Source organism: Rana temporaria, chromosome 2, assembly GCF_905171775.1.
Source record: "Rana temporaria chromosome 2, aRanTem1.1, whole genome shotgun sequence".
In the NCBI taxonomy this organism is placed as follows: Eukaryota; Metazoa; Chordata; class Amphibia; order Anura; family Ranidae; genus Rana; species Rana temporaria.
The window spans coordinates 216,942,558-217,014,646 of record NC_053490.1 but is presented as its reverse complement, the minus strand read 5'-3'; the positions used below and the strand labels follow the sequence as shown (position 1 = coordinate 217,014,646).

The 72,089-nt window shown below is 43.4% G+C and overlaps 1 protein-coding gene across 2 annotated transcripts; it reads left to right on the top strand.

Moving 5' to 3' along the window:
* Nucleotides 1-28,101: 28,101 nt before the first annotated feature.
* On the top strand, nucleotides 28,102-63,924 carry IL1R2 (interleukin 1 receptor type 2). 2 transcript variants are annotated; one of them, XM_040336415.1, is made up of 10 exons: nucleotides 28,102-28,270; nucleotides 30,785-30,881; nucleotides 33,692-33,953; nucleotides 36,903-37,077; nucleotides 44,134-44,308; nucleotides 45,641-45,703; nucleotides 48,086-48,218; nucleotides 49,212-49,357; nucleotides 56,188-56,318; nucleotides 63,499-63,924. In XM_040336415.1, exons 2-9 carry the CDS (start codon nucleotides 30,803-30,805, stop codon nucleotides 56,313-56,315), a joined length of 1,161 nt encoding a protein of 386 aa, XP_040192349.1. In that variant the 5' UTR covers nucleotides 28,102-28,270; nucleotides 30,785-30,802; the 3' UTR covers nucleotides 56,316-56,318; nucleotides 63,499-63,924. The 2 variants fall into 2 exon arrangements, with proteins under 2 accessions (XP_040192349.1, XP_040192350.1); XM_040336416.1 differs by lacking the exon at nucleotides 56,188-56,318.
* Nucleotides 63,925-72,089: the final 8,165 nt, after the last annotated feature.

Here is a 72,089-nt window from a genome sequence, read left to right as displayed (position 1 = left end):
TTTATGTATATTTGAGCTTTGAACTTGCACAAGATATGAGCCTCCTGTCTGATATATAATTTGAGATTTTCCTAGCTTGTGACGGAAAATATTGATTATATGATGACAGGAGGCGAGTATCTTCCCTCCCGACCCTCCCTATTACGATTGTTTTTCATTTTTCGCAGGTTACTGAGGGTCGAGCTGGAACTTACGGACGGATAATCCGGTTAGGAGATTGATCGAATCCTGCTTTCCCGTTGGAAGACAGCTCGCTAGAAAATCCTCGTTGTGGATTTATTGCTCCTGAAACCCCTGTTGGGTCATGGTTGGTGGTGCACTTCCCGTTGGAAGCCATTCAGAGGTCGATCGGCCGGTCTTCGCTCCAAGGACACGCTCCGACCCTTCTTTCTGATACCATTTTATATGAAGATTATCGCATCAAGAAAGAGGAGGAACATTCACAGACAGCCCCTTTTATGGGGTCACTATCAGGGGCGTGGTTGAGGATTGTATGGTCTACTGAAGGGGTATTCTGTTTTTTTTTCTCAAAAAAGGATGTTTATTGAAAAATATGACAGACATACAGAGTACAGACAATATAGGGGTATTCTGTTTTAAAAAAGTTTTTTACATTAAAGTTATTAGAAATGTATTCTGCTGTGAGCATTAATAAAGGAAGATTAATGCACAAGATACTCGCCTCCTGTCATCATATAATCAATATTTTCCGTCACAAGCTAGGAAAATCTCAAATCGTAATGTCATTGCTTTTCTCGCACTAGGACCAGGAGAAATATGCTGTACAGTAGTTGACACCCTAGAACGTTTTTTAAACATCTCATCCGGAAATACACAGAAAATATATTCAAGCTTGAAAGCCAAAAAAGCATAAATGTGATAGTTTTAGAATGGGTTTACACCTATGTCCAATTGTCCTTTTTTTATCAGTGAAAGCAACCATGTATTTATTGTACTGCCCATTTAGTTAAACTGACTTCTTAAACCTGTAAGTATTGGTCAAAAAAAACGTTATGATGAGTCCTGTATTCCTTGCATATATGGTCTGTATTGCACACCTTATGGCACATTTGGAGCTGTGCTTTTTCCCCAGGATCAAACCACCTAAGCTGTGAAGTAAATGAGGTTTGTTGAAACGAGGACTAATATCGTACATCCAACTTCTAATGCAGAAAGTCCATCAACACGAATATTCTGGGAGACTTCCACTACACGTCTGCTTGGGTACAGACTTAACCTAAGATTTGCTATGGCATAGAACAGAAAAAGAGAATTTCCTGTTACTCTTACTGTGCTATAAAAAAAAAGGATATCTTGAACTTGTGGTTTACATTTGTAGCATGTCATACAGTTTTTGTAGTTTTACAATTGTTTGATAACCCAAAATGTAAATGGTGTATTGAGGACAGTGTTGTACAAGATCTTTTATTCCAGAAATGGGGTTAACGAGCATATTGAGCCACTAGACGTAGTATACAATATTCACAGGCCCAGAACAAAAACCCTTAGGCTGGATTCACACCTATGCATTTTTAGTGCTTTTTGCAGATTGGCACTACAGCCCATTTGACATGGTTTCCTATGGAACACGTTCTGTAGTGAAAATCTGCAAAATGCACTAAAACTGCATAGGTGTGAATCCAGCCTGATAGTATGGACCTATAAAAATATTAGCAGAGATTTAGGTTATTGTTACTTTTTTATGGTTTGACCAAAGATCTGTAGGAATTGCCTTATGTTTTCCTTGACTTTGTAGGGCATCAAGCATTCCTTGCTAACCTTTCAAATTTGTGGGTTTCCTTGAACTTGAGGTGAGTGCCATCACCTCATAATAAACAAAGTAGAGAAATCAAATCATGCACAATACAATCCAGTTAAACCATGAAAATTAAGTTACAGTGGAACTTAATGAGTAATGCGGTTAACGAGCGTTTTGAAAGACGAGCAATTTTTTTTTTTTTTAATCCCGACTCAGATTGCGAGTGTTGTCTCGCAAAATACGCAGGATTCAAGCCAATGAGCATGTAAATTTCAAGGCGGTTCTGTGCTCAACATTCTGTTGCTTGGAAGCAGGCAACATAAGGTGCCAGCTGTTACATTCCCAAGATCACTCAATGCCTGATCCACCATCAGATCACTTAATTCCAGTGCACATTTCTGCTTTTTTTTTTTTAAATGCCAGTCCCCCCTTCTCCCCCTTCCACAATTTGGTGGAGATGGCAATTGACCCCTCTGGAATAGAGGGCTGCTTTTTGGAGGTCAAAGATTCTTATGGGTGACCCAAAGTACTAGGTCTTTGGATGGGTGAAGCAGAGAATGTAGAGGTCCCAATTGCTGACCTCTCCTGAAAATGCTAGCGATCTCTCAAATTCAATAGCTTCAGTAATTTCCAAAGCACTACATGGAATTGGGTGTATATATAGATCAAGCATCTTGATTTTTCTTAATCTGCATGTGTAGGGGCAGTGACCAAATTAAGCAAATCCAGAGAGTGTTGGGTAACTAGTAATCATTTGTATTTATTTATTTTTATCAGAGAATTTGTTTTTATTGTTCATTTAAATAGGTAAACACATACAGATATTTGGGTTACATGCATCTCAGTTATATACTTTGTCATCACAGTACAGTTTACAGTGTGTGTCCCCAAACCTGTCTCATATCAGCAAATATAACTCCAGTACTCTAATGGAGAACTGGCATACTAAAACTAGCATACAAAAGCAGACATCCATCAACCCACAGAGCATCACACCTGGTGTGTGCTTGTCAGCCCAACAAGCAGAGCAAAACTTCCACATGTATGTCCTATGCCATAGTCACCTTACTGGTGCATGGTTCCATTATGCCACCAATAATCTATTGAGTACAAGCTGTGAGGGGCCACCCGCAAGAACTACAACCATTCCTGCCATATTTTGGTGAATTTGTTCGGCACCTTCCTGTGCTGATGTGTGCTTCTCCCTAATAAGTATCTATTAACCTCCTGAACCCATTGTTGGGATGTGGGGGCATGAGGGAAGATCCGATACTTTTCAATAAATTTCCTGGCCAAATCTAGCAGCCTCAGTAACGCTATGTATGAGGGAGATATAGGTCTCCTCTAGTCCGCCCAGTAGTCAATTGTCTGGATCAAGTTGCAGTTGAGTAGTATACAGTAGGTAGGATTAATGATGTCCAGTACTGCCTGACCAGTTTGGGACATCGTCACAATATATGAATTAATGTTCCTTGTTGTAACTGACATTTTGGGCATAAAGAGGATTCTCTTCTACCTCACCTTTGCAGTTGTAGCAGTGTCCTATTGGCGCGATGCAAGATAAATGTGTGTCAGCTTTTGGGCAGCTGACACAAACCAGCCTCCCATTTTTCTCTACAGGGAAATAGATCAGGAGCTTGAATATGAGTAAGTAAAGAGATGTGAGAGAAAATATTTGACTCCAGCTCTTCCCCATGTTACCTGGTTGGAAATGTTGTTTAATTTGGGATAGGAGTTATTTCATATGGGAGTAGACTCCAAAAAACCTCCTAAACCCAGTCTAGTTTTCACTTCCGCCCAAAGTTTTAGTATCAACCTTATTGTGGGACAGTGAGGTGTCAGATCCGGGAGAGCCTGCTCCAGCTGGGACATTGCACCATTGAAGGGATCCCCAAGGTCCTAGAGGGATCTAGCATATTTGTCAGATCCCAGCCAGTGAGGTGCTGTAATTAGGCAGCCAAAAAATAGGTAAGGGCGTGCGGTACTGCTAGTCCCCCCTGGTCTTTAGGATACTAAAGAGTGGTCAGTTTAACCCTAGCCACTCCAATTTTCCACAGCAATGCTCTGTATAATGAATCCACCCATTAAAACTAGTAGATTGGTATCCACACATGAGCATTTATGGAGGATATAGAGCAACTGGGGAGCCCAGATGCATCTTTATCAGATTGGCCTGACCTGTCACTGAAAGAGACAGTTTACACCAGCTAACCAGTTTGTTTGAATTTCACTAAAACGGCTTAAGGTTCAGGGATAAATAATCAGTCACATTGGCAGTCACCATTATGCCTAAATACCTAGTGCATTCATTCATCTCCACCTGTGCTACTATTGCCGGCAGGGGCGATGGCAGAGGGTCTAACAATAGAAGAGAAGATTTGTGACAGTTTATAGCAAATCCAGACAGCTGTCCAAACCGTTCAATAAGACGCATTACTGTTTCCAGAGAGTTGTCAGTGTTCCCTGAGTATATCAGGGTGTCGTTGGCGTAGATGGAGAGCTTATCCTCCCAACCTGCCGAAACCCTACAACCTCAGGGGATGCCCTCACCCTCGTTGCCAGAGGCTCCAACACCAGAGCGAAGGGTAATGGCAGCGGTACATTCAGGAACAGTTGCCTGATGTGCAACGCAGTTGATCTAGCTGGAATAAATCACAACTGATCCAAAAGTGTATTAAACCGGATACCACCTTTGCCAGCCTGGTAACTAGCACCCTAGCTAGCAACTTGATGTCCGTGTATATTAAAAAATAGTGCCCCTGATGATGTCATTACGACGAAACGATCGTCGGGCTGCAACACACGCACTGTGCATGCGCTAACGGCCCAAGGTGGTCTGTTTAAATTTTGGAGCTTTTTCTTTTCCTTGCAAGGACTCTGTATATTTGTTCCCTATGTATGGGAAATCTTTTTAATGGATTTTAATAGATTTTTTAAATAAACCAATAAACCAATCTTTTTAGTGGATTTTAATAGATTTTTTAAATAAACCAATATTAAGCAGGCTATACTATGGAAATTTTTCCTTTTTTCATATGACATCTGCTGACCACCGTTGCTACATATCTCTGTGAGTGCTGTCATCCCTGACGCATATGAGGAGCTATGACGCTGTGGACCCTGACGTTTGATTCGTGAAGGATATCGATCCATCTCCACTGCCTGAGGGACGTTTGTATCCCAACAAGCCTGTTTAGACCCTTCCTGAGAAGGTCGGGTCACAGGCTTTCCGGTAAGCCTCCATTTCTTAGTTACATTGGATTGTCTGTGGATTGCTTCCTCCTATTTCCATCTGCGGTCTTTTGGTGGATCTTCTGCTCGTTTACCATCTTCACCTGAGGGGACTACAAAACCCCTCCCTCGCTTTTTTTTTTTTTTTTTCCTTTGTGGACTCTATTTAATTTTACTCACCTTTATTCAACTTTATTTATACTTTCCATGAAACATGGACTTATACTGAAACACTGTGTATCATTATCACTGTGATTATTTACGTGGCATAATTTACACTGATTTGTTGGAACACCAAAACAGGTTCTCTGGCTTCACTGCAAAAATACATTTGTTTTAGGCATCACTTACCTTCACAGGTTTAGTTATGTTTATTTTTTGCAACAGTCCTGTTTACTTCAGAGGATAATTGCCATATTAGATTGTGTTATCTTTATATTTCACTTATATAATTTTTCATTCATGGTTTATTCATTTATTTCAATATTCTATTGACACACTTTTTACACATTGATGTTATATTTTGTCTAGCGCTGCACTGTCTTTTTCCATTAAAAAAATAGGTCGATACGAGTCAGGTAATACTGGGTCCTTACCAGGTTTGAGAATCGCCACAAAAACAGCTTTGTTCATAGAAGGTGGTAAGTGGCCCGTCATGAAAGCATCATTTAGGGCCTCCAGTAGGGCAAACAAAATAGGGTCACTATAACGCGTGTATATTTCTACTGGGAGCCCGTCCGTACCAAGGGATTTGCTATTGGCCATGCTTGCCACAGCCGTGGCTAATTCCTCGATTGTCAGAGGGGCATTGAGAAGTTTGCGACCGTGGGCAGTCAGTGATGGTAGAGGGCAACAGTCCAAGAACTGCAACAGTGCTTCCTCCATCGGGTTTACCTTAGAGGAGTAAACTGTCCCCCATAGGGCTCTGTATAGTGTCTATGTGGGATAGTGCCTGTTGTGAGAGGGACATAACTGCCAGAAGATGGACTGGACTGTAATTCCCCCTCCTCAAAATACTGCTGCTGCAGGAAAAAACATTTGTTTTCTGCAGCATTTAGGGCAACTACCACCCAGCCACATTCAGTAGAAGGTGTGGGGTCCGCAATATAGCTACCCTCCACTCTCTGCACCTCACTAGCCACAAACGTCTCCCATTCTTTAGTTGTAGTTTTTATGTGGGAGATTTGCCTGATAATAAGGCCTCTAAGATGGGCCTTAATGGCATCCCAAACCATGCTCATTGAGGCTGTATTCCTGTTGTCTCCAAGGAAAAATGTTGGAGCCTCTGGAAAAGGGTCATCTGCTAGAAAAAGCTGGAGCCAAAAGGGGTTGACTTTCCACAATCTCACACCCCGGGAACCGATATCCATACTCGAGTGAGTGGTCTGAGATACTGCGGGAAGCATAATCAGTCTGTGACACCTTGACTTGCGCAAATGAGTTGCATGAACATAAATCAACTAGTATTCTTAGTATCCATCTGTGGGTTTTTGTTTCCACTTTGATGATCCTCTACATATTTTGTAATACAGAATTAAATCTATTTTCTTACTGGAAGGGGTGAAGGCTTATATGCTCTTGTAGGGTTCTGTGAACTTGACATATATGCTGGTCCCCGCCACAGAGAATCCTGGCTGCCTTTATCTCCAGCTTAGTACATGGGATCGGGGTGGTATTTGGAGCTGGGATCAGGGGATGGATGGGATCGGGGAGGTGGGAGGGAGCTGGGATGGGATCAGGGTGGTGGGAGGGAGCTGGGATGGGATCAGGGTGGTGGATGCATCTGGGATGGATCTAGCTGGAATGGGATCTTTGTGCTAGGGAGTGCTTTGGGAGGGGAGAGGAATTGTGCTGTGATGTGTCAAACTTCAAATCTGCCCCCTTGTTCTAGCACAAGTCCTCTCTAACTCAAATCAAAGCACCCTTCTCCTTCTACCACTCATCCTCCCTAAATAACCCCCCCTCCCTAAAATGTACTCCAGGCAGCATAATTGTTACCTACCCAGTCCCAGGCCCCCCAGAACCCACCCCCTCCCTATCACTATGTCCAACAAGACTCCTGTTATTACAGTCCTCAGCTCCGCCCCTGGGCAGATGCTGTAGTGAGCTGTCCCCCCTCCTCCTCGGCTCTTCCTTCCAATCTGTGTACTTGTCATGTCAGAGCCGAGGAGGAGGCGGCTATAGTTAAGTGTGCAGCGAGTGTAGCTGAGCCGGCGGGGAGAGGAATGCGATTGCGGCGTGTGTGGGACCGTGATGTTCAGACCTCGAGCACCCTGCCTTTCTGTCTCTGCCTCGGCCCCTCCCCGCACACCATGTGTAGCTAACAAAATCTCGGAAGGAAAGGAGGGAGCCGCTGCACGCCTCTCAATATGGTGCCGGTGTCAGTCTGGGCTTGGTGTCACCTGGGTGCTGGCCGCACCCCCATAGCGACACCATTGGCTATATTGCATCATTTGCTGAGAAGTGTGGGTGAGGAAGTCTGAGTATGGGATTTGTTACTGAAGTGAACTGAGGCAGGTGTTTGAAAAGTGAAAGAGGGTTAAGGCTGGGTTCACACTTGTCCGACAAACGGTCCTACATTGGGAGCCTCATGTAGCATGACGTGTGAAAATCAATGTTTCCCTATGAGAGCCATCTTAACTGGTCCTACACAAGTCGGTCCGACTTTGAAAATGCTCCCTGTACTACTTTTGGTCCTACATTGATCCTACTTCAGCCCATTGAATATCATTGAAGTCGGACCAAAGTAGTATCCTGTTCATGAAAGTAGGATGGATGTAGGACCAATGTAGGATAAATGTAGGACCAATGTAGCAGAGCAAAGTAGGATGAAAGTAGTGTGAACCCAGCCTAAGTTGGCCATACACCAATTGAAAATCAGCCAGTTCAGCAGGGACCAGTTGAATTTCAATCAGAGTATGGCAGAAGTTGAGAATTTGATTGAATTCTGTTGAAGGGATATGTTCTTGCAGCTGCTGATCAGTGTATTCTGATAGTGGCGGGTACAGCTGTCAGAATAGAATGTCCCTTTGTGAGGTAACCTTCATCCACCAGACCGCTGGCTGGCCACGTGTATGGCCTGCTTACGAACAAAATGGATTAAGGCTAGGGTGCAGCTGTTGCCTAAGATTTTTGTTTCATTTTAAGATGCCTTTTTTTCGGGTTTTTAAAGATCATCTGTGATTAAGTTGTGGTATGTTGGTTCGGGGATGACTACAAATTTCCAAATTGGCTATGTCTGAATTAAGTTAATACTATGGGAATGCTTTGCGACTTGATGTACCAGACAGTGTCATGTCACAATGCCTTGTTGTGTAAATAAAGCTCTTTCTTCACTGTCATATTCTGCGTATGTTCCTGTCTAGAAGGAAATTTTTAACAGTTCTTTTTCCTGCAAAAAAAAAAATTGATTGGTACAGCTGAGGAAAAGTAATACTATGTGGAACACCTGTAATAGTTTCCTGTTTCTTAGGAAGAATGTCCCTGGTTACACTTAGGCTGTGTTCACATATATACGAATTGGATGCGGTTTTCACACATGTCTGGATGGCCACAGTGCGGTTTTGAAAAGGGTCCTGTGCATTTTTGGGTCTGGTTCAGGTGCGAATTCAGGGAAACATCTGCCCCTGAATCGTTGAACAGAAACGCTCTGGGCTGCAAACCGCAGAAATGTGTGAACCCAGCCTTGTGCACTAAAATTTGCATCAACACGGTCACCTTAAGAACTGAATGCTCCAATCCTTTGCAGCCAAGGAAGCTGTTTAAGCTGCAGTTGTCATGGTGGTGCACACGTAATCTGTTATGACACTGGCCATTTGATGGCTTGACAGTTCGGTTGAGAGCCAACATAACAGTGACCTCCACTGGCTTCCAGGTCCTCTGCTGCATGACTGGCCTAATGCATTATGAACACATGTCAGACGCTCAGCACAGATTGAGCGATGACTTCTACCTTGCCCAATCATAAAATGAAAAGCATTCTCTGAATGTTGCCCATGCTGAGCCACATGGCTCTGCACATGACATTCTTTTTTTTCCCGATAGGTCCAAGGCGCAGACACCTGGTCCACACTGTTCCCGCATTTCTTGCTGCCGACGATGGACTAGATTCCCACTGGGTCAATGCAGCAGCCTTGATTAAAAAGTCATTATTGGTTAACACCAGGAAAGCATACAATGCAGTGTGGAATAGCTTGCAGGTTTTCCAGTCGCGGTATCCTAGGTTTGATTGCTATGACGTCCGATATCTTCTTGCTTTTGTTGCTTACTGCCACTCACAGTTCAAGCTATCTTATGGCACGATCGAGACTTATTTGGCAGGAGTCCCAAATAGGCCATCCATTTTTGCAGCTCATCCCGTCAAGGCCATCCTTAGGGGGATTTAAAGGAGTAGTCCTCCTTCCACTATTATCAGACTCCCTATCACGGGCCATATTTTCTGGGGCATGTCCGATTTGCTGGCCAGATCTCCTTTCAGCCGGCTCCCCAACTTGGTCCTCAAGGTGGCTATATATCTGTCTTTCTATGGATTCCTCAGACTGGGTGAGTTCATTCATACTGGGACGAGATCCCGGATTCTCTTGATCAGCCAGTTAGGTACCCTAATCATTTCCGTTTGTATCTGGACACAGAATATAGGAGCCAGTATGGATATTCGATTTTATAAGACCAGCAATGCTTTGTGGCTGGTCGCAGTTTTTGGACCAGCTCATGGTGCCAACAGTGGATTAACCTAGGAATTGTCCATTGTTACCTTAATGCTCCCTTCTCCACAGCACAATTGGCAAAACATTGCCACACACTACTGTCAAACTTAGCTTATTCTGGTCATTAGGGGGTGCGGCTTCCGCTGCTTCTTGCTCACATTATAAAGAAGTTAGGTAGATGGAATTCAGCATGTTTCTCCAGATATGTCCCTGATCCACATGTTGAAATGTCACAATCTTTTATACATTTGGCTGATTAATGTTTATATGATTACTTTCAAATGAATCTGTTTTACTGGCTCATCTTACTGTCTTAATTTTTGCCCCCTTTAGGCATACTGGCAACAGGACTATGGCAAACCTCAGGTCACTTTTTATGTTTCCCCTAAACCGTTCCAACACAATCATTAATAGACTCCAAGTACAAATGCAGGTAACCTCTTCAGCTCTAAAGTGGCAGAGACATACGCGACATCAAACTGGAAAAACATCCCATGAGCCTCAACAAAAATGACAGGTGCAGCTCAGGTCCTCTTGCATGACAACCTGTTAGGAGTGCTGACAAGGACTGAGATTGTCCCAGCTCAAACATGTAGTAGGTAAAGGAAGTCCTAAAAGTTGCAAATCACAGCAAAACTCTGAGGCCCCGTACACACGGCCGAGGAACTCGACGTGCCAAACACGTCGAGTTCCTCGGTGAGTTCAGGGATGAAGCCGCCGAGGAGCTCGGCGGGCCGCCTTCTCCCATAGAACAACGAGAAAATAGAGAACATGTTCTCTATTTTCTCGGCGGCTCCATCGGGCCAAAAGTGTACAGACGACAGTTTCTCGGCAGAATCCGGGTTTGAGCGAGTTTCTCGGTGAATTCTGCCGAGAAACTCTGTCGTGTGTACGAGGCCTAAAAGGAGGAGTATGCCTCAGCCCAGGCCTTCGACCTTGATGTATGCACTCTACACATAATAATAGGGGCAGAGTTAATGCATTGGGGGCATGGCCTGGTTGCAGCCCCAGTCTGAGGCTATCATACACCACCTTATAGGACATGTGTCTTCAAATTATGGCCCTCCAGTTGTTCAGGGACTACAATTTCCATCATGCCTAGTCATGTCTGTGAATGTCAGAGTTTTACAAAGCCTCATGGGATGTGTAGTTCCGCAACAGCTGGAGGGCCATAGTTTGAGGATCCCTGTTATAGGATTTTGCTGTGATGTGCGACTTTTAGGACTTTCTTTCCTTGCTGGAAAAACATCCTTACACTAGGGTGGGGACCTTCAATACCCATCAATCAAGCCAAAAAAAAAAGTATTTTAAAGGGCAATGTAAATAATAGACTGGAATTTCTGCAGTCAGTCTTGTGTAAAATGCAGTAACCACATTTACGCTTACACAACTTTTGTCTCACTTCCTTACTGTTACTTATTGACGGACGTCATTAACACACCAAAAATGGGTTTATTTTGGAAAGTGTTGTTTCCAAAGCATCATCACCCCAGTGACCACTCGATACTATAACTTTGTTAGAGCGTGCTATGTTTTCATTTCCATATATGAAGAAATGCCACATATAAAAGTTGTATTTTCAAAAATATAGGTGTGGCTAAATCTTAGTCATTATTTAAAAGGATACAATAGCAATTACAACAGCTGTAAAAAAAAGAAAAATTGAATACAAATTTATATGTAGCACTACCCCCGAAGGAGCTGCTGGTTTGTTTTGGGTGGGATGTTACCTCGTGGCTCCTCCGCCGTCTAAGGGTGTATGGTGAAAGCAGCAGTAACGGAATGTCCACGACAGGTGTCTTTTTCTGTGCTCTTTATTACCCAGCCGGGTAAAAACAATAAAACTTGTGGTGAAGAGTAAAGATGTAGTAGGAGAAGAAACGGCAGGCAGATTCAGGCGTAACAAATATGAAACAGTCCTGCTTCCAACAACACTTTTTCTTCGTCACTCCAGCAGGAGTGGGTATAGTGTACCTGGACAGGCCCCCCTCACTGACCTGGCAGCCAGAGTATCACTCGGAAAACTTTAAGGGGAAAAGTCTCTGCCACAGACCCTCCTTAGAATTGAAGTAGCGGAGATAATTCTCCTTGATAGACTTTGCGCCTGGATCTCCTTCAGGTAGTTTGCAGTTAGGTTACTGACTGATAGGGTTCCAACGTCCAGCCTTTCAGTGTCCGGTTACCTTGATCCCCAGTGGATTGTCGAGACCCTATTGGATCACCAGCCTCTCTTGGCTCTCCTCAGGTGGACTCCCCACCGAACAGCTTCCTTTCAAGGGAACAACGCTTGGGATCTTCTCAGGATTGGGGACCCAGTCGATTACTGGGGCCCAGCCACAGCTCAAATGTTCCGGACCAACATTGACCCAGAACCAGGAACATCGCGTGGCACGCGCACCCCGGCCTGGTAGGCCATTTCCCCGGGACGCCGTGATGTGTTAACCCTAAAGGTGGGTGCCGCATTGAAGGAAGGAAGACCCAAATCAATGGCGTCTGTCCCATAAAAGCACCCAAACCTCGACTCCACTGCTGCCACCTGTCGTCCTGGGGTGGCATCAGCACCCCAGAAGCGACAGAATGAGCAAAAAAGGGGTCCACTACCCCCACCTATGACTGGCCATAACAGGCCAAAAATAAATCCAAGGAAAAATGCCAAGCTTACTTACCAACCAGCCCGCGGACAACCAAATCAACCTGACTAACAGTATGAGTTAAAAACAGGAGTTTAGTCTGCACACATTTGCAAATAAATACGTATTAGCTACAGGCCATGTCAAGGCATCCTGGTATCTGTAGTTCCCATCACTGACTGATGAGTGACTCCACAGTGAAAGCACATGCATTCTGATGAGTAGGTGGAGGGCAGGTAGACTGAAAGGTGCCCAACCCTTCTTAGAGGTACAGGTGCACACTGAGCACCCAGCAAATCGCACAATGGCTGGAGAGGGAGGATTTTTTTTTTAACCGCTATCTGGGAATGTTTCAGCTGGGGTTGTTACTATTACCTACTCTATCGCGTTGCAAGACCATTATGCTTAGGTTGTTCGGGTTCCCCTCTTTTTGGTGGGGCCTAGGCTCAAATTTGTAGGTTCTCTTGCCCTGTGACTTTCTGGGCCTAAAGTGGGGACTTTGTGTCCCTCACTGGCAGATTGCTCTTCTTGGAGGCTTATACGCTGCATTGCAGGAAAACTACTGTTATCGTGGTTGTACTTCTATTATGTGTTTTTAAGTTGTCTACATATTATTACTATGGTATGGAAACCTTATATCTGTGACCCTTCATGCCCTAATCAAATAGATTCTGCATTTCCCGCCCCTTACTCACCCTTTCCCTCCCCTTCCATTCCCTTCCCTCCCCTTTTCTTCGTTGTCCTTTTTCCCTTCCCTCCCTTACCCGCTTCTGGGAATACTTATATGTTTTGTGGTCTATTGTGGACGCTTCAGAAGTTATCATAAGCGGGGTCATGGTTTGTTACCTGATATAGACCTATAAAATAGAGTGAGTTATGTGTGGGGTGTCTCCCCCCCCTTTTTTTTCTTTCTTTCTTTTCCTCCCTCCACATTTTTACTTATGGGTATCCTGCTATTGTTAAGGATGATCTTCTGACCTGGATCCCTTCGTGCCCGAGGTGATTCATGCTTTCCTCATTCCACTGGCTGAGATGGCTACCTCACGGTGGGGAGTCTATCTATAACCACCGCTGGCCCCCACACTCTGGAGTGTTGGGTGCCACAGGTACTGTTGTGGTACTTGACTTTTGCCCTGATGGGGCTGGCTTCTTGTCAATGCTTTTTTTCTTTTGCTTTTTCTTTTTTTTTCTAATTCTTCTGGACCTCCTAATCAATATGGGCTTAGTGGACATCTGGAGAGAATTGTATCCCTTGACAAAAGATTATACTTACTATTCCGATCCTAATGCACATTACTCTCATATTAACCATGCGTATGTCTCTTGTCCGCTAATTCCTAGAGTATGCTCCGCTTCTATATTAACGGTGCCCTGGTCAGACCATGACCCAATTTAAGTGGTTTGCAATTCACTTTCACTTAAACCTCCACTAGCTAGTTGGTGCATGGATGATTCCCTCCTACCCCATGACACGCTTGTCAACGAATTGCGTTCCTGTTCGGCGGAATACTTCCAACTCAACGTTCCGTCAGTCTCCTCTCGGGTTACCCTTTGGGAGGCGTACAAAGTGGTAATCCGTGGCCATCTCATTCAACATGCCTCCAGGAGGAAGAAAGATGCAAAATCTGTCGTCTGGAGGCTGAACTGTCTTCTGCCACAGCGGAGTTGAAACAACACATCTCGACTTGTAATAGAGGTCTGGTTGATAAATTGCGTCATGACCTTGACCTTTGTCTGACGGACAGGGCAGAGCGCAATTTGCTCTGGACTAAACAGACGTTTTATGCCAATAAGACGGGTTCATTATTGGCTAATAATCTTAAGCCCTTTAAAACGAGGTTTCAGGTCCGAACATCTAATCCAGTTAAGATCTTGGATGAGAACCGACCCAACATTTGTTTGCCATTGGGAAGTTGACTTAGATACTCAGTTTACACCATGGCAAGTGGAAAAAAATCCTTTTGGCACATAAATCCTCCACAGTGAACCACTACAAGGAAGTCGGGTATAAAATCTTATCCCGATGGTATAGAGCAGGGCTCAAAACTTAAAGTCCTGAGCTACTAGCCAGACCTCAAAGGTTACTCACCACCAATTGCCACACCCAGCTCATCCTGCCCCGTATTCTGCCCCTAAACACGTCCTCATAAATTATCTCATGAAATGACACTTAGATGTTTCATGCAGAATTAAGTTATAAAAATAAATATTAACATATATATCCATGCCCACCCATGCAGGCTGCCTGTGCCCACCAATGCAGCCTTGTGCCCATCACTGCAGCCTTGTGTCCACCAATGCAGCCGTGTGTCAACCATGCAGTCTTGTGCCCATCAATGCAGCCTTGTGCCCACCAATGCAGCCTTGTGTCCAGTGCCCACCAATGCAGCCTTGTGCCCATCAATGCAGCCTTGTGCCAACCAATTCAGCCTTGTGCCCACCAATTCAGCCTTGTGCCAGTGCCCACCATGCAGCCCCATGTCCACCAATGCAGCCCTATGTCCAGTGTCCACCAATGCAGCCGTGTGTCCACCAATGCAGCCTCATGCCCACCATTCAGCCTACCTGTGCAGGGGAGGAGAAGAACATGAGAGCCGCCCAGGTGATCAGAGCGCAGTGCAGGGAACACAACGATAAGTTTTCATTTCAATTGCCGTGTTCCTGCCGCTCAACGTCATATACAGCCCCGAACTTTGATTGACAGATTACCTGTCACCGGGATTGGAGGGTGATCTGTCTTTCAAAGTCCCAGGACCAAGAAGAAGGGCTGTATCTGACAGCGAGTGGTGGGGAACACGGAAATTGAAATGAAAACTGTTATTGTGATCACCTGGGCGGCTCTCTCTCTCTCTTCCCCTTCACGATAGCTGGGAGAAGGATTCCCATGCCACACAGGCTGCCGGCGGTGCTTGCCCTCCCCCCCACTACCAGGCAGCCATATAGCTCGCCAGCCCTCAAAATCCACTCGCAAAATGCAAGCAGGCGAGTGGATTTTTTGAGGGCTGGTATAGAGTTCCTTACATACTATACTTCACAAGATGGATAGGGCTTCTCCTGACATGTGCAATCTGGCCACATGTCTCCAGAAGTATTCTTCGGAAGTATATGAAAACTCTTACGATGCAGCTCCTTAATGCAGCAAGGGCCTGTGTCCCTACATTGTGGAGGCAGTCTCAACCACCAACCAAGGTCTGTGGTACTCTAAAATTAAAGTGGAAGTAAACCTTTTAATTTCATAGTTCCAAAAACAGTTAACATTCCAGGCATGTCGGAAATGCTAGCTGTCACATTTGTTTGTGCTCTCAACCAAACTGCCAAACCATCCAATGGCTGGTTTCATAACAGGTCACATGTACAGCAGCATGGCAGTTGCAGATTAAACAGAGGTCAAGATGGCCGCTTCCTTGGTTGAAAACAATAGGAGGGTTTACTTCCACTTTAATTACATTCTCCGTATGAAGGAACTGACAGCTACACTTCATAATATGGAAGAGCAATTTAGAGACAAGTGGAGGCCCTGGAGACATTTCACTTGTACGGAAGCTTACCTGCAGGAGGTGGCCTGTTCTGAGTCCTTATTGAGCTAAATCTGGCAGCAGCCCAGAGTTTCTTGCTGGGGCTTCTGTCTGCTTTGCGGGCGTATGACTCATCTGCTTTGTTTTGCTTTTTCTCCCTCCCCCCTCTTTTTTCTTTCTTTAGTTTCTGCAAAACTCTTACGACTTAGACGATGTAACGGAAAATATAAAAATCTGTAGACTTCTTGATAGATGCGTGTTATGAGATAATATTTATAGACGAACAAACGATGCACAAAGGTTCAAAATGCTAGCATATCTGTGTTATTTTATCACTAGATTTACTCAATCTCATTTGTTGTAACTTCAATGTTTTATTCTTTGGTACATGTACTTTTGGGCCTTTAGGCCCCTTGGCTTCACTGATTATAGATGCTATAGTATATGCAAAGCAATACATAAACTGTTAGCAAATGTTTAGTTCCCGACCTTCAACTGCATTTAAAAACCAGATGTCGTACCCATCCGACTACTCAAGGCCTAGATTTGTTACTTTACTTTTCTCTCTTGAAAGCCTCTAACACTTTAACCCCCTTCCTACTGCACACAATGAGAGGCAGATTTTGGTGCCCTTCAATCCCCTGAGGACTGGCTCAAGATGTGGGAGGCCTTTTTTCGTTCTTCTCGTAACATCATAAACCTAGAGAATTTGTTCAAAGTTATGTCTAGATGGTATTACACCCCAGTGAGAATTGCAAAATACCTTCCTACACATCCAGCGTTGTGTTTTAGGGGCTGTTCTGATCTGGGCGACATGAAGCACATATGATGGACATACCCCAAAGTTAAAAGGCTGTGGATTTGCGTATGCGCTTTGGTCATTACGCTCTTTCATTCTAATATACGTAAGGACCTGTGGGACGCACTATTTTATAAGCCTATCTTGGAGTTAACGAAACGAGGACACATCTGCGCAACACATAATTTTATGGCTACCTAACAAACCATCACAAAGGCATGGAAAACACCTCTCCTCTCTTCTGAGGAGGTGAAGCGACTGGTGCATGGTATGTTGAGGAACGAGAAGCTTACAGTGATACTTGCAGATACTAGGGACACATTTCGTAAGATTTGGCAACCCTGGTTGGACCAGTTTCCAGTGATGAGCCGCCTTCTTGCTTTTTGGACTAATAGGAAATTCTACCAGTGATAGTCTTAGATTACCTGGGGTGGGGTGATTCCTATTTTTTTGGTTTCCTATTCATATGCCACATACACATGGTCAGAATTTCTGACAACAAATGTTCGATGTGAACTTGTTGTCGGAAAATCTGACCGTGTGTATTCTCCAACAGACATTTGCTGTCGGAATTTCCGACAACAAATATTTGAGAGCTTGTTCTCAATTTTTCCGACAACAAAAGTTCTTGTCGGAAATTCCGATCGTCTGTAGCCAATTCCGACGCACAAAAATCCTATGCATGCTTGGAATCAATTTGACGCATGCTCGGAATCATTGAACTTCATTTTTCTTGGCTCATCGTAGTGTTGTACGTGACCGCGTTCTTGACCTTCGGAATTTCCGACAACATTTGTGTGACCGTGTGTATGCAAGACAAGTTTGAGAGAACAATCCGTCGGAAAAAAATCCACGGTTTTAATGTTGGAATGTCCCATCGTGTGTACGCGGCATTACTCTGCCTCTTGTTGCTCTTTTTTTCAATTTTTTTCTCTATTTTCTCTTTATTTCTTATTTTTGGCCATTTGCCAGTGGATCCCAGTGCGCGGAGTCTGTTAATCGTTCTCTGGCCACATTTTTGGGGTAACCTTTTCCACCCTTTATCTTGAAGGTATAGATTTTTGGCCTCTGGGTGGGGGTGAAGCCTTTTTGCACATCAGGAAGTTTATGGGATAGTCCCCCTCCCTTTTCCTTTTATTTTTTATTTATATTTTCTCAAATACATATTTTATTTATTTTTAGGTCCTTGAGAGGACCCTTGGACTTTCTTTTTAGGCTTTGATCATAGGGAGTACCATGGTTCGTTCTGTTCCTACAGACCTTGAAGCTACCAGGGCATCCTTTAATTTTTATTTGTAGTTACTGTCTATACCATATAAGCGGCCTACTTATTTGTGGTATATACAGTATGTTATTATTCTCAAATGACTTTCCGCCACTTGCCTTGGCTTCTCTTCACTGTTTTGTGAGTTTGTCTTTATTCAATAAAAATATTGTGGAAGAAAGTTATTTCAAGGGATCTTCATGGATAAAGATGCTGATAAAGACTGATCTAGGTGCAGAGAATGTTTAGAGTAGTGGGTTGCGCCTGCAAGACAACTCACTTTTCCAGTGTATCAAATTGACAATACAGTAAAGAACTGTGGGGTAGATTTACAAAAACTGGTGCACTCAGAATCTGGTACAGCTGTGCATGGTAGCCAATCGGCTTCTAATGTCAGCTTATTCAATTAAGCTTTGGCAATAAAACCTGGAAGTTGATTTTTATTCAGCATTCCACCAGATTTTGCTCTCCATTTTTAGTAAATGAACCTCTGTTTGTACTAAACCTTGATTGATGATACATTCCCACTCTCCATTTCTTGTAAATGAAAGTTGTAAACCAACAGATCAGATGTTAAGGAAGGAGAGGAAGTATGATATTACTTTTGTTACAAAGATGACAGTAGGTCACAGATTACACATAAGTATTATTTCTAATAATAGCTGATGTTTCCTCTTTTCTTCAAATACATTTTAGATTTGTTAGAAAAGAAGACCTGTTCATTAAAAGTCAACTGATATCCTTTGGTTTCGCTTCTCTAAAATCCAACAGATTTTCCATGATGTAGGAAGACATATGGCTATGTATATGTTTGTGGTTGTAATATCAGTAGAGTTGGGTGAGCAGTTCGAGTACAAAAAAAGTTCAGCCCGAACATCGCTTGTTTGGCAAACGCCCAAATTTGCGGTGGTGCTCGTTGGATATTCGTCTGTCAAGTGCCCCACAATGCACTGCATGCTGCACAGTGCATTGTAGGGCCCCAATTGGATGAAGCAATGCATCTGACTGCTAGTCAGGTGCAAGGCTTTGCCGAATCAGGGCACAGAGCACTGTCAGATCAATGAGCGGACAAAGTCATAATGACTTTGCTCAATCGTGGCTCAGTGCTCATAGTCCCACCCCACACTACAAAAGGTTCCTCCCCTCAGGAACCATTTTCTTTGTGTTCTTGAAGTAGAGATAGAGCAGGGCTCAGTTTGCTGCTAGTGAGTTAGTGTGTTGTTGTGACTCAGAGTGTCGAGTGTCAGTGTAGTCTGAGTATATTGTAGTGTGTCAGTATAGTGTAGTGTCAGTGTAGTGTGTTAGTGAAATGCAGCGTTTAACACAGCATTACATAACATTTAGTGCTGTATACTCCTTTTTTCTTTTTTTTTTTAATTGCTTCAGGTTTTTTTTGTCCCCTGCCTGCCCCCCTCTCTTTTTAAATTGTTAGCCGACACTGGTGTTCTTCCTTTTTTATATATTTTTTTTATAGTTTTGTTAGCGTCAGTCCTTAGCTTAAAGTGCACCAAATGCCTTTTCATTTAATAAAGTGCATCCCATCACACATTTCGTGATTTCTATTACATTTGCGTAGTAAGCCCCCTGTCCTTCATGTCTGGGTGGCCAACAAGGAGAGGCAGATGTTCCCATGCCACTATGAGGAGGACAGCAGTGTCTGTGTCTACAAGCAAAGGTGGACATGGTGTATCCTCAATCAGGGCAACCTTTGTCTCTGCTTAGTGATGCTGCCCATGCTATCCAACCACAGCATGCAGACAAGGTGGTGGACTGGCTTACTAAACCATCCTCATCCTCTATGACCTAAGCTGACACTAGTGCAGAGTTCACTGCAGCTGCCAGAGCAGCTTATTCTGGCTCCTTGTCCACAGCTACTCCTGCCATAGCCCCAGCATGCATGGAGGAGTCGGCTGAACTAATTTGAACACTGCATCAGCCACTTGCTTCTTGAGGATGCACTGGCATTACATGATTCTGAGGTAGAGTAAGGGAGTACCATGAGCCTACAGAGAGGGGGGAAAACTGATAAACAACAAGCTGGCAGTCATGTTCCCCTATCCGCAGCATATTGCCTTGTTGGCTCTAGTACAAAGGATGGAGGGGATGATGATGATGATGATGATGTCACTGACGCAACTTGGGTGCCGGATAGCCTGGATTCGCAAGAAGCTATCCAGCCCCTGATGCCAATGTCGCGGATTAAGTGTTTTGGAGATCTAGAATCTCTGCTCTGCAATACTGCCTTGGCTGCCTAGCTTTGTGGGTGTTGATTTTATCTTAAGTAATTATTTTGGTATAGGTTTCATGGGCACAATTTATCACCCAAGGACCATTTTTTCCACATCTGTTTGACAGGTGCATATCATTTAAATTTTTTACAGCAAGGCCAATTCTTGCTTTTGTCAAGAGTACCTCTATAGGGCTACGTTGTGAAGGTACCACCAACACCCAAAGACCAATTTTTCTGCACCTGTTACTTCTATTCAAAGTTTGCAAAAGACACCATACTTTATCTAGAATTTTTTTTTTATCTTGGCTTGATTGTACTATAATTTGTCTTCTTCACATAAGGCTTGCGGTGCAAAACTTTATTTCCATCCAAAATCTGTCAAAGAAACACTACAATCTATCCCCAAAATCGTGGCCTCATCATGCTCCCCAAGCTGTTGTTTACAAAATAAAGAAAGTTTGCAGGGAAAATCAATTTAAATGTCATATTTGTTTTTTTTTTATAAATGTCAGTTTTGCTGCAGCAGGTTCTATACACGGTATAGATGTGTAACTTTACAGACAGACTAAGGGGACCCCACAGGCACTATATTTAAAGGAATTTTTCATTTTTATTGTTTCACTTCATCATTAAAATCACTGTTTCGTTAACCATTTGCCGCCCGCCCACCGTCACCGACGGAGGGGCGGTGCAGTTCTCGTTCTGGGAGGACGGCGCCCCAGAATGAGAGCGGCAATCACGGCTGTGCCATGTTGCTAGGACACAGCATAACACAATCTCTGTAAAGAGTCATGGATCTTTAACCATGTGATCGGGTGTGTTCAATCACAGTTGATCACATGTAATTATGGAAGTACAGTGAATCGTCTCTCCTCCCCTCACACTGACAGAGTGTGTGGCAAGGAGTGCCGATCAGCAGCATTTCCTGGCAGGGGAACCCTGGGCAGGTAATCGGGACAATGATAATCAGTGCCCTGATTACAGGAAAGCCCCAGCAGTGCCACCAATCAGTGCCCATAAGTGATGCGAGTCAGTTTAGCCTATCAGTGCCTGCTCATTAGTATTGCCCATCAGTGCTGCCTATCCGTGCTGCCCACCAGTGCCACCAATCATTGCCCATGTTCACTGGCCAGAAAGTACAGGAGGCAGAAGCAAGGAAGAAAAAGTGTTTCTGTGGTTCCAGGAATTCATTTGTTTATACGGGATAGCTGGGATTGGTGTTTCACAGTGGGACATGCAGATGGGCCAGTTCAGGTGGTAAGCAGAAACATGGTCAGCGAAAAGGAAAAGGACTGGTTCAGATAGCAGATAGAGCATAGACAATATTCAGGCAAACAATCTGGTCAAGGCTGTAGGCAGAAGCAACACTACACTGGTGTGGTGATAATTAAGCACACTGTTACTGGCTAAAGTGGCTCTGGTAACACTCCAGGCTTACAAGCATGAAATCGGTGAAAAAACATTCACCGATCTCACACCGACAGCCACGATTGCGGCTTTGTTTACTTCCGGATACCGGGCGTGACATCATAACGTTGCGCCCGGGCCTCCGACGGTCATAGAGATGACTGTGACCGTCTGGTCACCAGTCATCTCTATGGTTCTTCAGCGAGCGATGGCACGGGAGAGCCCGGAGAAGCACCGGATGGCGGCGGGAGGGGGGGGGGGGGAAGTCCCCTCCCGCTGCCTATAAGAACGATCAAGTGGCGGAACTGCCGCTTTGATCGTTCTTATTGTGCACAGAATCGCTGGCTGAAGACGGTGATATCTGAATGATGCCTGTAGCTGAAGGCATCATTCAGATATCACCGCACAAAGTCGAGGACGTATATTCCCGTACTGCGGTGGGCAAGTGGTTAAAAGGAATCAGTTAACTATTATGTCTCTATACCCTGTAAACAGTCATTTCAGCAAAAACAATTTTTTCCTTTAGTGACCCTTTAACACTCACCTCCCCCAAGATTGACAATGCTGCTGTCCAAAGGTGTCTATGTTCATTCTTTTTTCAATACAGGAGGTGTGCCACTGGTCTGATCACCAGGTCAAAACAGAGGGGAAAAAGCCTATAAAAAATGATGCGGCCAGCACATCTATTGATTGGTAAGCTGCAATATATTGCATTATTGGTTTTGAATTTTTGTGAATACAAACCTTAACCACTAACAAAAATGTTACTTTTGATCCCAGACCCAATATCATTTAGGTATTAAAAAGTAAGGGTCCCAAAACTGAACCTTGGGGTACACCACTGATAACCTTAGACTATTCAGAGTAAGAATCATTCACCACTACTCTCTGAATTCTGGCTTTCAGCCAGTTTTCTATCCATTTACAAACTGATATTTCCAATCCTGTAGACTTTACCTTACACATGAGCCGTGTATGGGGAACTGTATCGAACGCTTTTGCAAAATCCAAGTATACCACGTCCACTGCCACGCCTCTGTCCAAGGTTTTACTTACCTCTTCATAAAAAGAAATCAGGTTTGTCTGACAACTTCTGTCTTTCATGAATCCATGCTGTCTGTTGCTTAAAATATTTTTTACCCAGCAAGAACTCATCTATGTGGTCTTTTATTAATCTCTCCAGTATTCTCCCAACTATAGAAGGTAAACTAACCGGTCTATAGTTACATGGTAAAGACGTTGTTCCCTTTTTAAATATAGGCACTACATTGGTCCTGCACCAATCCAGTGGTACTATTCCCGTCATTAATGAGTCCCTAAAAATTAGATACAATGGGGCAGATCCACAAAGCACTTACGCCGGCGTATCTCGAGATGCGCGGCGTAAGTGTATATATACGCCAGTGTAACTATGCGCCGTATCCACAAAACGAGATACGCCTGAAAAATAGGTTTTTCCGACCGACGTAATTTTTCTGTGCCGGCGCATCGTGGGTGCAAATATACGCTGGACGCACCATTGTTTTGCTATGCAAATATGCAAATGAGGGAGATACGGTGATCCACGAATGTATGTGCGCCCGACGCGGGCTACGCGCGCCGCGCATAAGTCATACGTCCGGTCTAAAGTTACCCCTCAGAAAAGCAGCTGTAACTTTGCACCAGACGTGTGAAGGTCAGCTTCAGCAGCACCGTTAGGGACGAGCTGAGCATCCACACTTGCAGGACAACAATCTGTATGCCAACATGCCAGGGGCATCCATGGTCATAGCTATACTACTGGCTTTACATGCACGTAGAAGGAGGAGGGCACGGGAGAGGATATACCGACCGCGCCTAAACGTCTTTGGCATGTGTGAATCGGAGGTGTATCGCATCTTCAGATTCAGCCCTTCTGCCATCCTGGAATTAGCCACAACCCTGAAAGATGACATCACCAGCCAGACACACCGCTCACAAGCAGTGGAGCCACTGGTCAAGGTACTGGCAACACTCCATTTCCTTGCCAGTGGCTCGTTCCAGCGTACAAGTGGAGTCGTGGCTGGGCTGGCACAATCCTTCATTAGCAGATGTGTGCACCAGGTTGTCCCCGCAATCCTCAGACACATGGCCAACCAAATCATCAGACCCACCCAGGAGCATCTGCGGGTGAAGGCAATGCGGGATTTCTACATGATTGCAGGATTCCCATGCACAGTCGGGGCCATTGATTACACACATGTGGCACTACGGCCCCCCCATGACACAGAGCACATATACCGCAATCGGAAGCACTGGCATTCCATCAACGTACAGGTGATAGCAGATTCCCAATGCCTCATATGGCACATCCGTGCCAAACACCCAGGGTCCAGCCATGACAGCTACATATACCGTCAAAGCCCCATCCCAACAGAATTTGAACAGAACATGTATGGGGACAGCTGGCTGGTTGGTGAGTGACATGGGTGTCAGGCATGACTGTCCGCCCCCATGATGCAGACAACACGAGGGGCACATCCATGACTAACATCCTTTCTTTTCCCTTCCAGGTGACTCTGCATATGCACTTGGACCCCATCTCATGACTCCATACCGGAATCCCTAAACCACAGGAGAGAAAAGATACAATGATGCACACACACGTACCCGTGCAGTGGTGGAACGCACCTTTGGCCTCTTGAAGTCCCGTTTCCGATGCGTGGATAAGTCTGGGGGTACCCTGTTGTATTCCCCAAACTTTGTGTGCCAGATCATCGGTGCATGTTGCATGCTGCACAACTTCGCCGTGAGAAAGGGCCTGGAGATTGACCTACGTGATGACCTGACCCCCGAACCAGAAATTCCCCCCCCTACCCCGTCTTCTGAGGGAAGAGCAGTCAGGAGATGCCTCACAGTAGGCATCTTTGCACGTTAAACACACACATTCTTCATGGCACAAGGAGAATGCACGCATGCACACCACTGTGGTCCCTAGCACACACACCCCACATCCTCATCAAATTGGATTAGCCCAAGTCCACCATTCAGGACTTGGGAGCAGCAACGCCACGGCAAGGCTCCAATTATGTTGCTGTCCATTCATACACCATTCACACGGACCTGGGGATCACTTCTCCCTGGTCCTGGGGATCACTTCTCCCCGACCGAGGGTGACACCCCTTTTCCGGCAGGAATGTCACCCCCACATTCAAACACCAGTCACACTGTAGCCTGCACTACTAACCGTGTGCTTGGGCTACAAAAAAAAAAAATGTATAACCTGAGTATAATCCAAAAATAAACATAAAACACTCATAACCTGAGTCAAACAGAAAAAAATCCCAAAAATATTAACGGCGCTGCCGTGCCCCACGCCTGCCGAGACCACGGCCCCGGCTCCTCATGGGAGACTCATTGGGGGGAGGGGGAAATCAGGAGGAGGAGCATCCCCTGGTCTCTGCACGCCTGGCGGCCTGCCCTCCAAAGCCAGGGCGATGCGGGTGAGGACCGCATCGGTGTCCTCCTGCAGCCTCACCCCCGCCTGGATGGCTGCAGTGTTGGCCCTGACAGCCTCTGTCAGGGCGTGGACCTCCTCACCCACGCCTGCTGTGGTGGCCTGCATTTCAACCATGCAGGTGACCACAGCTGACGAATTGCAGCCAACATCCTGCACAGCTTCCTTCAGGGAGGCCATGCTTTGTGCCATGTGGTCCATATTCAAGACAACCTCACCCAGATGGCGGGTCTGGCGGGCCTGGTCCCTCCTGAGGTGTTCAGGCAGAACGTCTGCCACCCCCCTTGTCTTCCTGGTCACCTTCCTGGGTCCTGATGTGGCTTGGGGCCTAGGAGAAGGGGAGACCCTTGGGGGGGGGAAGCCCTGTTGGGGAGGAGCAGGAGGGGCTACCCCTGATGGAGGGCTGACTGGTGCCAGCCAAAGGGGAAGACTCCTCCAAATGGAGCCTCACCTCATTCCCACTCATCACCTCCTCCTCCTCAACCACCTCCTGAGGAGAGGTGTGGCCACTCCCTTCCACTGAGGACTCTGGGCTTGCCAGGTGGTCTGACTCAGCCTGATGTCTGGGGGATTGTGTGGACTGGCCAGATGGCCCAGCACCCTCCTGCACATCTGTGGATGACACAAAACTTTCACATGTTGGAGGATCCACACGCTTGTCACATGTTCCCTTCCACCCCCACACATGCTACACACCAGATAGGAGATAAAACACACTTACCTGTCCTCAAGGCCTCCTCAATGGAGTCAAAGACAGCAACTCCCTCCACTTGATGCCTGTGGAGGCACTGGGCAACCACCTGCTCCTCATGAGTGAGCATCTCGGTAGTTGCTGGTCCCCCTCCAGTGCCCCTGGCATGAGTGGTCATCCTGGCCAGCTTACCTCGGACCAGGCGACGCAGATCGTTGATCTTTTTTAAAATGTCATTGGGGCTCCTGGCCTCACTCCCCAACGCATTGACATCAGTGGCAATCAGCGTCGGGGTCTCCTTCCTCCTGGCCTGGGTGATATTGGCACTCTCTGCCCATGAAGATACCTATCATACTGGGCCATGGCCCTGATAATGATCGCCTTCTCCTGTGGGGAGAAAGCTTTCTCTTCTTCTGAGCTGCTGGAGCAGACATGGCTCAAAATCAAACAAAGAAAATGACAAAAGTACCTTGCTTCAGGGGGGGGAACAAGCGGATGTACTTTTGCACTGGACGGGCGCATGTCTGGGCGTTTTTATGCCCTGGGCGTATCTCACTAATTACGCGCAGAGAGGCGCTGAACATAGTCAGCGTCACGGCGCATGCGCCGTCCGTTCGGCCCTTCATTTGCATGGGGTCACGGCTCATTTCAATGGAACACGCCAACTTCCTTTCTACTTTCAATTACGCCGGCTTACGCCTAGGAATTTACTTTGCGCCAGCGCATCGTCGGGCACAAATACTCTGAGGATACGGTACTTGCCTCTCTAAGTTGAGCCGGCGTAACGTAAATGAGATGCGCTACGCCAGCCTATATATGCGCCGATGTACGTGGATCTGCCCCAATGGCTTTAAAATTACAGAGCTCAATTATTTTAGGATCCGTGGGTGTATGCCAACTGGTCCAAGTGCTTTATCCACCTTTATTCTGTCTAAATATTTCTAGACCATATCACTTTTGAGCCAATATACTGTATTTTTATTACATAACAAGGAAAACTTATGGGAAAGCTAATGAGACAGCACAGTATTGGTAATCTTCTTTCAAACAGACTATCTCTCATTGAAAAATGTCCAATAAGGGTGGAGCTTCAGCTATTGAGTTCTGTAAGGGATGTTTATATATATATATATAAAAAAACTGATAGAGGAACACATTCTAAATATTAAAATGATAATTATGTCTGAGTATAATAAATAAACAAAACATGGAAAACTTTAAACTTTCCATTTGGGGACTCCAAAATGGAAAAAAATTAAATATATATAGTGGTCTCTAATTATATGATGTGTTGGCAGCCACATAAAATTTTAAACACATTTTAGAAACAGGTTAAACCCTTAGGCCCCGTACACACGACCAAACATGTATGCTGAAACTGGTCCGCGGACCAGTTTCAGCATACATGTTTGGTCGTGTGTAGGCGCGAGCGGGCAGATTTCCAGCAAACATTTGCCCGCCGGGCCTTTTCCCAGCAGACAAATATTCCTGGACGTGTTTTAAAACCGTCCGCTGGAATCATGCCCGCTCGGACATGTACGGTCATCAGTACAGACCTACCGTACATGTCCGAGCGCCCGCCGTCCCTCGCATGCGTCGAATGAGTTCGACGCATGCGTAGAAGCATTTAAATGGTAGGCCCGATCACGTCGCCGTGTCATCGCCGCGTCATCGTCGCGGCCTCGCCCCGCGTATTGTTTACGCGCGGACTTCTGTACGATGGTTAGTACAGCCATCGTACAGAAGCCCTCGGGCAGACATGTACGGTGAAAACGGTCCGACGGACCGGTTTCATCGTACATGTTTGCTCGTTAGTACCCGGCCTAACAGTGATCTCACCTAAAAAAAAAAAAACAGGGTAAAAACATGTGTACAGTGACATGGACAACCAGGGAATGACCCCATCTCTTTAAACAGAAGAGGATAGAAGACTCGGGAATGAAATGTCACATGCCTGTGAATTTAGGTGAGTAAAAGGGTGCATTTATGTAGTTTTTTTTTTGCCGTCAATAATTTAGAGTGAGGTTAGGGGAAGGGTGTATGCGGAAGAGGGGCAATCAGTAGTTCAACTTAAAACAAAATAGTGTCCAATAGAGGTGTTTTGGGGATTAAAAAAATAAAAAATAAATCACAATTAAACTTGTACTTTCCCTAACAGAGGTCAGTGCTGTAATATACAGACTTAGAAAGTCCTCTTCAGCACTCAAACATTATTATTTCTTATTAGAAATAAGGAACATGTTCTGTGCTTTCCCTTCATATTTCCTCACTTGAGCAATCAGGATATTGAGGGGGATCTGGCAATTGTCTGCTTTATTTTTGATTTTGATTATGAAATTTTAGAGGAAGTTCTACCGTGCATGTACAGAGTATATATACACGCTACACAATGACAATTTTTGGAAAAAAAGCAGACAAGCCATTGCTGGAATCCTGTTTTCTATTTACAACCCATACATGTTACAGTATCTTCCAGGGTCAACATCTTTTATTATATATTTATTTTTTTTATTTTTTGGAGAGCCAAATTAGCTTTTGTGGCAACTGAAATACCTTTTTAACGGTAAGATCAATTTCTGTTGCTTCTGTTATTTCTGATATATTATTGTGTTGTTATACAATGATTGTTTGATATATTTAAGTGTATATTCGTGTTTTTTTAAATTCCATCAATTATATTATTTCAGCCCATTCGTAGGACTCCATCCATCTTTCTTTCCCGCATTTACCTTACTAAACATATAGTTGACCTTGGTGGTAGATATTTTTTACAAAGATATCCATTTGTTATTTATACCTTTAATGTTAATTTCCTTTTATTCTACTGGGTTTCTTAAGAGTGGTAGACCACAACATTCAGCTGTATTTACCGTATTTATCGTTGTATAACACGCACCCTAACTTTAAGAGGGAAGTTTCAGGAAAAAAACGTTCCATGGCCCCCTGCGTATAACACGCAGGCACAGTTTACCCTTTATTTTCAGGGTAAAAAAGTGAGTGTTATACGCAAATAAATACAGTAATTATTCTAAATAGTCTAAAGCAGGGCTCGACAAATCCCAGTCGCCATGGCGACTAGAAATAGCGTCCTGGCGACTTGGCTTGGAAGGTGGGCAAAAAAAAAAAAAAATTTGTTCCATAGGACTGGCGCTCCGCGGATTAGACCGAAGCCGCGGCCTCGCCTAAAACATCCTGCCCGCAGCTCGCCGCGATCGTGGGATGCCGCTCGCGGCCTTTTCCCAGGATCGCTGCGGGCAGGATGTTTTAGGTGAGGCCGCGGCTTCGGCCTTTTCCCCAGAATCGATCGCGGGGGGCCTGTGATGTCCGGTAATTGAGGCCGCGGCTTTGCCCATTTTTTTTAATACTATGAAAGATAATGTTACGCTGTGTAAATTCATACCCAACATGTCACGCTTAAAAATTGCATCCGCTCGTGGAATGCCGACAAACTTTTACCCTTTAAAATCTTCTTAGGTGACGTTTAAAAAAAAACTACAGGTTGCATGTTTTGAGTTACAGAGGAGGTATAGGGCTAGAATTATTACTCTCGCTCTACCAATCGCGGCGATACCTCTCGTGTGGTTTGAACACCGTTTACATATGCGGGCGTTGCTCACGTATGTGTTTGCTTCTGCGCGCAAGCTTGTCGGGACGGGGTGCGTTTTCTGGCTCCTAACTTTTTTAGCTGGCTCCTAGATTACAAGCAAATTTGTCAAACCCTGGTCTAAAGTGAAACCTGGTTTCTTTTGGTGACCACACTGTTTATTAATAAAATATGAGACACAGAGATATAGGGTACAACTTGTTTTCTGTCTATTCCTGTGCTTAATTTAGCACTTAAATGTTGTTGACAAAAATATATACCCTTTTTCCATTTGGAACAAATGTATATGGATTTTCTTTGCCAGTGATCCTCTAAGCCCAGGCCTTCAACAGACTCAGGCCGGGTTCACACTGGTACGACACAACTGCCCTGCAACATCCTACCTTGCCCTGCAACATTGGTCCTACTTTGGTCCTACTTCCATCCAATTTGAATGAACAAGCTAAGATTTTGAGATAGTCTGACTTGTCCTTTGACCAATCAAAACAATCCCAGTATGGGATAAATTCCTTTTACTGCTGCTGTAATCACCATGTCGGATGTCACAAGTCAGGAGGTTTTAACAAGGATCCAACTTTAATATTCAATGGGCTAAAGTAGGATCAAAGTCGGAACAAAGTAGTGCAGGAACCTTTTTCAGAGACAGACCGACTTGTGTAGGACCAGTTAAGACGGCTCTCATAGGGAAACATTGATTGTTACAAGTCATGCGACACGTGCTCCCAATGTCGGAGCGTTTGTCGTATCAGTGTGGACCCAGCCTTAAAGTTTCATTGCTCTACTCCTGAACTACAAAGTAAATTAGCCAGTCAGATCCCTGCATTGATTACTGTAATAATGTAATTGCCCATATTTGGATGTGTCCTGTGTTTCTTTTTGGGCAATAGTATAAGATATTGTAAGGGCGACTGAATAGTTGATGATAGGTTCCACTAGTCATTGCCCTAGGTGAGTACCCTCTTACCCACCATAACATTCCCTGTTGTGTTTTCCAACTCATTACCATAATTCGTCAATGCTCAAAAAAGTTAATGGCCTAACCAACAATCATTGCATATGATAAAGCATTGACTAGTGGTAAACACATCAGAGTATTACTTTTTTTAAGTACTTTGTTGATCTTCATGTGTCTGTTGGTTCCTTCATCTTCTTTTGAATGAGTAATCAATGACACTCTAGCTGAATATTTACTGGCTATGTCATGTAACTGTAGGTCACAGAAAGAGTGGAAGGGAGTCTGTGCTCTATTGCAAATGTAGAAATGGCAGATAGCAGAACGTTGTAACTTGTAATAGGTGCCAAATACATGATGAGTAAATAATAAAAAATTAAATTAGAAAATATAAAAAAATATGTCAAAATCCACCTCAAAAAGATTGCTCAATTGTGCTGCAGTTGCTGGTATTGTTATGTTTGATTTGTACAATATGCCCCTTGGCATAGACTTTAGACTTTTATTATTTGCATCTACAGATTATTCTTCAGCACACGATGTTGCTTCTTTTCATTGTGTTAGGAGTCTGTGCATCAAATACATCTGGTTTTACTGTGTACCGTATGAATAACAAAGGTAAAACAGACAATGTTGCTTTGATACCCTCATCTGTACAGTATTATTGAACAGTAACATGGCTTTTTTGTTGCGTTTCTTTTACACTTTTCTTTCTGGCATTACATGATGGTCTCGGCAGCAAGTTATTGTTGGGTATTAGTGGGTCTTGTAGGAGGGAGGCTGATGGTTGTTGTGCAAAGCACTGCTCTATTTTCTTTCACCAAAATACTTGTATATTTTAAAGTATATGTGGACCATAACAATTAACGTATCGATTTCCTTTTAGTCTATTAAATACACAATTTAAAATCATTCTAATAAGTGAAAAAAAAAATACCTTCTGATCCTGCTAGAAATTCAGTGAGTTTCAACCTCCACTATGCAGTGTTATCAGCCCTGCCCAGTTCTAGCTGTGTTCTAATGAACTCATTTCCCCTATGTTAAAAAGATGAGAAGAGGGGGAGTTGTACTGTAGTTCTAACACACTTGTTGCCCTATCACTGCTTTTTTATAGATGGAATTCAGTGAGCACTGTCACTAGGGCTGTTCTACACACTGTTTTATTACAGTGTAATATCTATCCATTGACAGTAAAGTAAAAAAAAAAGAATGCGGAAACCTGTAATTGGATATGAGATACAATGGCTTCCATTGTACAGTTTAATATATATACTATATATACTGTGCGTGTTTGTGTGTGTATATGTATATATATATATATATATATATATATATATATATATATATATATATACACACACACACACAGTGCCTTGAAAAAGTATTCATACCCCTTGACATTTTCCACATTTTGTCATGTTATAACCAAAAATGTAAATGTATTTTATTGGGATTTTATGTGATAGACCAGTGATGGTAAACCTTTTTGAGCCCGAGTGCCCAAACTGCAACATAAAACCGGCTTATTTATTTCAAAGCGCCATGCAGCACATCTCCATCACACTGTAAACTTCTAGCACATAGTATGTACTTGCCTTAAGCTCACACCTCTCTGTTGTCTGTCCACATCACATCAGTGAGAGACGACACATAATGTCGCGTACAGATGGTCGTTTTATGCGATGTAAAAAAACAACGTTTTCTGTGAAGTAAAAAACAAAGTTTTTGAAACTTCAATTTTCAAAAACGACGTTGCCTACACACCATCGTTTTTTCACAGTGCTCTAGCACTGCGAGGTTACGTTCACCACTTTTTTCTATTGAAGCTCGCTTCATAACTAGCTTCTCGGCATGCGCGGGTGTAAAAACGTCGTTTGAAACGTCGTTTTTTGCTACACACGGTCAATTTCTGTGAAGTAAAAAACGACATTTTGAAAAACGACACATAAAATTGAAGCATGCTTCAATTTTTTTTTGTTGTTTTTTACAAGACAAAGCGGCGTTTTCCCCCACACACGGTCAATGAAATTGACGTTTTTAAAAACGTCGTTTTTTAACATCGCATAAAACGACTGTCTGTACGCGGCATTATACATAGCCATGTAACTCATAGCACACCTTTTCACCATGCATCACACCCCTCCATGCAGCTCATGGCACACTTTCCTTTCCATCACACATCTGGTCCCCCCTTCGGCAACTCACCTCCCCCTCCTTGCCTTTTCTGTTGTATGGCAGTGGTGCGGTGACACTCATGTAGCCCGTCTTGCTCCCTCTGCCCATGCACACCTCTCCTGCTATCACCATAGCACAGAACATGGTCATGTGGCGCGGCTCATCACCGGCCGCTCTGGCCTCATTTCTGGGCTTTCTCACCAATGGAACGAAGCGGCTGCACACAGACGACCCCCAGGCAAACAAACTCCCACTTCTCCTTCCGTACGGCTCTTTCTATGGCCTCCCTTAATCTTCTAAATGGCAACGCAGACAGCTATAAAAATCTACATACAGTCGAATGAGAACGCCACAAAAAACTTTCAAGAGTGCAAGGTTTTTAATGATAAAACTGATTCATAGCAGAAAAAAGCCAATGCATTTCAGTGGGCAAACAAACTCTCCGATCATCAGGGCTTAGGAATTTAAATCTTTGAATAGACTTACTGATTGGTAGAGATTTCAGGAAGGCAGGCTAAGCCACTTTTAGTAAATGCAACAAAAGCAATTCCCAAGCCCTGATGAAGAGGAAGTGTGTTTGGCCCCGAAACTGTTGGCCCTTTTCTAATTTGAATCATTTTATTATTAAAAACCCTGGACTCTTGGAAATGTTTCCGTGCTCCCATTGGACTGTATGTGGATTCTCAACTCTGGGTCCTTCCATGTTTCTAAGCAGTGTCCCCATTTTGTGGAATGCTGTCAAAATGAAGCCAGTGTACCCAATGACAATTTCAGTGACTCTTAGAAAATCTGAATCCAGGTCTTTGTTTGTTCTTGTGTTATATGTCATCTACACACTGTCCTAAGCTAAAGCCAGCCAGAGATGGAGCAATTTTCTTTCCTCACTTTCTTTGCTCGCTTTCCCCATCAACATAGTCAGTGTTGATGGAGGAATCCCTCCCACGGAGCCATTGTGTTATCCCGGCGGGGACGGCACAGTGATTACTGCTAGCGATTTAAGAAATATTAAAGTTTTGTCTGTAGTTATAAACTTCAATCACATAGCACACAATTGTTTGTAGAAACTATCTTTTTCAAAAATTCTATTAGTTTATAACAGTAATAACAATGCCACATCATTAATAGCTGATAGTTTTGTGTCATTGTTAAAAAACGTTTGTTTTGCTTTGTTGACTGACAAACTGCATATTTAATTTCTTTGTATCTGATAAAAATGAATAATGCCTATCTTTTATTTTTCTTGTTTTTTGTAGAAAAATGTCAGGTGCAGATCACACATTCTGTTGGTTACTTTGTTCTGAATGAGGAGCCATCAATTATCAAATGTCCAGTTTTTCAGTATTTTCAGATGGATGTTTCTGAAACTTATCAGCAACCGTTTCAGCTTGCCTGGAATAAAAATGGTTCTGAGATTATAATTGCGGACGATGAATCTAGAATTCGTACAAACCAATATGCCTTGTGGTTTCTGCCAGCTGTAACAGAGGACACTGGCATGTACACTTGTATTGTCAGGTATGCTCTATTCTTTTAACCTCTAATTTTTTATTCCAGAGCATTTAACATTTATATATCTCGGGCCATTAAATGGAAATCCGCGTATTGCAATCTACAGTATATAATCCAAGCTTATTGAACGTATATACACATGGCTACTTGTTTACAGTTCCAAGATACATTTTGATTGTTAATGCAAAGAAGCGGATTAGTATTTGACATATATAACCCACTGGTGTACCCTCTAAGCATCGAAGCCTTTGTAAATTTCCAGTAGACAGCCCTAAGATAGCCATAGATGGATAGAATTTCAAATGAAAATTCTTAGGAAAAGTTTTAGGAAGATTTGCTCGAAATATTTCATTTGCTTTTAACATTTGATTTTGGGATCAATGGACTTTACCAAATGAAAACCACATACACTATGAGGGTACTTTCACACTGAGGGCGTCGGCGGTAAATTGCCACTTTACCATAGTTTTAAAGGCGCTTTTCGGCTGCTAGCGGGGCACTTTTAACCACCGCTAGCAGCCGAATAAAGGATTAAAAGCGCCCACAAAGCTACGCTCCCGAGGCGCTTCGGCGTCCTGGCACGCAAAACATGTCAGTCACGGCTCACCCCTATCTTTCTTGATGCCCTCTTATGTTCACAGAAGTTTACTGAAGTTTGTTTTGTTGTGCTGACACCCTGGGAATCCTTCTAGTGACGCCAGCGCTTGTACTCTCATTGCTCGTTTTCCACCCTCACTGATTGGCTCCTGGAGTCACCTGATGCCTGAGGGACGGTGTCTGGTCACCACCCCCTTTCTCTCTGTGTGACTCAGCGGAGCTTCCGCCCTCCCCTCCTCGCTTTCGACTGACGCGGCAGCGTCATTGAACCGGCTCGGTGGTTCCCATCCAGGACTTCCCCCGCCGCCTGAGATCTTCGTCGCGAGGAGGCATCTCGCTTCCATCAGCCTCCCTTTCAGTGTGGTATAACAGCAATATCCCTCCCTGCATGCAAACAGCGCCATCGTTCGCTCCCAGCGTGGTTGTTACCTCTCCACCGTCGGATTCCATCTCCCTGCATAGAGGCGTATAAGCGGCTGCTGAGGTATTGTATCACCTCCACATACCACTGTATGCACACTATTTGGAAAATTTCTTCAACACCTTCCCAGAAGTGTTCTTTTGGTTTCCATCCTACCATCACCATACAACTTCTGCACATGCATTGTGGACTACTCACTAGATTTTAATTGTTTATTTGCTTTGTGCTATTTGCTGCTACTTCTACTATTCATGTATATGTTTTTTACCATTTTTAAGACTATAAAGTGACATTTACTTAACTCCTGTGCGCTGTATTTTTTGTTTTATTGCTTTTTGCCCATGTCTCCTAGTGGTTGACAGCTGCACGGGAGGTTTTTTGTTTAACTTTTTTACTACACAGAACACTGTGCATTACCGTTTCTATGGTGTAGCGCTACCAGTGGGATTTTTCTTGTATTACTTTCAACCCTCCTGATTGACTGCTGGGGAAGAGCACCCGAACCTTGACTCCACTGCTGCCATCTACTGCACTGGGGTGGGAAGAACACCCCAGCACAACAGAATGAGCCCACAGCACAGCCAAGCTGAGACAGAGACCCTGTTTTGAACATAACAATTTGGATCCGAGTTTAACTACACTCTGATCCCCCTCTAAAATTTAAATAGCACCGGTACTCTAAAGTAACCAGGCGCTACACTACTTTCCCCAAAAAATGTCATTCGAAATGATATCCGTCTATGACCAGCTTTAGCAAGCTCCTGTAATTCATGCTAAGCTCGCTAAGTACCAGTGGCGGCTGGTGTTTTTTTGTTTGGGGATGGAAAACAACCACCCCCCGTATCACCTCAACATCCCCCCCCGTTTGCCAGTCCACCGGCACTTACCTGATCGATGGGCACATCGGGGAAAGGGGACAGGCTGCGGCAGGCATCTTGCAGCGTCTTCCGTGTCCTCTTCCCTTCTAAGATCACGGTGGCTTCAGCTGTGCGTCTCCTCCCCTCCTCCTAGGCGTCCAATAGGATCGCCTAACCTTTCAGCCAATCAGGAAACATGTAACAGACCCACACTTCCTGATTGGCGGAGAGGCGATTCAGTGTTAGTAAAGCAAATATTAATTTGCTTTTCTAATATATCTGGGTGAACTGCGAGCGCAATGCTCAATGTAATTGTCCGGCCCCTTTTCAATCAGGCGATTGAGCTCCGCGGTCTCGCCCATAGGAAAGGCCGCGACTTCGGCCTAGTTCCGGAACCACGGCCATCTTGGTACACCCGGTGGCGGCCTAGTAGGGGCGCGCTGACGTCATCGTCTGCTGCCTGCTGCGAGTGTGCTTTCTATTCTGGGAGATGTGGACATTACGGGGGAGATGTGTGGACATTACGGCGGAGATGTGTGGACATTACGGGGGAGATGTGTGGACATTAAGGGGGAGATGTGTGGACATTACGGGGGAGATGTGTGGACATTACGGGGGAGATGTGTGGACATTACGGGGGAGATGTGTGGACATTACGGGGTAGATGTGTGGACATTACGGGGTAGATGTGTGGACATTACGGGGTAGATGTGTGGACATTACGGGGGAGATGTGTGCACATTACGGGGGAGATGTGTGGACATTACGGGGGAGATGTGTGGACATTACGGGGGAGATGTGTGGACATTACGGGGGAGATGTGTGGACATTACGGGGGAGATGTGTGGACATTACGGGGGAGATGTGTAAACATTACGGGGGAGATGTGTAAACATTACGGGGGAGATGTGGACATTACTGACATTATCAGTACCAGCCCTACTCTCAACGAATAGTTTAGCAGAATACACTTTATCAATTAATGTCAATCAGGAACTTTAAACATGTATTAAATTAATGGCAGTAAGCTGTTTCTGTTGATGCAGTTTGATATAATGGTGTAATTTTTTTTTTTTTAAGGAATTCATCTTTCTGTCTTGAGATATCAATGTCCCTGACAGTTGTGAGCGATGAGAATTTATCTGATATTAAATATGAACAAATTGCTTTTGAGAAGTTCAACTTTTCGATGAGTTGCCCAGATATAAACGAATATGAAAGTAATTCAGGCATAATGAATCTGAAGTGGTATAAGGTATGACATTTCACAGTAAATAATCCTTTAATAACTATTTTGGAAATGTAAAAAATAAATTGCTGGCTTCTCATTATTACAACCATTATTATGTAAAAACTATACATACAATGTAGTATCCATTAAAAACGACCTACGGATAATTCTGACAGTGACAGATTCTTAGGGGGGGCAAAGGAGATGCAGGTGCCCAGGGTATAGTGCAGATGCCGACACCCCCACTGGATGATCTCCCCGCATCCTGTCCATTTAAGACCCTTCCACTGTTAGTGGAATTTGACCACACCCACAATTTGATGCAGTTGTGGGGGTTTTGGGGGATTGTGGTTGAGTTGCTGTACCTATTTTCTGTGAAAAAAAGCCCTGGTACCTATTATCTGACAGTTACCTGATTCAGAGTAAGCACCAACATTTTTTTTTTATGTCTAAAAATATTCAAATATATTTCCCTATGCAACCAGCTTAAAGTATATCCAATCTGAAGACCAAATATGTTATATTTTGCAACTTACAATTCCTAGGATCCAATGACTACTTTAGTTTACTTTTTCAAGCTATGTACATTTTCCGCAAGTACAGAAACATACTTATTGGTCCTGTCAGAATCCAGTGTGCTGAACTGAAATTAAAATAATGTTATCAACGTTCCCAGCTATCTTCTGTTAACTACAGAACAGCTCCCCTATATGTCATGGAGATGAGAAAAGGGGTGAATATTTTTGATCCAAACCAGGAATAGATAAGGTATGGTAAGTGAGCATTATCCTCTAGAATAGGAAGGGTGTTACTGGCAGGATCAACAAATGAAAAAATAAATAAATAAATTCTTAAAAAAAAAAGAGATGCTTTAAAGTGTAAGCTCATTCTTTCAGAGAAAGAAATTGAGAAGGTGAAATAACACCATACATATTTATTAGTTCTCGTTGTACCTATAGTGATGAGCTGTCAGTGCACACACTTCTCCCTTTTTAGCACTTCTGGGACAATCCAAGCAATGATCTGTACCAGCACTGACCAATCAGAATCCCCCTGACCCGTCCTGGAAATGCTACAGAAAGTAGAGGGAGAAGAGCAAATCAAGAATCCCCAGACCTCTAACCCTTTAAGTAACTGACTTTGTCTTGATTTGATTCTTTTGCAGTAGCATTAAGACTGAGAGGGGAAGAGCATGTTATAGTCAGGCTCTGCTGCTAGTCCTGCTGGTAAACATTCTGACAAAAGGAAAGGACTAAGGCTGGGTTTACACTAATGCAAACAGACATCACATGTGATTCACACCGCATTGCTGTGCAGATCACATGTAAAGTATGTGCAATGCAAACTCAGCCATACAAACTGAATGGCTGAAACCCCATCACATTTGCACCAAAATGGTGCAGGACCCTTTTTTTGGTCTGTTCTGGAATCAGATCACATGGGTGTTCACACCAATGCGATCCAATTCCTGTACCAATTGACAGTTCACACTGCGATCTGCAAACTGATCTGGGGGTGTCATTTACATTCTATTGACACCCATAGCAGTTTGCAGAGGGCAGTGTGAACTGACTGCGAGTGACAAGCAATGTGGGAACCCGCACAGGAATCCCTCTGGTTCCCGCATCGTAGATGTGTGAACCGAGACTAAATGAATAGAGATGATTAATTTTTTTAGTGTGTTGCTGCTCTTTTAAAGCGGAGTTCCACCCAAAAATGGAGCTGCTGTTTATCGGAACCCTCCCCCCCTCTGGTGTCAAATTTGGTACCTTTCAGGGGGAGGGGGGTGCAGATACCTGTCTAAGACAGCTATTTGTACCCACTTCCGGGAACAACTCGTGCGGCAGACATGCCCCTACACGCACCCGCCCGCTGTCTCCTGGGAAATACACTGTTCACAGGAGAAATCGGGGACCAGTCACGGTGCGGTGCTCTACTCACGCATGCGCAGTAGGGAACCGGGCAGTGAAGCCGCAACGCTTCACTTCCCGATTCCCTAACTGAGGATGGCGGCGGCTGAAGCCGAGGGACAAGCGATTGCTCGTCCTTGGCTCACGACATTGCGGGCATCCTGGACAGGTAAGTGTCCATTTTTTTAAAAGTCAGCAGCTGCAGTATTTGGCGGAACCTCCACTTTAATGTCCAGTCATCAGGTTGTGAGTAGGGAAGTGGCACCACTGTATTCTGTAATAAAAAAGGGGTTTTATTTTTCTGGGTGAGGTGCCTGGCAGCCGTATGGATAAAAAATATGCCTAAACTGACTTTCAGCTTTATTACAATTATGTAAATATGAAAAAGCAAGCATTTAGAATTTTTAATGTCACATTAAATATTATTTTAAGGTAAATGCTGGAATAATTACAAAAATAAATCGTACTCCCTGAAAAAACACTGCTTTTTATTTAAAGTTTATGACAAGTATATGCAGTTTTTTCCCAGGTATTATTATTGTTGCACCAGTAGATGGCGCTAGTTGCCTTATGCATGTTGTGCCATAATGATGTGATGACTTTCTGCAATCCTACCTTCCAAATGTAGTATTAGTTTATTCAAAACCAAAAGAGGAGCAGTAGCCAAGAGCAACCATTTAGCTTTGTGTTTTGTGCAGCTGCTCTTGTTTTTCTCTATTTTAACATAAAGTGTAAGTCCATGCAAAAACTAAAATCCCTGCATCTATAGACACCACAAATCTAACACTATCCGTGTAAAAAAAAAAAAATAGTATACATACCTTTTTGGAAGCCGATCTGTGTCCTATTGTGGAAATTTCCCTTCACATCCTTTCTAATAGCCTCTTCGTTTACAATAACCAAAACTAGTGTGCAATGGATTTTCTGTCTATTTCTGTTCTAGTGACCACCCCAACATTTGGGATTTTATTTCACTTTCACACTTAATGATAAAGGTAAAGAGGCCAAATAGAAAGGATGAATCTCCCTTACAGGGGTCCAGACAGCAATAAAAAGGTGTTCTAATCCTTCTCCACTCTATCCAAAGCTAGGAAAAAAGTTTTGCCTTTAGTTATATTAAAAAATAAATAAAAAAAAGTCAATGTTTCAGACCTCTATATTGAAAAATATATGTTAGTACAGTGCCTTGAAAAATGTTGTCATGTTATTTTATTTTATTTTTATGTGATAGACCAGGGGTGCCCAACCTTTTGATGGCTAAGGGCCGCTTAAGCAACTTAGTAACCAGTCGCGGGCCACGATGAGCGGAGTGAGCAGATTACAGGTCTGTGTCCAGTCTGCACATGCAAAAGCAGACACAGACAGCCCAATCTACTCTATGGGCCCTCTGATCCAATCAGATGGAAGGGGACAAATCCACTTTTTTTAGCAGATCGGATTGGAGGTAGGCAGGTGTAAACAGACAAAAGTCTGTTTACATCTGCTGCTCCATAGAGGTGAATGGAGGGTCCGATTGGGTCGGACCGATTATGTGAAAGGGGCCTAAGGCTGCTTTTACACTGATGGTCTGCAGTCTATTGCGGCGCAGTGTACCTGAGGTTTTCCCACCGGTTAGCTGCACTTTGCCACAGATGTCTATTATATCCTGCAGGTGTGGTGCATTTTCTGAAAAGCCGCTTGTTTCCTCTACCGCCGGCTTCATTTACAACACTGATGTTCTCTTTTGGCAGGTCGGCAACCTGCAATCTGGGCTTGCCAACCAGCCATCCCAGAGCAGGAGGTCGCGGGCCACGTTAGAGGGCTCCACGGGCCACATGTGGCCTCCGGGCCACTGGTTGGGCACCCCTGTGATGGACCAACACAAAGTGGCACACAATTGTGAAGTGGAAGGAAAATTTTATTTTTTATACAAATAAATATGTGAAAAGTGTGGCGTGCATTTGTATTCCCCCCCCCCCCCCCGAGTCAATACTTTTTATAATCACCTTTCGCTGCAATTACAGGTGAAAGTCTTTTTGGGGATGTCTCTACCAACTTTGCACATCTAGAGAGTGAAAATTTTGCCCATTCTTTGCAAAATATTGCGTTTGTGAACAGCAATTTTCAAGTCTTGCCACAGATTCTCAATTGGATTTAGGTCTGGACTTTGGGTCATTCTAACACATGAATAGGCTTTCATCTAAAGCATTATATTGGCTGTATGTTTAGGGTCACTCTCCTGCTGGAACGTAAACCCCTGCCCCAGTCTTAAGTCTTTTGCAGACTCTAACGGGTTTTCTTCTAAGATTGCCCTGTTTTTGGCTCCATCCATCTTACCGTCAACTCTGACCAGCTTTCCTGTCCCTGCTAAAGAAAAGCATCCCCACAACATGATGCTGCCACCACCATGTTTCATGGTGCGGATGGTGTGTTCAGGGTGATGTGCAGCGTTTTCCGCCATGCATAGTGTTTTGCTTTTATGCCAAAAAGTCAAATTTTGGTCTCATCTGACCAGAGCACCTTCTTCCACAGGTGTGCTATCCCCCCCCCCCCCACATGGCTTCTCGCAAACTGCAAACGGGACTTCTTATGGCTTTCTTTCAACAATGGCTTTCTTCTTGCCACTCTTCCATAAAGGCCAGATTTGTGGAGTGGTCCTGTGGACAGATTCTCCCACCTGAGCTGTGGATCTCTGCAGCTCCTCCAGAATTACCATGGGCCTCTTGGCTGCTTCTCTGATTTATGCTCTCCTTGCCCAGCCTGTCAGTTTAGGTGGACGGCCATGTCTTGGTAGGTTTGAAGTTGTGTCACACTCTTTCCATTTTCAGATGATGGTTTGAACAGTGCGCCATGAGATGTTCAAAGCTTGGTATATTTTTTTTATAACCTAACCCTGCCTTTACCTTCTCCAAAACGTTATCCCTGACCGGTATGGTGTGTTCCTCAGCCTTCATGATGCTGTTTGTTTACTAAGGTTCTCTAGCAAACCACTGGGAGCTTCACAGAACAGCTGTATTTATATTGAGATATTAATTACACACAGGTGGACTCTATTTACTAATTAGGTGACTTCTGAAGGCAATTGGTTCCACTAGATTTTAGATAGGGGTATCAGAGTAAAGGGGGCTGAATACAAATGCACACCACACTTTTCAGACATTTATTTGTAAAAAATGTTGAAAACCATTTATCATTTTCCTTCCACTTCCCAATTATGTGCCACTTTGTGTTGGTCTATCACATAAAATCCCAATAAAATACATTTATGTTTTTGATTGTAACTTGACAAAATGTGGAAAATTTCAAGGGGTATGAATACTTTTTCAAGGCACTAATAACACAGCAATAATATAAATATGAACAGACTTCTAAAAGTCATTGATGTATTTTTAGTGGATGGAGCATAGTTGCTTATATTTAAAATGAAAGCTTGTGGGGCACGCTATTTCTCACACAGAAAGTTTAGTATGGGAATAACTTTTTTCTTATCTTGGTCATTTGGTTTTATGACTCGAACTACGGGCATTCTCTGATAGGAGAACCACTGGACAGGCTGAAAATAAAATGGGAGATATACAGATAATTTAATTTTTTTTGTGTTACTGGATGTTGTAACTCAAGATTTAAAGTTGAAATATTTAATAGATGACCCCAAGATAAAGTAACATGCAGCAGGCAGGTCTCTAATCTTCCGTATATCAAACAATGGATTTCCGAGAACAGAAAGATAAATATGGAATACATTTATTTCTAGTTAATGATCTCAATCTGTTCATCCCACCTCTTTCAAAACTTTACTGGCTTGTCCTTGAACTCTATAATCCTTATTTATATGTAATGATTTCTGTGGTCAGTTTGCATAGGGGTGGGGAGAAACTGACAGGATCAGACAGTTTTTTTTTTTTAGTGGTTACAGGGGTCCAAATAACACAGGACAAGAACTGTGTCATATAACATGCTTTAACCCCGTCCTGACGGTCGTACGACTTTATACGACCGCAGTGTGGATCTTAATTGCCGAGAGGCCGTCTATATACGGCCATCGCCCTCCAACCACTGTGTCCGCCGCATCACTGAGATGCCGATGCGCGTGCCTGGCGGCCGCGATGGCCGCCAGGCACCCGCGATCGGCGGTTACAGAGACAAAGACGTGGATCTGTGTGTGTAAACGCACAGATCCACATCCTGTCAGGGAGAGAGGAGACCAATCTGTGTCCCTTGTACATAGGGACACAGATCGGTCAAATCCCCCAGTCAGTCCCCTTCCCCCACAGTTAGAAACACTATGCAGGGTACACATTTAACCCCTCCCTCACCCCCTAGTGTTAACCCCTTCAATGCCAGTCACATTTATACAGTAATTAGTGCATATTTATAGCACTGATCGCAGTATAATGGTGCCAAAAATGTGTCAAAAGTGTCTGATGTGTCTGCCATAATGTCGCAGTCCCAATAAAAATCGCAGATCGCTGCCATTACTAGTAGAAAATAAATAATAAAAAAAAATTATTCTGTCCCCTATTTTGTAGGCGCTATAACTTTTACGCAAACCAGTCGCTTTTTTTTTTTTTTTTTGTTTTATCAAAAATATGTAGAAGAATACGTATCGGCCTAAACGGAGAAAATAGTTTTTTTTTTTTTTTTAAATTGGGCTATTTAATATAGCAACAAGTAAAAACTATTGATTTTTTTTTCAAAATTGACGCTCTTTTTTTGTTTATAGCGCAAAAAATAAAAACCGCAGAGGTGATCAAATGCCACCAAAAGAAAGCTCTACTTGTGGAGAAAAAAGGACGTCAATTTTGTTTGGGAGCCACGTCGCACGACCACGCAATTGTCAGTTAAAGCGACGCAGTGCCGGAAGCTGAAATTTCACCTGGGCAGGAGGGGGGTATATGTGCCCAGTAAGCAAGTGGTTAAAGGAACAGGATCAAGTAAAAGTTCTCAGGCCCCCTGTAAAATCATGCAATAATATATATATATTAATTATCTATATTGTGACTACCAACAAAGACCAATAAGGTGGATTGGTGCAGCTCAGCCTAAAAGGGAAAAAGACCCGAGCAGTTACACTTTGTGTTCTGTTGGCATCTCAAGGGTTAATTTTATGTCTACTCTGTGTGTACATTTCAGGCAATAAAAATAGATCCGCTTATTTCTCAACATGTCTATTTTTTTTCTTTTTGATCAGAATGGAGAAGCTCTGGTGAATGAAAACTCCAGATTTCAGTATGTCGATGGTAACACATATGCTTTAATAAAGAATGTAGATCACGACGATGCCGGGTATTATAAATGCCAGTTGGACTTCACTCATGAGAACAGACACTTCTCAGTTTCCAGGATTATACAGCTGCAAATTATAGGTAATTTCTAGCATCCTAGGACTTTTAATGCTTTAAGGTTAGGTTGGGTCATTTCTGGCCACACATTACAATGTAAAGCAATATTGTATGTGGCCTGTCAGTGATAAGAATATACAGAGTAAAACTGTTATGTCAAAGCTAAACTTTTTTTCAAATTCAAAGTTAAACTTTAATCTGCTTAAATGTTGCCCTCCTTCCCTCCCTCATCGACATGCTAATGACCATATTCAATAAAATCTTTACATATTGTTTACATACCTTATTTTGTACCCAGTGACATCATCGCTGTGTTTCTTTTTTTTTTTTTTTGCTTCTCTATGCACATATTTAGCAAAATTTTAGCAAAATTAAACTGCTTAATTCTCATGTTTATGTTTCTTACAATTAAAGGTGTTACTAAACCCACAACAGTAAAATCAGTCTGTATATGCAGTAAAGCATGCTTGTTATACTCACTGTGGAACCTAAGGCCACATGGGGCGGATCAGTAATGATCCACCTCCGTATGCTCAGTGGGGATCGCTCCGTTGATCCACGCTGAGCCGGCGGATGACAGGGCGGTCCCCGCACACTGTCCGTGTTCATCCGATCCGCAGACGGAAGGAAAAATAGTGTTTTCTTCCGTCTGCAGAATCGGATCATTGCGGAGGCAGACGAGATGTTCATCCGCTGACACCCGCGATCTCATAGGGACCAATGTATGTCCCTTTTTCATCCATTCATTTGTACACGGATGGATGAAAAAGCGGACATACGGTCCGCATGTGTGAAAGGGGCCTGAATGGGAATTGAGGAGCGATGCAATAGGAAAAATAGCGGACAGTCTGATATGATAAAGTCTGTGAATTTCTGGGAAATCTTCTTGACCTCAGTCCAGGAGGGTCTCAATGGTGGACAGGGCCAAAACATGTGTAAGGCTGAACCCTTGGCCATGTTATCTCTCCAACAATTGTCTGTGGAGTCAGGAAACTGTTTATGTGATGATCGTAGGAGACCCCTAGAGCAGGGATCTCAAACTGGTGGTCCTCCAGCTGTGGCAGAACTACAATTCCCATGAGGCATTGCAAGGCTGACAGTTACAAGCATGACTCCCAAAGGCAGAGGCAAGATGGTACACAACAGCTGGAGGGCCCCCAGTTTGAGACCCCTGACATAGAGAGTATCTTAAATCTGTGTTCAGATAGAGGATTTTAGGGTGAAGTGTAAGGATTCTACATTTTTGTTGTGGAGAGAAGGTCACATTCAAGTTCTTGTTCCCATTTGCTTTGAATGCACATACTGTACCTTTTAACATGTTTTATGACACCTCTAAATCTCCTTTGCTATATCCAGGTCACGAGAGAAGACATCCTGTCATTGTTCAACCAAGTCGAAAGATTATAGCTGCTGCCATAGGTATGACTCATTTCTAATTATAATGGGATATACAGACTGGGAGATCAGGAAGTATCTTTCATAATGACATGCAAGGGAGTATGTGGTCATAATCGGGAAAAAGTGAAAATCTTAAGTATATTGACTCAACAACTGAATAAACACCAGAGATCTATTTTTATAGAATCTGCCTGAGCTCCATTCCTCGGAATAGGAGGGTCTATGGGAGTGACTATGTTTTTTTCTACTATTATGTAAACACATTTGCAGCGGATCTTATAAAAAGATTCTGGAGTTTTCTTCTTTTATTTCTTGTTAAATTTTTAATCTATTTTTCTTTAGTACAATACATTTTTGTAATTCCATTATTATTCAGTTTTTGTTTTGTTAAAACATGCAATTACCAAAGAATGTCCTGAATAAACATGAAACTATGATATAACATACATGAAGACTTTAATGTATGTTTCATATGTAACCTGTTTATGAAAGTTCTTCCTTTCTAAAGTTTTATATACTTGTATTTCACATGTAATTAATGTTTATTCATGTGCAATTACAATACCTATTTAATAAAACGTTTGTAATAATAATAATAATTAAAAAAAAAAGATTCTGGAAGTAAAATGGTTTTCAGCCAAGGAAGCTGCCATCTTGGCCTCTGTTTAATCTACAACTGCCATGATGCTGCACATGTGATCAGTTATGACACCAGCCATTGGATGGTTTGACAGTTTGGTTGAGAGCACAACCAATCTGCAGTTAGCATTCCCGGTATGCCGGGAATGTTAACTGTTCTCTGAAAATGTTACATCGATAGGTTTACTTCCGCTTTAAAGGATCAGTTCACCTTTGTTCACCTTTGGGAACATGTTACATGTTCCACCCATTTTTAGAGTGGAACATGTTACATGTTCCCACTGTTGCAGCATCTCCTCGATCTGCTGCCAGTAGTGACAGTGAGCTGGGAATCTTCTCCCCAATCTTGCCGTTACAGTTTAAATAAAATGCGTCCACGTTTTTATATTTTTTTATTTGTGACAGCGAGATCGGGGAGAGAAGATCCCCAGCTCACTGTCACTACTGGCAGCGGAATCACTATAGGCCTTAACAGAGTTCTATGAATGCGAGAACTACAAGTACTGACAGCCTTTACAGCTGACGGCTTGTAGTTCTTAATGAACTACCAGGACGCTGTTGAGTGCTCTAGGTAGTTCATTGATGATTCCTGGTAGTATGTAACTGCCTGCTCATATGATCTGCTGATCGTGGGTGCAATGTTTTGCAGGCTCCTAGTAAAAAAAAAAAAAGAATACACATTTTTGTTATATGCAAAAAGATGTGCATTTATTATATTTTTAAAAGATGAACTTATCCTTTAACAGCCAAGAACAGGCCAGTGTGTATTTTTTGATTCACCAGCAGTTGAAATCTGCTCTCTTTTGGGATAAAGTCTAAGGCCCGGATTCACGTAGGAGCGCGCAACTTTGTGCGAGCGTAACGTATCCTATTTACGTTACGCCTCCGCAACTTTGACAGGCAAGTGCTGTATTCTCAAAGCAAAGTTGCGGCGGCGTAGCGTAAATAGGCCGGCGTAAGCCCGCCTAATTCAAATGTGGAAGATGTGGGCGTGTGTTATGTTAATTTATTGTGACCCCACGTAAATTACGCTTTTTACGAACGGCGCATGCGCCGTCCGTGAAAGTATCCCAGTGCGCATGCTCCAAATTAACCCGCAAAAAGCCAATGCTTTCGATGTGAACGTAAATGACGCCCAGCTCTATTCACGAACGACTTACGCAAACGACGTAAAACGTGAAAAATTCGACGCTGTTCCGACGTCCATACCTAACATTGGTACGCCTCATATACGCCTCATATACGCCTCATATACGCCTCATAGAGCAGGGGTAACTTTACCCTGGAAAAAGTCTAACGTAAACGGCATATCTGTACTGCGTCGGCCGGGCGTACATTCATGAATAGGCGTATCTAGCTGATTTACATATTTCTAGGCGTAAATCAGCGTACACGCCTCTAGCGGCCAGCGTAAATATGCAGTTAGGATACGACAGCATAGGAGACTTACGCTGGTCGGATTTTAGAGAATTTTTTTCGTATCTGATTCTTTGAATCAGGCGCCAAGATACGACGGCTCAGACTCAGAGATACAACGTCGTATCTCCTACGAGAATCTGGCCCTAAATATATTTAAATGTATTCACACAGACATACAGCTACTGATAGGTCCATTTCTAGAAGAAAAACAGACTTTTTATCATGGTAATATCGTGGAAATATTTTTTGAGCGATCAATTGGGTACAGATACATAATATACTTACTGTACAAAAAGACTTTTTATGACAGCCTTCTTAAAGGTTTATTATTTAATTCTCCCAAAGGTTCTAAGCTAGTCATTCCGTGCAAGGTGTTTACTGGTCCTGATGAAAGCGGTCTTATGGTGTGGTGGCTGGCAAATCAATCTTTTGTTGATGACTACTCTGCAGATGGTCGTGTGGTAGAAGGTACATTACAGTAAGTATTTTGTACTATAACTTTAAATAGATTGGACATATTAGTTACATAGTTACATAGTAGATGAGGTTGAAAAAAGACACAAGTCCATCAAGTCCAACCTATGTGTGTGATTATATGTCAGTATTTCATATCCCTGTATATTGTGGTCATTCAGGTGCTTATCTAATAGTTTTTTTTTTTTAATTATTGATGTTCCCAGCTGAAACCACCACCTGTGGAAGGGAATTCCACATCATTGCCGCTCTTACAGTAAAGAACGCTCAGCGCAGTTTAAGGTTAAACCACTTTTCTTCTAATTTTAGTGAGTGGCCACGTGTCTTGTTAAACTCCCTTCTGCGGAAAAGTTTTATCCCTATTGTTGGGTCACCAGTACGGTATTTGAAAATTAAAATCATAACCCCCTTTCAAGCGTCTCTTCTCCAGAGAGAATAGGTTCAGTGCTCGCAACCTTTCCTCATAACTAATATCCCCCAGACCCTTTATTAGCTTTGTACTTTACTCCATTTCCAGTACATCCCTTCTAAGGACTGGTGCTCAGAACTAGACAGCATACTCCAGATGCGGCCGGACCAGAGTCTTGTAGAGTGGAAGAATTATCACTTTATATTTTTAGTTAATCCCCCGTTTAATGCATGCCAATATTCTGTTTGCTTTGTTAGCAGCAGCTTGGCATTGCATGCCATTGCTGAGCCTATCATCTACTAGGACCCCCCCAGGTCCTTTCCATCCTAGAGGTTCTCCCCCAGTGTATAGATTGCATTCATACTGTATTTTTGCCACCCAAATGCATTTTTCCTACAAAAATACCTTCAATACAAAAGGGCTTTATTGCACAATACATTTTCACCAAAGTGTTTGTGACGGTATGATTTAGTTTGGTGCCTCAATTTAAGTTGTAAATTAGCGAGTTTATGTTCATGGGCTAAATGACCTGTTTGTAAATCAACTGTATGCTTCTGGCTAAACATTAATATCTCCTTTGCATTGCAGAAAGACTATGGATACCACTGGTCAGTATTTCGAGGTCTCACTCATCTTTGTGCACATTAAAGAAGAGGATTTCAGCACAGATTTTAAGTGCATAGCCAGCAATGATTATGGCCAAGAAGTCCTGCCAACACAAATAAGACAAGCAGGTATTGTGAGGAATGCCATGCATACTTCCTATTTATTATATTAGTGGTTGATAAAAAATTCTGTATCGATGTATTGCAGAAAATAATCTGTCTGAACTGTGTAAGATCTCCGTTATTTTTTTTATTTTATTTCTTGAGCATGTAAATTGATTATGGGGGAAAACTTTTTGTAAAGACCCTCCAGGCTATAAAAAGCATGGTTCGTGTATGTCATGCATGAATACATTGTAAAACATTGCAGAAGTCTGCACTTGAAAAAAAAAGATGTTCATGCTTCAAAATAAATAACATTTACAGAAAAAATATATATTATTTAGTCCTGGGTTTAGGGCAATAGGTTAAATTAAAATATCACTTCCCTCTGAAGATCAATAAATTCATATTTTCTTGCTACTTAACCTGCTGCCCGCAAGAATTAGGTGCCCTATTGATTTCAATTTGGAACCTGCCAACACCCAGACATGGAGTAACAGGGTGTGTAGCAAAGTGTGGAGATTGCCACAGAACTTAAAGTGGACCTTCAGTTTTTTTTTTTTATCTTTCCATCTATTAAATCTTCTGCCCTTGTTGTTTTAACTTTGGATAGTAAAACATTTTTTTTCTGCCAGTAAATACCTTATACAGCGCACTTCCCGTTTCTTGTCTGGTAAAAAGCATAGGCTTATGACATCATGCACAGCTCTCTCTCTCTCTCTCTCTCTCTCTCGTGAGAGTTTGCCAGGAAGGGAGGGGGGAATGAGTCATAAGAGGGCCAACCAGAGCTGTAGAGCTGGAGGTGTACCTCTGTGTGTCTGTGTAAACCCAGGAAGTGAACAGGCAGAAGCTTCAGCTGCCAACAGTTAAAATGGACGCAGCCAGACTGAGTGGAGGGAGATTTCTGCAGCATATTTGGCAAGTACAGAATCACACTATACAGGTATATAAAATAATATGCAAAGTGGTTGGAGGGAAGCTTCAGAATGACAGATGTTTTTATTACAAATTATGTAAGCAGACCGCAGTTCCCCTTCATGTGTTGCGCTATATAAGTTTCTCACTCACTCAAAGGCAAAAGTTTTTTTTTTTTACCTTAATACATTCCCTACATTAAGTTAGAAAACATTCCCATATCTCTTCTACCTCTCGTCCCTAACTACTTACCTGACACCACTCTTTATCCTTCACTATCCCTGCCCTACTCCCAGCCCTACTTTCCTCTCCTCCTGCATTCACAGGTTTGGGCTCAATGGTTTATATCAGGGATGGGGGCGCCCTGATCTTAACCCTAATGAAAGGATGGGGGGTGCAGTTTGGCATCTTTGGCCTGGGAGCTGCATGACCTTGACCTGGCACTGAGTGGAAGCCATTTGCTCCTGCTGCTGTAAGTCAAATATTGTGAGGGGGGAGCTGGCTGTGGCCAAGCCATACTGTGGGTGTGCCTATGAAAATTCATGTCCCAGCTCGGAAACATGCCCATATGAGTGCATATGAGTGCCCCCATAGCACACAGCTTTCTATGGGGGCACTCAGAGAAGAGGAGGAGCAGACAGCGTTGACAGGGGACCCCAGAAGTAGAAGTAATACAATTGCACAGAGCAGGTAAGTATAAAACAAATTGACTTTAATATCATTTAAAGCAATATTTAACCCACAACCAAAATGTTATAGATTGCAGATTACCAATCCCTAAATGTAATGACTGATTTTTTAGGGCCTTTTCTCCTTTATTCTCATCTAGTAATCCAGCCAGTAACACATTCCCCATTTTAGGAGAGAAGCAATGGAGCTACTATTTGAATGCAACATTGTCAAATTGCGCAGAGGGTAGTCTTAGATGTAGATGGACTTGACTAACAAATTAACACCAAACTCAAGCTAACACAGTTACAATAACTTTTTTGTTTCATTTTGGGATTAAAGTGGTTGCAAAGATTTGTTTTTTATTTTCTAAATAGGTTCATTTAAACTAGTGCATTGTTGGTTCACTTACCTTTTCCTTTGATTTCCCTTCTAATTTTTTTTTTTTGTTTCTTTCTCACTTCCTGTTCCTCCTCAGTAATCTGTTCAGTAAGCAGTTCTGACTGACTTTCCACCGCTCGAATGATGGTGAAAAGCTTACTGAGGAGAAACAGGAATTTAGAAATTCAGACAAAAGAAAAAAACATTTAGAAGGGAAATTGAAGGAAAAGGTAAGTGAACCAACAATGCACTAGCTTAAAGGAACCTATTTAGAAAATAAAAAAACTAACCTTTACAACCCCTTTAAGGTTTTATGTTTTACTTAAGTGAATAAAATCTGGCCATTGTAAGCACACTTGACAGTGGTAATTGATTTGTCTCAACCCTCTAACTGTCCCTGACTTACTGGCTTGATCAAGAGGTGAAAATAAAGGGAAAAAAGGCTAAAAGACTATATCTAAGGATCAGTAAACTGCAATATATTAAATTTTTGTTTTTGGGTTTAAAGCCTCGGACATCAAACAAACTTTACCTTGGATTTTTGTCCGAAGAGAGTTGTCCGGTCACACCCATAGCATACACACGCTCTGACTTTTCTGCAAACTTTTCTAAAACTTTCCCAACATCACGTGTTTTTTCTGCTCTTTTCTGCTCTTTACCGCCACCCTTTGGTTAACTTCTGCTATTGTTGGTTGATTTTAACATTGGTTCTGAGCATGCGTATTTGCACTTTGTACAAAAGTCTGATGGCTTGCTGTACCCACGGTCGGACTAGACACCATCGGACTTTTGTTGCCGAAAAGTTTTCCGTTTGCAGACCAAACTTTTTGTCCGATGAAACCCGAAAAAGTTGGTTCGATGGAGCGTACACACGATCGGACAAATTTGAAAACTTGCAGGTTTTGAAGTTTGTTGGCAAAAAGTCCGAACGTGTGTACGGGCCTTTACACTGCTTTAATAATGTAAGTTTATATTGGGGCTATATTTATCCACGTCCACTCTTAAAGGGGTTGTGAAGGATTTTTTTTTTTTCATAATAAGCTTTCTTTAGGCCTCGTACACACGATAGGTTAACCAGAGGACAACGGTCTAAAGGACCGTTTTCATTGGTCCAAACCGATCGTGTGTGGGCCCCATAGGTTATTTAACCATAGGTTAAAAAAATGACAACTTGCTTTAAAATTTAACTGATGGATTGCTAACCGTTAGGTCAAAACCGATCGTTAGTATGCAAAACCATCGGTTAAAAAGCCACGCATGCTCAGAATCAAGTCGACGCATGCTTGGAAGCATTGAACTTCGTTTTTTTCAGCACGTCGTTGTGTTTTACGTCACCGCGTTCTGACACGATCGTTTTTTTAACTGATGGTGTGTAAGCACGACCGACCATCAGTCAGCTTCATAGGTTAACCTAGGACAACGGTCCTTCAGACCGTTGTCCTCTGGTTAACCTATCGTGTGTACAAGGCCTTACCTGCAGACATTCCTCTTTTCACTTCCTCATTGTTCGTTTTTGCTCAGAAGTTGCTCTATTTCTTCTCTGTTCTGTTCACTTCCTGCTTGTCTGATTGTTACTGACCACCGTGATGGGAGGCTTTACTGCGGTGGTCAGTGAAGTGCTCGCCCCCTCCTGGGAACTATATCTGTGCGGCAGGACGCTCTCTACGTGTTAGAGACTTCAAGGAGGTGTGAATTACTGGGCGTGCCGCAATGCATACTGGGAAATGTAGTTCTTACATGAACGAGCGCCGCAAACCAGGAAGTGAATGAGAGAACAGAAACTAGAACGCCGGAAGTGATATAGATGAAGGAATTTAATAGGTATTTACTTGTTTTTTTAACAGAATCATTACACTGTCTGTCTAGCTTGCAGACATTAATTTTAGGCAAAACTATTTTTTCCTTTACAACTCCTTTAATAATTGTATATTTTCATCATCAGGCTTCATCAGCCTTTATTAAAACAAGGTCATGCCAGGACTAAAATATGAACAATAAATCTGTCTAGCTTTTGTTTTTTGGCCAACTGATTTTAGTCTGGAAGTAGGGTTCCTTTTTTTCAATAGAAAGATGACTTGATGGCGGTAAGGGATTAGTATAGAAATGTAACTTGCTGGTATAATTTATGAATGCACTGTTGCACAATAAACCACATTGGGCAAATGTTTGCTATTATTACATGTCACAAGATAGAACTGTAATCTACAAAGTAAATAGTGGGCCACATTTGGCCAATGAAATACAATATGGCCAATTTTTTGATTGGCATATGTTTATTTTGCAAGTATTTTGGATATTTCAGGGGCTTATTTCAAATCTCTTTTTTAATGCACAGGAATAGTTTAAATGCTTGACGCTGACAGTACGCATATATGACTGGACTTTTTTCCATTGGGCAGCATATATGCGTATCTGTCTTTGAGACTGGGGTCTCACCGGGAACCCTGGGTCCTATACTAACAATTGGTGCCTTGAACTCCCTGTTCTGGGTCACCTGATCACTGTGATAGCCTCTGATTGGTGGTCTGTAGTCTGTGAAACCCTCCAATGTGTTTCTCTCTCTGTGAATGGAGGGAAGAGATACATTGTATCTTTCTTGCTCTCCTTACAGAGAGAAAATAAATCAACTGTGTGTAAAAAAATGTTTTATAAAAATAAAAAATATCTTAATCAAGGTTTGAAGTAGGTTAGGGCCAGGGTTAGTGTTTGGGTCAAGTAAGGGTTAAAAGGTCATGGTCAATGTATTTTGTGCAAGGTTTTTTTTAAGTTATTATCCTATGGGTAGCTGTCAACAATGATATATGTCCCCACACCAAAACCCGATATATTCAAAGCAAAATTGTAGCGCTACCAAAACACACTTCAGTATAAAAATTATGGAGTTACATTTTTTTTTAATTAACAATCTCTACACACTGGTGCCCCTTTTGGTATTAATACCCCCACTGCAGGGTATACTAATACAATATACCAAAAAATACAGTGATATTTATAAATATAATCAAAAGAAAAAAAAAAAACTGGGTTGGTGTGACCCCCCTTACATGCACTTACTGTATATAACATAAATGTGTCGGAATCAGGGGTCAAGTCCTGGGGAAAAAAGTGTGGGAACTCCCACCCAAGATCCACTACCCCACCAAAAAAAAAAAATGATACGCTCATATGCATAATTACTAAAATAAAGTTCTTTCTAAATCCCGTGATAACTCGCGGAAGACCTCCGCAATGTCTCCTGGGAACAATGACAAAAAGCTCCCAGGAGACATTGCGGCATTGAGGAAGTGACGGAATACCCGCACACTACCCGATGAATCCATATACAGGAAGCGGCCAGTAACATAAAGGATTACTAAGGTTCGCCTGCCCCTGACAGTGACTCGAGCTGGGCATCGCCGCTTAGTGAAGGATTGGCTCGGGCAGCTCGGCTGCTCTAGTCCTGCAAAGGGAACTGCTTCCTGCTGTGAAAAAAGTGCAGGACTCCGTTCCCGCAGGACTTGAGCCCTGGTCGGAACAGTTTATGGAGACCACTCAAAAACAAAAATTTCAACATGCATATCTTCGCTCTTCTCTTGATTTTTAATGAATAAATGTGGATAGCAATCAAAAAATATGCAATCTTCTTATTTAGTGCAAACAATTCTTAAAAGATAACATGCAGACAGACACCACGTGACTCCTCCACCAATGTTCCTAGCAGCTCACCTACCTCTATAGACCTATATACTAATAGGTCATAAGTCTATTTGCACTTTAAGTTGGGACCAACTTTAGTAATGGCTGCAGGTTCTTATATAGAGAGACTCTTAAGTAGTTTTTTTAAATAAATATTAAGGTACACTACCGCGACTTCAAAGTCGCACGAATTTGCAGCGATTTTGCCATGATTTCGCGGCCACGATTCTGCCACAATTTTGTCCTGATTTATGGGAATGCCTGTGTAAACTTGAGGTGTATGGACCTCAACTTGCATCAAAGTTGGACCAAAGTAGTAAAGGGACTACTTTGATCTCGGTGAGACTTGAAATCATCGAGTATGACTTGTCATGTGACCTTGCAGTCCCAAGTCGCACAAGTGTGAAAGGGGCCTAAAGATGACAACGCTACTCCTCTCAATTAAGATATGCAGTTCTCAAAAGAACACAGAAGGAACCATCATCGTGCAACATGCATAGACCCTTGAGAAAGTCACGTGGCGCGTGACTAAACGCATCAGGGTGGAGCCAGTGACGGCATTGCGTGATCGGACATCAAGCAATGAGAGGTGATAGCGATGGTTTATACTACTTTAAAGGGCTAGTGTCTCTGATTCTGCTATTACAACTAAGTGCACTAGACATTGTGCACATGAAAATGTGAGTGTATCTTAAGTAGCATTTTAAAATAAATATTAAGGTTTTTATGCATGTTGCACGATAATGGTTCCTTCTATGTTCTGCTATGATGGTTCATAGGGCTCAAGATCCATCCTGTGTTTTGTCAGCTGATTATTGAAAAAAACTGCCTCTGGTCATTAAACTCCACTTAAACTTTTGTTTCAATCGTTTTTATTACAATTTTAAATCATCATACAGTCGTTTACGTTCAAATATTTATCATGAAATAGTTAAAACAAGGATTTTTTGGTTACTGTAAGCACAAAACTACTTGAGGCTTTAATCATAATTTCTGGTTATTCTCTTTGCATTTATGAGACTAGTTGGTTAGTCAGAATGAATGCTTTGTTTACATTTGTGTTTTAGTCACTCTTTGTTTTATGTCTCTGATAAACTATCACAGAAGAGCCTCCGCATTAGTTCAAAACAAAATTATTTTGGAGCTCTGCCTTGCTTATATCAGTGTTTGATTGCAGCACATATTAGTAAGCATATTATTTTTCTACATTTCTACAGCCTCCTCTTTTGCCTGGTATTTTGCAGCTGCCCCCGCCTTTGTGGTTTTCCTGGTTGTAGCGATAATATTCGTATACAAACACAGGAAATCGGGAAATAAGAAAGATTATTCTCTGACCAAGTCATAAATGGTAAATGTATTTTCTTCCTAATCTATATAATAAATGAATCACTCAAGGGGAATTTAAGATGATATCAGTACTTTTATTCCATGCTAAAGATTTTTGTTTGCGCAAGACTAAATAGCATGTTATTTTTTTTTGAAGATACATTTAAAATGCTTTTTAATTTGTAATGCTTTATTGATTTTAATGGACTGCTATGAAAATCTTATGTGAACAGATGTTGGTACAAATGTGGGTTCCAAATTTTACTTCCATGAAATGGAAGGGACATCATTGCAACTGAGCATTGCTAGCACTACTATGAGAAGACAATTGGTCCAATAGGAACTGAGAAGACATCTGTTAAACCACTCTAAGGCCGCGTACACACGGTCGGACAAAACCGATGAGAATGGACCGAGGTTCAGTTTTAGCGGTCCAAACCGACCGTGTGTATAGCCCATCGGTCTGTTTTTCTTCGGTCCAAAATGTTAAAACATGCTTCAAAATCGAACCGATGGACCGCTGCCCGATTGGTCCAAACCGATGGTTAGTACAGAAAGCATCGGTTCAAAACCCACGCATGCTCAGAATCAAGTCGACGCATGCTTGGAAGCATTGAACATCGTTTTATTCAGCACGTCGTGTGTTTGACGTGTTCTGACCCGATCGGTTTTTGGAACGATGGTGTGTACGCACATCAGACCATTAGGCCACTTTGGACCATTCTCATCGGTTTGGAACGACCGTGTGTACGCGGCCTTAGATTGTCAGTGTATAGTAAAAGTAATGTAGGGGCAAAAAAACTAAATTACATTCCTAAGGCCCACAACAGCCCCTGCCACATAAAAAATAGTATATTCTTTGTGGAGCTTATTATCTGCGAGAAAAAATAGATATATGCGGAAAAGCTAGACCCACAAACTAAGATGCGCCTATAAACAGGCTTCACCCCGCCGACGTAACTTGCCTACGCCGGCGTAGGGTGGGCGCACATTTAGGCTGGACACATGATGGCGCTCCCATTGATCAGCCATTCAAATATGAAAAATGAGGGAAATACGGCGATTCACGAACCTGCGTGCGCCCGACGCAGGCTACGCGAGGTGCGCGTAAGTTGTACGTCTGGCGTAAAGTTATAACCCATAAAGGAGGTGCAACCCAGCAGCAGACATGCAAAGGTCTGCACCAGGGAACACAAGCCGGCGTATTTTACGTTGGACGTGTGTCTGGCTGGGCGTAGGTTACGTTCACGGGGTCACGCCTCATTTGCATGGGTCACGCCCACTTCCACCTACGCCGGCGTACGCCTTCGAAACCCACGCCAGGCTGGCGCAGCGTTGGGAGCACTGGCTTGCTGAATTCCATGCTTGCCTCTCTGCGCTGCGTTGGCGTAGCGTACATTGGCTATTCTACGGCGGCGTAATGTGCGCCGTGCTCTCTGTGAATCTGGGCCATTGTCTCTAGGGGTCCATGTAGAAATGGTTAAAAAATGTAGAAGAAGGGAACTGCCGCTCCAGGTGAGTGGACTTGTGCAATCAGTGTCCTCTCAGAAGCGTGGGTGCAGGCAATGCATAGAGCAAAATGTGGAGAAAAAAGATTGTAGTGCTGTGTTCTTTTTACCATTAAAGACAACCCTTTTTAAGGATTTTGTAGAAGTGCGGCTGTCCAATCTTTTTTCTCCACATTTAGAAATGGTTAATAAATCGGAAAAGCAAAGGGACAATATCCAGGGCCTCTTAGGGCTGCCGTCATAGAAGAACAGAAACCAGGTTAGATGTAGACGTTTCAGCAAACACTTTAATAGACATACAGTTTATGCAATCACATTTAGAAGTAGTATTAAGAGCATATCGGTCCCAAAAAAAGTCGAGGTGGCCGCTCCTGCAGACTGCTCCCATCATCCGTATTGTCCGGGGCTGTCTGAAAAGGTATCACTCCATGTAGATTGATGCCAGCTGAAAATCAGATCCCGCCTCCCCCATATTAAGAATCCTTTACTATAGCCAGCAACCATATCAGTGCACTTCAGCCAGGTACCTGATTAAGAGGCCAGCCACTCTCACCTGGCTGCTTAAGTAATTTCTCCTCAAAGCATGGCTCCACCCCAGGCCCTATGAGGGAACTCTATATTAACCTGTGCACTGCAAGTCAGCCATGCTGATCAATATTGTGTGTGTAGCTTTCGTGTGTGACTTGCTGTGTCTTCTATGTCTGATTCCAATTACTGATCTTGGCTTGTTCTCGACTATCCCTGCCTGCTTGTGACCCTGACCTTTGGCGTGTTCTATGTTTATACTTGTCTGCGAGTCGCCCCGAACTTTGGCTTATCTCCTTACTATTTCTTGTTATCCTGGGCTGCTGCTTCCTCTCTATCCTCCTGTACCTACTGTGAGCATGAGCTGGGAGACCCTGGGGGCCACGACCTGGAGCCAGTTGCAGCGCAGTCCATCCTCACCACTAGAGGCTCTGGTGAACACCTGCTGGCTCTTAGACTCCATGCCCTGGGGAATCTTGTGCTCTAGTGCCCTGTGGGATCCGTGTTGGTGCTCCAGTGGACCTGCCTTCCTTAACCACCCAAAGTTCCATCCGCAGCAGTCAGCTGTAGGGTCCACTACCTTAGCAGTGCATTCCTGACCCGAACTGTGTGCATCTGTCACTTGGCCTCAGGTGACTCGACAATAAGACCTGCTTAACTAAAGTGTCCCATACTATGTCTAGTATTGGCATCAGTTCAGAACTCTTTGTAGATCCTGCTGGAAAGTCTTTGCCTGCTGGCAGCCTATATATTGTCCCTTGCATTTTCAGTCAGTAAAACGGGTTCCTTATATTGGTGGTCACTGAAAAACTGACCCTTTACGTTGGTCAGTTAAAGTGTGCCCTCCTTACTTTAGCGGTCAGTGGAAAACTGACCTCTTATATTAGTGGTCAGTGAAAAATTGCACTCTTACATTAGTGGTCAGGGAAGTGTGCCCCTTATAATGGTAGTCAGTGAAAATGTTCCCCCTTTCATTGGTGGTCATCAAAGAAGGAACCCACTTACATTAGTGGTTAGTGGAAAACAGCTCCCTTACATAGATGGTCGCGTAAAACTTGTCCCCTTGAATTGGTGGTCAGTAGAAAAGAGCCCTGTTTAATTGTAGATTAGTGGCAGTTAAATAGATGTTTGTGGAACATGGTTAGTTCTCTTGAAAGACACTAGTTCTGTTTCTGGTTAATGATGTTGGTGCTGGAGCTATGCTGACACTTAGGCCCCATTCACACCTGGGCATAGCGTTTTCAGGCAGAAAGTCACGCAAATATACCGCAATTTTGACCTTGATTTTTGATGCGTTTTTTACCACGTTTTGCCGCGATTTTGGACAGGTCAAAAGGTCACCAATGTTAAAAGCAGAAAAACGCCCAAATCTGCATAAAAAAAAAGTCCCAGAACTTGTTTGAGCTTCAGGCATTTTGGAACTTCTAGCTTCAGGCGTTTTGGAGTGGAGATGTGAACCATCTCCATAGAAAATAATAGATTTTTTCCCCTCCAGCGTTTTGTAGCTTCAGGCTTCAAGCTACAAAACGCTCAGGTGTGAATGAGGTCTGAATGTCTCATCTTATTGCTGGAACCTCAGAAGGATTACACCCACCTTAAGGCTGCATTCACACCTAGGCGTAGGCAATAGCGGCGTTTTTATCGGCGTTTTTTTTTCGGCGTTTTGTCGCGCGTATTCATGCTAATATGCGCGTTTGCATACAGCGTTGTCCGACGTTTTTGTACTTAGACGTTTTTTTTTTAGCCAATAGGAAAAACTATCATCTTTTCATCACTTGTTGCTATGTTGGTAGATTTTTTTAATCTTCTGCATGGGCGACAAGTTCTATTGACAAAACGCCCGTAGCAAACGCTTGTTGTCGCGCAATACGCGCGTATGTGGCGTTTTACATTGATTTCAATGGAAAACCAAAAACGCTCAAATACGCGCATATCGCGCGTATTGCGCGACAAAAAAGGGTCCGGAACTTCTTTTGACTACAGGCGATGCGCGTCAGGCGCATCAGCGTGCAGATGTGAACCATGCCCATAGCCTTACATGTATTTTGGTCCCTCTGGCGTTTGTGCGCGTCGCGCTACAGGCGACAAAACGCCAAGGTGTGAATGGGCTCTTACAGCTTTGGTATGTCACTGGGTTTGTTAAAATACTTGATTATTTTGTATCTTCTACAAAGCTGCATTGCATGTTACTTTCTGTGAGGACACTACCATTGTCTAGTGACATTTATTATACTTCTTATACTATGGGTTTGATTTATTAAAACTGGACTGTGCAAAATCTGGTGCAGCTTAGCATGGAAACCAATCGGCTTCCAGTCATCGGGTAATGGATCATATATATCACCATGTGAAGTTACTTTGAACTTGAGGTTCATTCTCATGATCGGAATTTTCGATGGAATAAAATCCGATGGAATGTTCTGTCGGAATTCCAATGAAGCTGACTTCCATCAGTCTTGCATACACAATGTGAGACTAAATTGCAACCGTCCAAAATGCGCTGACGTAAAACACTACGACGAGCCGAGAAAAATAAATTTCAATGCTTCCGAGCATGCGTCGACTTGATTCTGAGCATGTGTGGGTTTTTTTCTCCATTGGAGTTGCACACAGACAATAGGAATTTCCTATCATTTTTTTCCATTGGAAAAAAATAAAACATGTTCTATTTCTAAACACCAATGGAAAAAAGTCCGATAGGGCGCACACACGATCGGAATTTCCAATGAAAAAAGTTCATCTGACTTATTTCATAGGAAATTCCGATCGTGTGTACGTGGCATAAGACAATTCCACCACAGAAATGTATGCCATTCTAAAACTGTTGGCAACACTGAAGTGTTTATTCCATTTATTTGTTTAAGAATAGCTCTACCCAACATAGATACTTCATTTGTGGGCAGGTATTTGTGGTTTGAAACACTTGATGGCTTCTTATCTCTCCCAGAAACTCTTGTAGTGAGATTTCCCCACTGTAGTTTATTTCTCCTTTCCATTGCATAAGCCAATAATGATTACATTACTCTGATGCAGTTGCATTCTGCAATTATTGGAAGGATATTCAATCAGGAAAGTGTGACCTCATCATGTGCTTTGTAACTGGAGCCAGATGGACTGAAAACTCTGATGGGAATATTTTGCTCCTGAGATGTAAGAATCAAACGTGATTTAGCTTGCCAGCAGCCAAATTAAGCTACTGCCTTACTTGGTTCACACTGACAGCGGGAATAAAATTGTGCAAGTTCAGCCCCCCCACCGGAACACTTTGATCAGTCCTACCTGCCATTCAGCTGTGCTAACTAAAACTTGTAGTGTGCACCAGGCATAAGAGAGTGTCATTGTCATCATTTCAACATCTGGCAGGAAATCTTGAGCAATGGTTGGTTTATGTGAAAATTGCATTGTATCACACTCTGCTGTAAAACGATATTATAAAGATGATGTTAATGAAAGGGTTGTTCTGCCTTTGTTTGGAAAGTCTGACATTGTTGAAGTTCATCCAGATAAAAACGCTGTTCATTTTATAACTTCCTTTCCCACTGAATTCAGATTCTCCTAGAGGCCAATTACTGTTCTAAACAAAAGTCCAGGCTTACAAACTAGTTTACTGTCATTTGCCTATGTTAGTTGTGAAAAAATTCAAACGTGGACAAAGTATTTATTTTATACCATAAAAAAACAAGGGGAAATGCAGCGCTAATATGTGATGAATATATAATTCATGTGGTTATTGTGAATAAAGTTCATGAAAAATAGTATAAATAAAAATTAGTTCTGGAATAAGAATTGAGTCCAGGAAAAAAGGTTAAGTGTAAACAAAATTCCAAAAACCGTGAAGAGAAAGTAATCAGTGATTAATCCAGCATACTTTTCTCAGAAAAAAGGCTGTTGAAAAAGTGATGTGACAAACTCCAAGTTGCTAATGGTGAAATAAATCTCTGCAGTACACCCGTAAGGAAAAATTGCCTGCTTACCAGAATGGAAGACTGCTTTGCATCAGTCTCATGGAGCATATGGGAAGTATGGTCTTCCCAAAACCAATCCGCCTGGATGATCAGAGTGGAACTCAGCAAAAGGTCCAAGGTGTAGCATAAACGATAAAAAAAGAGGGGATTCTCATAGCGTATTAAGTTTTTCAAAGAGGTAGGATTTAATAAAAGGTTGCACTTACAATCATATGATGAATAATGGGCAAAAAAGTCAAGGGAATCGCTTCCACTCCGATAGTCCGATGCTTCTCGCTACTCGATCAAACACACCGCCGGCGTTCAGGACGGAACGCGACGACGTCACGGCACCCTACGATCGTTTCGTCTCGATAGGACTTCAACGGGGGTTTACACCTTGGACCTTTTGCTGAGTTCCACTCTGATCATCCAGGCGGATTGGTTTTGGGAAGACCATACTTCCCATATGCTCCATGAGACTGATGCAAAGCAGTCTTCCATTCTGGTAAGCAGGCAATTTTTCCTTACGGGTGTACTGCAGAGATTTATTTCACCATTAGCAACTTGGAATTTGTCACATCACTTTTTCAACAGCCTTTTTTCTGAGAAAATTATGCTGGATTAATCACTGATTACTTTCTCTTCACGGTTTTTGGAATTTTGTTTACACTTAACCTTTTTTCCTGGACTCAATTCTTATTCCAGAACTAATTTTTATTTATACTATTTTTCATGAACTTTATTCACAATAACCACATGAATTATATATTCATCACATATTAGCGCTGCATTTCCCCTTGTTTTTTTATGTTTTGTTGAATTGTACACAATTTATAGTGCTAGCAGCTCATTGTTTATGTTATTTAAATTTTAATCATCAATCTAATTCAGCGCAGCGCCAGCCTTTTGTTTTTTTTTCTGTTTTATTTTATACCAACTGCATGCACAAAAATGTATATAATATATTTTTTGGCACATCACAAAAATATATACCAGATCAGTTGTTAAAAGTGCTACAGTGCGGGGTTACTATACTTTTAAATGACTTTCTTTATTAGTAAAAAATAAAAAATCAGTTCTAATATTTGCTATTTAGCATAAATAGCAGGGACTTTATATAAATAAATAAACAAACAATATATGTATACTGCATATCAACGGTTAAACTTTTTTCCTAAGTTACTGTATGGTCTAACAATTTATTCTCCTTGTTGCTTTCTAGGAACTGTGTTCTGGACATTAACTCAATCCTCAAGACCTTCTGATGAATAATCATATTCATGATGAGCAAATGATTGTTTGATGTTGGAAAGGGAGGATAATATATATAGAATATATATGGTAGATTATATACAGTATATGCGTATATGCATCTGAACTAAATAGACCCAACCTATAAGGCTCCATGCACAATGGGCATTTGTAATTTGTGCTCCGAGCATTTGTCCTTGAGCGCATACTGCCCTAAGCGTTAGTACGGCTGGGTGCGATGTCCAGCCCCATCCAGCCACAGCTTCTGATAATGAAAGGCTGCTGCCCATGGGGCTGGGTGGTAATTGTTTTGTCTTGCAGTTTACAGTTAGGGTAGTCAGTTATGCTTTGTTTGAAATGCCCAGGTCTGTTATGCCTCGTACACACAATCGGAATTTCCGATTGTGTGTACTTTTGTGTGACTTTTTCCATCGGAAATTCCGACCGTGTGTATGCCCCATCGGAGTAATTCCATCGGAAATTCTGATGAATTTCATGGGAGTTTACATAGAGAACATTTTCCTCCGATGGAATTCCGCCGGAATTCCGATGTAAATTTGGTCGGACAAAGTTCCGATCGTGTGTACGGGGCATTACAGGTTCACCTTAACGCTATAATGAAATTATGTAAATTCATGTTTTTTATGGTATAATGGTATTAACATGGATGTAAATTTGTATTATAATACTGTGATTTTATGCTGGTTATTATGTTGTGTAAATGTAATAAAGTTATTGGATCTTCATCATAATGTTTGATTTTATTGTGAGTGCAACAGTTATGTAGTGAATACTGAATAGCAACACTTTTTACAGTATAGTGCACCACACACTTAGGGCCAGATCCACAAAGCAGATGCGCCGACTTAACTCGAGATACGCGGCGTAATTGAGATTTACACGGCGCGTATCTTTGCGCCTGATCCTCAAAACGAGATACGCCTTAAAATCCTGTTTTTCCGTCCTACCGAAAATAATTACTCCGGCGCTTTTCTGTGCGCAAATTACGCTAGAAACGCCGCTGTTTTGATAGGCAAAGATGCAAATGAGGGAGATAGGGCGATCCACAAAATTAAGTGTGTGCGCCGTAGATTACGCTCTGTGCGCTTCTGTTAGTTTCAATGTGTAAAGTTACACTTTATAAAAGCAGCCCTAATTTTACACATGCCGTGTAAAGGTCAGCTAAAGCAACACCATTAAGGAAGAGCTGAGCACACACACTTGCTGGACTACAATCTGTATGCCAACATGCCAGGGGCATCCATGTGCATAGCTAGACTAGTGACTTTAGTAACCAAGGGTACCCCCTCTTCTGAGGGAACAGCAGTCAGGAGACACCTCGCAGAATGCATCTTTGCACAGTAAACACACACATTAATTATGTCACAATGAGAATGCATGAATGCACACCACTGTGGTCCCTAGCACAGACATATCACATGCACATCTAATTGGATTAGATCCAAGTACCCCCCCCCCCCATTGGTACTTGTGAGCAGTAACGCCACGCCACGGCTCCAATTCTGTTACTGTGCATTCATACACCATTCAGGAACCTGGGATCACTTCTCCCTGGTCCTGGGGATCCCTTCTCCACCAAAACTGAGGGTGACACCCTTATTTAATCAGGAATGCCACCCCCCCACATTCACACATCATTCACACACATAAACCAAATCATAAGTACAGTATACAAAACAAAATCATAAAAATATAAAAAAATAAAAAAAATAAAATCAAAAGTACCCCTGCAAATTAATTTTGGCGGCGATTGCTCTGTCTGGGCTGCCCACTGGCACCGACACGGGCACGGGCACGGCCAACTGGAGAATCTTCATGGGGGGGTGTTAGCAGGGGAGGGAGTATCTTCATGGGGGGGTGTTAGCAGGGGAGGGAGTATCTTCATGGGGGGTGGGTGAGCACGGGAAGGAGGAGCCTCCCCTGGTGTCTGTCCTCCTGCTGGCCTGCCCTCCAATGCCACTGCTATCCTTGTCAGACAGACAGTGACGGCAGCCGTATTGGCCTGGCCAGCCCTGGTATTGTCCTGGACAGCCCTGGTATTGTCCTGCACAGCCTGGGTCAGGGCAGTCGCCTCCTGGGCCACGCCTGTTGTGGCGGTCTTCAGGTCCCACAAACATGTGATGACCGCCAATGAGTTGTTGGCCACATCACCGAGTGACTCCTTCATTACACCCAGGCTGTGCTCCATCTGGGTCAGAGTGACTTTTATCTGACCCAGAGTGCGGGTCTGCCAGGCATTGTCCTTCTGAAGACTGGCCGGCAGACGCTCGGCCACCCCCCTGGTCTCCTGGGTCGACATCCTGCCTGCCCCTGAGGCTTGTGGCCTGGGAGGAGGGGGGAGAGTGACCCTTGTGGGTTGCGGCCTGTTGGGGGAGGAGTGGGAGGGGCTACCCCTGATGGTGGCCTGACTGCTGCCAGCCTCTGGGGTAGGCTCTGGGGTAGCCTCAGGGGGTAGCCTCAAGTGTAGCCTCAAGGGTATCCTCAAAGGTCATCATATCCGATGCCAAAAGGACTTCCCGGCCAATTTGAAGATCTTCTTCCTCCACCCCCTCATCCTCCTCCCCCTCATCCTCCTCCCCTCAACCTCCTCATCAGGGGAGGTTTGGCCACTCCCCTCCCCTGGGGAATCCTCAGCAGCCTCTTGTCCTTGGGGTGGTGCAGCAGCCTGGCCTGATGGGCCAGCAACCTCCTGGCCTGATGGGCCTGCGATCTCCCGGTCATCTGTGGAGGACACAAAACAATCACAGGTTTGAGGATCCACACACTTGGCACATCTTCCCTTCCCCCACCCACACATGCTAATCACCAGATAGAAAAACCAAAAACTTACCTGGCCCCACAGGAACACCTGTCTGATATCCACGCAGGCCCACCACCTGCTCTGGCTGGAAACACCGGGCCACTGCCCATTCCTCCTCACTGAGCCTGATGGGGCAGGCTGGGCCTCCTCCAGTGCCCGTGGTATGGGCATTGATCTTTGCCACCTTGTTCCGGACCACGCTCTTTAGATCGTTGATCTTTTTTTGGATGCCAGCGGGGGTCCTCGTCTCCCCCACCCCGCCGCATTAATCTGATCAGTTATCTTCTTTAGAATCTTCTTCCTTTGGGCCGGGGAGGTGTTCCGGCTATCAGGCCCATGTAAATAGCGCCCATATAGGACGATGGACCTAGCAAGGATTTGCTTCTCAACCTGATTAAAATTGAGCTTCCTGCGCTTGGGTGCCATCACAGACACCACTCAGCAACAAGAAGAAACTCACAGGACAAACAAACAAAAATACACACACAACAAACAAACAAAAACACTCACAGAAGAAACACACAAAAAGCAAAACACACAAGCAGACAGCTACTACAAATTCTAAAACAAACACAAAATACAATCAGAAAAAAACAAACAGAAAATACACTTAGCAGAAACAAACACCAACTACAATATAATATTCCTCCAAAACGTCTCTATCACACACAACTCACCAACAAACACCGACAAACATTCAGAGCAGAAGCAACTTGCTCTAGGAAGGGTAACACAGGGAAATACTTTTGCAAGGGAAGTGTGTTTGACTGGGGCTATTTATACACAGGGCGATCCTCAAACTAAGTACGCTTGGCCTTTTACCTATCTCACTGATTGCGCCGAGCAAAGTTCTGCACATGCCCAGTGAGAAGCCGATTCGTGCGCGCATGCGCAGTACGGCCGGCCCTTCATTTGCATGGGGTCACGGCTCATTACAATGAAGCACGCCCACTTCCTTCCCACTTGCAATAACCCCGCCTTACGCCTCGGAATTTAAGTTACGCAAGCGCAATTTTGTGCGCGAATGCGCTGTGGATACGGCAATTACGACACCAACTTAGGGCGCCGTAACTTAAATGAAATAAGTTTTGAGTAACTTAATTTGCGGCGCTGGCTGTGGATCTGGCCCTTAGATCCTATGTGACCCTTGTGTAATGACCATGGTAGGTGGATGGTGGATATATTCAGTCCTGGAAATCCTGTGAGATACAGTATAAGAAGCTGGGGATTGATTTGATCTATCATAACAGAAATATCAATGAAAACTTTGGATAGGCATTATCTTAGTGAATGATGTTGGGCATAGCTTGACTTCGCTCATAACAAACACATGAAAATTGTCTTGCCTGAAAACGTTGATTATTTAAAACTCATCTTCAGCCAAAGCATTTTCTCGTGAATAAGGAGGCATCCTTGTAAATATGGAGGAAAAGGGGTTGGAAACTCCGTCAGCCTTTTATTCCATTCTATGCCTCCAGTAGGGATATTTTCAATAATTTATTGTACCGGTGACACCAGGGTAAGACATGATCGAGTGTAACTGGGTCAGAAAGATTGTACATAGCAGTAAAACATGGCTAGATTTCTACACTTTCCCACTTATACTAAAATAAAATGCTTTTGTAATTGGAGAGGTTTACTCTTTCCCTTCACCACCTATTTGAAGTCACAACAGAGGTTAGAAACCTTTCCCCACACTTTGTAACATTTTAAATGCATATTGACTGGAGTTGGACTTTAGCATAGACTCATTAGCACTATCCAGCACAATAATAATAATAATAATAGGCCCTGGCATTTTAGACTGAGCAGCCCATGATACTCGTCCATTTCCAGCTCTCCATCCTGACAACTCCCCCACAGCAGCCAGCGGGAGAATGGAAGGGGGAGCCTGACAGAGCTGTGGGGGGGGTGAGGGGGGCTGGGAAAGAGCACATGGGTGGCGGAGAGTACAGCTAGGGGTGGAGAGCATGAGAGTGGGGCAGAGAGCACTGGGGGAGCAGGGGGGAGGCAGAGAGCATGGGGGGCTGAGATCACTGGGGGGGGGGGCAGAGAGCATGGAGGGTATAGGACACGGGGTGAAGAGCACTAGGGGGGCTGGAGCACACTGGAAAGGGAACAGTGAACACAAGGGGTTGGGGGCGGGAGAGCATAGATAGACATAGAGCACTAGGGGGGGCTTGAGAGAACTGGGGGGCTGTAGAGCACTGGGGGGGGGTCTGGAGAGCATTGAGGGGAGTTTAAAAAGCATTAGTGGGAGCTGGAGAGCACAGGGAGGCGCTGGAGAGCACTGGAGGAGGGCAGGGAGCACAGGGTGGGTGGCGAAGCACACAGGGGAACTGGAAAGCACTGGGGGGGGGGGCTGGAGAGCACTGGGGGGCAGGGAGTACTGAGGGGCAAAAAGTACAGAGGGGGCCGGAAAACACTAGGGGTGGGGGCCGGCAAAAGAAGTTGGATAGGAGGAGCGGCCACTCACTTTATCTCTGGTCCAGCAGGAAGCTGGCTACATCAAGTAATGAGATCCATTGCGGCTTCTTCCTCTTCATGGTCATAGGGCAGCTGGGTAGTTTTCACCCTGGCCCCAACTGCTGAAATGAATAGGCAGCCGGCCACCGAGAGGCCGGTTGAAAAGCATAGGCTCAAGGAGCAGCCCAGCTACTGCAGCTGCATCTCCTGTTTACCAAAGGTGGGACAGTAGGAGCAGTTTTCCTTAAGCATTAAAGCGGGAGTTCGCCCATATATTTTTTCTTACCCGTAGCTTGATGCTCATTTTGTCTAGGGGAATCGGCTAGTTGTTTTAAAATCCGAGCAGTACTTACCGTTGTAGAGAGCGATCTTCTCCGCCGCTTACGGGTATGGGTCTTCGGGAGTGGGCGTTCCTTCTTGATTGACAGTCTTCCGACAGGCTTCCGACGGTCGCATCCATCGCGTCACGAGTAGCTGAAAGAAGCCGAACGTCGGTGCGGCTCTATACTGCCCCTGCGCATCGACGTTGTGCTACTTTCGGAAAATCGTGACGCGATGGATGCGACCGTCGAAAGCCTGTCGGAAGACTGTCAATCAAAATAGGAACGCCCACTCCCGCAGCCCATACCCGGAAGCGGCGGAGAAGATCGCTCTCTACAACGGTAAGTACAGCTTCGATTTTAAAACAACTAGCCGATTCCCCTAGACAAAATGAGCAGGAATCTAAGGGTAAAAAATGTTATTTACGGGTGAACCTACACTTTAAGGAGGTATATTTTTTTTAGAAGAGAATGCCAATTCATTGGCATTTAGGCAGTCTAGAGCAGTTTATTCTGATAATATTCAAGTTCTGGTGTCAGTCACATGACAGAATCAGAGCCAGCAGATTTTCCCACTGATCACCAACTTTAGGGAACCCTTCTCCACTGGCCAACAATGAAAGGGATCACTGCGCTAACCAGAAAGCTATCACAATGTAAGAGGCACTTTTTCCCTGGCCACCAATACAGGGGCAAATACATTGACTTCTCTATATCCCAGACATACAGTACTTCTGACTTATACATTTGGGTGTGCTGTACATTGCACACTGCAATCCCCGCTTTTAACCACTACACTACCTTTTTTTGCTTTTATTACCTTTATTTTTCATTTCTTTTAATTTAATAATTTGTACTGAATATAATTCAGAGGAGGGGTTGATAAACAAACAACCCATATTGGGTTTTAAATACACTGGGTAGGCCACTGTCAGGGGGCCGGATTTTTGTTGGCTTTTTGAAGATTTGCTACCTACCTATCAGTTGTTGGATAGATGAGTGAGTAGGCATCGGTACATATACTTAAAGTAGCACTAACTGAATTTTTTTGTAAGGGGGTAAATAAGGGAGAGTTTATAACCCCTGTCAGTTTTTTTTTCCTGTTGCCATCTGTGTCCCATTGGGGAGACAAAAAAAAGGCTTAAAGCTGGAACCAGCACTATGTAAACTTAAGACAGTATAGGGGATCCAAGGCAGTGTACATACTGCTTAGATGGGTCACCATAACCACTTGCAATGTCCACCAGCAGTAGATTCCACCCATCTCTCCAGGGTGCTCTTCAGCAGTGAAGTCTTTAGACCTGGTGCTCCAGGCCAAATAGCTACCTTCAAGCTCCACCAGGGCCGTACTTTCCCGGTAGGCTGCCTGCCCTGGGGCCGCTTTGAGTTGCGGCTGCAGTGCTCCCCTCTCTCCTGCTCCTGTGTATCATGGAGCCGGCTGGGTCTGTGTTTGGCGGCGGCGCTGTAACAAGGTCCCACCCCCCTAGCCTGGCTTGTGTTAGTAGATAGAATTAGTGTTCTGCCTATCACACAAGCTGGTCTAGGGCGGTGGGACCATGTTACAGCGTCGCCACCAAACACAGATGCTCTTAGCCTCCTGTGCTCGCCGCCCTTGTTCTTTTTGGCTCTCAAGTCCCCCCCACCCAGCGCTCTCCGCTCTTATTGGTTAACCAGGAGAAAATAAATATCCATAAATCATAATTCCCACACTATTGCCAAAGACACTCCCCAACAACAGGCAGGAGCGAACAATAAAACAGAATTTAGGTAAAACCAACAAAAGCAGAACCATCAGTTCAAGCTTAGCTGCAATACATACGAGTGTATGCATAAAAAATAATGCTGTAACAAATGATCGCTGTATGGTTTGTAATATGATTATCTAACATGATCATCAGCTCCATCTAGTGGCCATAATGTGGTATTTTTTTTTTGATTGATGCACTTAAAGGGGTTGTAAAGGTTCGTCTTTTATTTTCTAAATTGGTTCCTTTAAGCTAGTGCATTGTTGGTTCACTTACCTTTTCCTTCGATTTCCCTTCTAAATGTTTTTTTTCTTTGTTTGAATTTCTCACTTCCTGTTTCTCCTCCGTAAGCTTTCCACCATCATCTGAGTGGTGGAAAGTCATTTAGAACAGCTTACTGAACACCTTACTGAGGAGGAACAGGAAGTGAGAAATTCAGACAAGGAAAACAAAGAAAAAAAACATTTAGAAGGGAAATTCGAAGAAAAAGGTAAGTGAACCAACACCATGCACTAGCTTAAAGGAACATATTTCGAAAATAAAAAAACAAACCTTTACAACCCCTTTAAAGCGGAGTTCCACCTGTTTTTTGTGTTTATTAAAAGTCATCAGCTACAAAAAGTGTATCTGCTGACTTTTATTAAACACACACTTACCTGTCTCACGGTCCAGGGATGCGGCCGCCTGAACCTTCGCTCTTCTCCTCTCCGCAGCACCGACATCACACTGTGAGAGGAGGAGTCGCCTAGGCATCCTGGAGCACAAGTGGGAGCTGGGCACCTGTGAAAACTGGTACCCCCCCATATGTGGCATGTCAGGGGGTTCAGGATTCCTTAAAGCGGAAGTTCCACTTTTGGGAGGAACTCCGTTTTAAAGAAAATACTGCATTAAATACACTAGATGGAGCTAACAATCACAGTTGATAATCATATAAAAAAATACTGTGATCATTCGTGGCACCTGTGGATAGGGAGACTCCTAGTTAGTGTTTTGCAAATTGCTTGGGAGTATGTTGACTCCCCTCTGATATTTTTGCATTTTTAACCACTGCCCACCCAAGGATGTCATATGACATCCTGGACTTTCAGTGGGGATATCTGAATGATGCCATCTGGTGCTTCTCCGGGCTCTCCCTGTGCCATCGGGGACCCGGAGAAACGATCTGCCGCCGCCAGATGGTAAGCATAGAGATGACTGGTGACCAGATGGT

Coding starts and splice junctions, on each gene's coding strand:
- IL1R2 (XM_040336415.1), top strand. CDS start 30,803: ATGTTGCTTCTTTTCATTGTGTTAGGAGTCTGTGCATCAAATACATCT. Junction 33,954..36,902: donor ATGTACACTTGTATTGTCAG/GTATGCTCTATT, acceptor TTTTTTTTTAAG/GAATTCATCTTTCTGTCTTG. Junction 37,078..44,133: donor TGAATCTGAAGTGGTATAAG/GTATGACATTTC, acceptor CTTTTTGATCAG/AATGGAGAAGCTCTGGTGAA.